Source organism: Elgaria multicarinata, chromosome 6 (genome assembly GCF_023053635.1).
Source record: "Elgaria multicarinata webbii isolate HBS135686 ecotype San Diego chromosome 6, rElgMul1.1.pri, whole genome shotgun sequence".
Lineage (NCBI taxonomy): Eukaryota > Metazoa > Chordata > Lepidosauria > Squamata > Anguidae > Elgaria > Elgaria multicarinata.
The window spans coordinates 66,785,954-66,858,042 of record NC_086176.1 but is presented as its reverse complement, the minus strand read 5'-3'; the positions used below and the strand labels follow the sequence as shown (position 1 = coordinate 66,858,042).

The following is a 72,089-nucleotide window of genomic DNA, read 5'->3' as shown; positions in this document are numbered from 1 at the left end:
GAGGCATTCCAAAAGTGCTGCTTATTCAGAAAGGTGATTGCAACCTTCTTGCTGTGTTCTGCATGCACTCTTTTTTAAATAATAATAATAATAATAATAATAATAATAATTCATGACTGTACAACTAACTATTTAAAAAAGATTAAGTGCTCATGCTGATTAAATACACACACACACACACACACACACACACACACGGCACCAGTAAAAGTGCCGCCAAGAAGAACCCACTTCAAAATGTCAGGAGAAAGAGGAGCAACCATGAGGGGTGGAGAAAGGAGAGGGGACCACACAGTGAGATGCACAGACTGAAAAAGCCCTGAACGCCTTGAAGTGTGATCAGGCCATTGCAATTCCACTTGAGGTTCACAGCAGGAAAGCTCATGGGGGCCTTCTGTCTGGAAGCCTCCTAGCTGCAGTGTGGAACCACAATTACAATCCCACTTCCAACTGATCGCACAAAAGCAACATTCCAGCAGCTCTAAGCAGCTCTAGTTGAAGGAACCCTAAAATTCTAAACAGAAGATGGATGAACTAAGGTGGTAAAACCAGGTTGACAACAATCTGATGATCTGTATCTGGTGGATGCCCTGAAAAAAGTGAAGGAACAAAGAGTCCTCTTCGTTTTAGCCTCACAACAACCCTCTGAGGTAGGTTAGGCTGAGAGTCAGCAATTGGAGGTACTTGCAGAAGGGCTTCAGCTGAACCTATTTGGGGGCTTGAGTTCAGCACCTTGGATAGCTCCTTTAGAGTTCTGGCTGGTTCTGTCTGAAACCCAAGATGGATTTACAGCCCCACTGAAATCGAAGCCACCAGCCTCTACTGGGTTCATCCCATTGACATCAATGCATTTTCACCCAAGAAATGTGTGATTAGGATGAAGCCACTGGAGGTTTAGATACAGATATCTGTCCTTTGAATATACACATCTATCCTTTCAGTCTCTGCTCTTTCTCTCTCTACCCCAGATGAGAAGACGTATGGCCAGCTGCACACCTGCTCACGTGTCCATTCCCAGTCGGGGGCACCAAGAGACTCCCAGCCCCCCCAACTGGCCTACTCACACCTTTCTTGTGATTTTGGAAGCTCTCCCTAATGCCTAGATCATCTCTCCTCTCTCTAGCAAAGTTCCTGTTTCTACATATATATTTTTAATTCAGGAGAACAAGGTACAAAAATACTAGTCCCTGGGGAAATGTACTCTCCCTTAAAAAGGCATCTCCGGTCAGAAACATGGCATGTAGTAAGTAAAGCGGCTCCCTCCCTCTCCTGTTCATTTTGCTGCAGGCAGATGGGGAGTTTCCAGACAGAGGGCTTCTAGCGCTACGGATCAGAAGACATTCTGCCCTTTTTCTTTTTTCCTTAACAGATTTTCTGCTATAAGGGAAAAAAAGATGGAAGAAGCAGTGGGAGAATACGGGAGGGTTGTAAATAGAAGACTATGTCATCTGGATCTCCCGTAAAATTCTGAGTTTGGGGCAAAGCGATTGTGGAATAAAAGCCTCATGCTCATTTACATGGCTTTTTTTTTTTTAAAAAAAATTACCAGTGGCTCTGCAGGGACTGGACTATGGGGTGCGAGTGAAGGGCAAGGCATCCTGGGGGCTCCCAAAGAACTGCCAAAGGAGACAGCAGGGGCAGGAAACAGGGGCAGCAGCATACTGGGTCTGATGCCTGTCACTGTGCATCCTTTTCTTTTTTAACATTGAGTTGGGCCAGAGTGCTGCACAGGAAGTCCAGCAGCTGAGACTCTGAGTAGGATTATCCTCAGGGGACACAGCTGGAACCTCAGCAGCAGGCACCTTGCAGTAGTGCACTCAATAAAACGTTGTTGTTGTTGTTGTTGTTGTTGTTGTTGCTTTTAAAAGGACTGGTAAGCAGGACGGAGGAGGAGTAACAGGATGCTGAGAGAGAAGGCAGTGAAGCACAACAGGAGAAAGTGGAGCACTTGTAAAGCACCAGGTGGGAGAAGATGGGGGGGGGCAGCAACTGACGAGCATCCAGGGCAGCACAGAGGGCACCTTGCCCTGTGCCCTTTCAAACCTCGCAGAGCCACTAGGGGCTTTTGTAAAGCAGAAAGCTACTAGGCAGCAAGTCTCTGCAAGCAGTAGAGGCTAGTGGCTCCGATGTCAGTGGGGCGTTGGATCCGCTCCAGGTTTTAGTCAGAACTAGCCAGAACTCTACAGGAGCTGTCCAAGGTGCTGGAATAGCTCCTTTAAAAGTCTGAGTGGTTCCGACTGAAACCCGGAGTGGATTCAATGGGCCACTGACATCGGAGCCACCAGCCTCCACTGTCTGCAAGGATGTTCTGGTCCTGTGTCAAGTGTCTCTAGCGTTGCTTTTAACCCTAGGACTGCTCACCCCAAATGAAAAATGCAATGCTCTCTCCACCCACCCACCCCAAGCTATTTTGGATTGATTTTGACTACTTTGTGTGCGTGCAGTTTCTTGATTGTGACAATTCTTTGACCATTTTTAATGAAAAAAGCAGCAGCCACAAAGGACGAGAGGGGAGTGGGAAGAGCTTTCCCTTCCTGCTGTTTTGTCACTCAAATTTGCCCATCTCCCAACTGCTTTCCCATCCATGTGAGAAAATATCCTGGGGGAAAGAAAAACGTGTCTTTCCCCCCATGAGTAGGAAAGAAGTTGTGGGGTAGATGGGGGAAAGCAGAGACCATTTTGAGCTGACCGACAGCAAGAAGGGAAAGGACAGCCACTTCCACTTTTCATCACAGCACCAAATTACTCTCATCTATTTTTGATTTTCTTTAATTCCTCTGCATCATACTGTTTCTGGCAGGTGTGTATCCAGGTGAGGTCAGAAGGAAGGATGCATTTCAGAAGGGAGGATGTACTTTAAATTTAAAAAAAGCTTTTCCCATTTAAATTATTTTTTAATTAAACAGAAAAACATCCTTCAGAAGAAATGGAACATGTTTTTAACATCTTTGGCAGTATTGCAGACTTCATATTACATACCTTATTGCTGCAGGTCTTCCGATTCAAGATTGTCTCTAACTTAGGGTGGAGTTTCTAGGAATCATTATATCATTATACATTTTACTGTGGTTAAATGATGCGGGGGAGCAGGAATTACCTTTAGCCACCATGACCTGAGACTGGTTTCTATTTGCCAACTCCTTCCCACTTCCCAGAAATGTTTGAAAAAGAAGGGAATCAACAGCTTCAATAAGGAATATAAATGTTATAGGATCTTGAGGGGCTCATTGTCCGGGTCAGAACTCTAAAGGAGCTACTGAAGGTGTGGAAGCACCTTGGATAACTCCTTCTGAGTTCTGACTGAAAGCTGGAGTGGATTTACCACCCCAGTGACATTGGGGCCATCAGCCTTCACTACATCTTTGTGAACAGCTGGATGGAACAGGGCGTGTTCACTTTTCCTTATGCTTCCACAAGTAAATAAGCTACTAACCTTTTCAGTTTTGTTTTTTGATTTTGGTAATGGATGTTGAATATTTGGAGAGAAGATGGGATATGTTTGAGGGTGGTAGGAGCCCACTGGGCTCTCTGTGGCTACTGCCCTAAGTCCAACAAGCTAGCCACTATACCACACAGGCTCTTATTATTACCCATGGTAACGAAACCCATCCTCCAGGTTCAGAAGCAGAAGTCCTCTAAATGGCAATTGCTTGTGAGGGAGAAAAGGGTTAAAGCCCCTCCCCCACCTCCCATGCTAGGGACCTGATCCAGAGCAAGGGCCCTACACTTACTTTAGATCTGTGAAGGCTGGTGTCTCCAATGCCAGTGGGGTGGTGAATCTGCTCCGGGTTTCAGTCAGAACTCTAAAAGAGCAACTGGATAACTCCTTCAGAGTGGTGAATGGTTCTGACTGAAACCCAGAGCATGTTCATTGCTCCACTGACATCGGAGCCATGAGCCTTTCCTTGATTTAGAGTAAAAAAGAAAGAGAGACGTAGCTGCTAGCTGCATCTTCAAAGCAATATTCAGCTTGGGTCTCAGGCAGCAAAATGTCCTGGACCGGCCCTTCCACTGCATCTCCTGCCCCCATATGGAGCAATGAAGCTTCTGCAATATGGGGTTCCACTCAGAGTAAACTTCCCAAACCTGGTGCCCTCCAGATGTGTTGGCTTCAACTCCATGAGCCCCAGCCAGCATGGCCAATATTCAGGAAGGCTGGGAGCTGTAGTCCAAAACATCTTGAGGGTTCCAGGTTGGGGGAGGCTGTATGCTAGAAGTCTGAAGAAAGCAGCAAGGGATGGGGGAGACTACTGGCAGGAAAGCTCAGTTTAGGGTCCACCAGTTGTCCATTCCTACCTTAAAAGAAGCACTGCCTCCCCCCCCACACACACACACAAAGATCACATAATTTTAAGTTCACAAAGACTTTGGTACCATCTCCTGACTTTGGTACCATTGCAACCTTTCCTTGGAGGAGGGCGCCTTAGTGAAGAGAAATACTGTTGTTATTATTATTATTATTATTATTATTATTATTATTATTATTTATATAGCACCATCAATGTACATGGTGTTGTACAGAGTAAAACAGTAAATAGCAGGACCCTGCCGCATAGGCTTACAATCTAATAAAATCATAGTAAAACAATAAGGAGGGGAAGAGAATGCAAACAGGCACAGGGTAGGGTAAGCAGGCACAGGGTAGGGTAAAACTATCTCCAAGTTATTTAAGCTGCAATTAGCTGCAACTTGACCTGGCTGTTTTGGGTGTTGCATTATGTCATCTGATCCTGGTCATTCTGGGTTATTTCAGGGTTAAACAACTCTCACTTAACCCACAATATGCAGTGGGGGTTAAGCAAGGGTTGTTTAAACCCCGAATAACCAATGATGAGACAGCGCACACAACCCCTGATTGGCACGATCAGGGGTTGCACAATCAAAATGGCAGCTTCATGCACCTGGCATGCCCTACAGCTCATTGTAGGTTAGCCCACAATGAATTGGTCATGCCACGTGAATCAGCCCAATATATTGTTACTTGTTTAATGCAAAGTATTTTGTGATGGTATGGTCTTGAATGGGCAATTACGATCCATTAGCTTTTGAAAAGACCTGCTCCTGCTGGAGATGAAACTTGCTAGAACTGGTTTGTTGATATGGTTCAACACAGCTGCCTGCATTTTTGGTCTTTCATTGGATGCATGGCTATGGGGACTATCATGAAGAATGCCTGTACTTCAAAATTTACCACTGCGCCACTGGTCACCACCATATGTGAACAAGTTGGCAAATTCAGTTCAATTGCCAAAGTCTGTGCCATATGTAGAGAATGTTGGAGCAGTCTTGGTTCAGTTTAATGATGGAACCCAGCTGGTAATGCAGGCTGGTGTTTCCTCCATCACATTAAGGCTTAATCTACACCAAGCAAGATATTGCACTATGAAAGCAGTATGAAAGTGGTAAATAAAAGGCAGGAGCCACGCTACTGCTTTATAGCAGCATTGAAGTGCACTGACTGACAACTGTTGGGGCCCATTGACGCATACCATATACTGTTTTCATACCGCTTTTGTAGTGCTATATCCTGCTTGGTATGGCTCCTGCCTTTTATATACCGCTTTCATAGTGCAATATCCTGCTTGGTGCAGATTAGGCCAGTATCTCCAGATGGTGGCACTGAGTGCTTCAAGATGAGTTTTTTGTCATGCCATTGCCCTGCCTAATTTATGGAATTTTACTGGTGGTCCAGACGATGGCGTTTTCCACCCATAACCTTCCCATATTTCCTCACTGCTTCATCTATCTTTTTTCTTTCTTTTTTTTACTGTAGAAAATTCATTAAGGAAGAAAAGACAAAATACCTGCAAAATGCCTGCTAATTAGTAGAACTAGGAGTCCTTGTTCTGGAAGCACCCACGCTTAGCTATGAAGAAAATGAGAAATTGCCAGTTGTTGCAGTGTTTCTTTTCCATTCTAGTGATGTTTATCAATAAAGGTGGTTATCACACAAGCACTGAGACAATGTTTGGAGTGTCCTAGTGATCTCGAACATGGCTTCTTCGCCCATCCCCATTTATTGAAGCCTTCATAGCCCAACAGCTAGACCTAAAGTTTATCCCGGGATCGTCCCGGGGTCATCCCTGTTCATGTAAATGACACACAGGATATCCCGGGAGCAGGCAGGGACAACCCCGGGATGATCCCGGGATAAACTTTAGGTCTAGCTGTTGGGCTATGAAGGCTTCAATAAATGGGGATGGGCGAAGAAGCCATGTTCGAGATCACTAGGACTCTCCGAACATTGTCTCAGTGCTTGTCTTGTGCCTAGTTCCTGTTCGTGTTTGCAATTGCTGCTCGCTTTGCATGAATGGGAGATTTGTGCAAATCTTTTCAAATTTGTGCAAACATCCAAATTTGCATGAATTTCTTCTATAGACTAAATTGGCCGATTCAGTGGCCAATTGAAAAAAAATGTGGGATACGTTTTCGGCACAACAGTAGTATAAACTCACTTTACACATAGCATTTTTACACACGGTATTTATTTAAGAAAGGTGTTCCTTCTAAGAAGGCAAATGCTCCTGAATGAAGGAGTTGCTCTCATTCAACTTTTATGTTTCCGGTGATAACAATTCATAGTACACATAGACACTTGGGTTTGGCCATATGGCTGTAGAAGTTTCTATTAAAACCAACAAGAAATATGGTAGCACCACCTAGTGAGAAATGCTGGGTATAGCCCTGGTTTCGGCTGAGATTATTTTAAAAGGTGTGGTAGTCACCCCTGACACTCCCTGACTCAGCCAGATGTAGGGTTTAAGTAGCTGGAAACTAAAGTAAAAGTTGCTAAGTTCATTGCTGTTGGCTTTTTTCCTTCCTAAAAACAATGAAAGTTGGGGAAAGCTGCTAACTTGACCTTATTGACATCAGTGGCAAAATTTCCCATTTTTGAAAATGACGTTCAAAGTGAGTAATAGTGCAATCAAATAAAGAGAGTAGTATGTTTGTGATAGTTTTTTCCCCATCAACAATGTAGATATCATTGTAGTACAAAAGTTCCTTTTTGCCACAATTCTTTTAAAACATAGTTGATGATGTAATTTCATAATTTATGATAAGATCCTTTGGGAGGATCTCTCTAATAGCTGATGAGGTTCAAAGTTTCTTTGGTTTGGGGGTATTTTTTTCCTTACATTTTGTTTTGTTTTTTATCCACTTCTTTGGAAATTGGCAATGAGACTATTGTACTTATGAATTATTTACAGATAGAGTATGAGACATCATTCCTCTGAGGACAGGATCTTGGAATGGGGAAATACCCGTAGGCGAAAAGGTAAATATATAGGGAGACACCACTGAAAGGAACTCAGAAGCAAAAAAATCTATTCCTAAGGGCCATTATGGGTAAATATATGGACTTCCTTTTCCAATGCTTTTGGATGGGGAGCACCAATTCATTTATTCATTAATTTCAAACTAATTTTCTTGCTAATAATTAAAAAATGGAAATCATGTTAACCATTTTTAATTTTCCCTCTTCTCTGTATAGCCTCTCCCAAGGTGATTTTCTTTCTTCATTGCACTGGCTTTGCACAATTGCTTTCCTATGCAATTGCAGGAGCTTACGATTTCAGCATGTGTAACCACACAGCTATCATGACTGTGTACAACAATGTGCTAAAGGTATGGCATTGCATTGTATTTTGTAGACCCCAGTTTATTGGCAAAAAGGATATATGTATGTGTGGGGAAGCTGGTTTTCTGAAAGCATCAAACTGACAATGATGGAAGAGCCACACACTATCGTAGGCTAGTTCTGTTATTTTACCAAAATTGATGTTCAGATTGTATTTTTAGATGGAGGACACAAATCCCCTTATCCCTCCCAAAGTTCAGGCAAGAATGGGATTTCTTACGATGAAGTAGAAATGTGTTGATCCACTCTTAATTAATAAAGACAGAATAGTGAAGTATAATGAATATAGTTATTCTATTTCTTTATGGACATAAAAAAATACTGGATGGTTGAAAATAGATTCCCTACCACCACTCAAATTTACAATTTGATCATATGCAAGTTTACTCAGAAGTACATCCCACAGGACTGCCGTTTAACCACCCAGCCATCTGCATTCTTATTTGCCATTAAGCCCACTGAATTCAAGGGGCTTATTGCCACGTAAATGGTTGTAGGACTGCAACATTACAATGACTGCATTTAGGACTGGTATTCCAAAACAATAAAAAAAGATATTTAAGGGGGAAAACAAAAACAAATATAGCCCTTCTATGTATTATTATACTTTGCCAATAAAAGCATTCAAGTATTTACTTAAGCAAATGCACATTCTTAATTTCTTCTGTCATTTCTTTTAGAACCATCTCCCTCCAGAATTTGAGGTTTGTTTTCTTTTGTTACTTTCGTTCTCCCCACCCCTCTCCCCCAGCAGACTGGATCAAATTTATCCTGGTTGCAACTGTGCAAAGTGAATGTTTACTTTTTAACAATAGTGGCGCCCATGATGTAACCCCATAGTCCCATGGGATTCTGAGTAGAGCAAACATGCAACAAATTGTTCCCTGACAGCGCATGTGTACGATATGCATAATTAATAGCAGCCATGGTGATCATTATTAATTATGCTTACATAAACAATTATGATTCTGAATATTTTTTGTGCGAAGGCACACCAGAAGATTTCCCATGGTTTAAATTTACAGAATACCTGGGTATTTGGGAGCAAAATTATATGCATGAAAATTTCTCGCTCTTGCTTAAAATTCACTTTAAGGCTAATGCATAGCTATTGTTCTATCATTTCTCCACTACAGGCACGTTCCGTGAAGTGTTGCCCCAAGCAGAAGGTGAGTAATTTTGTATGTTTATATGTAGCTTGCAAATATGATACTGTGTGAAGACATTTTTAGGGTGGCCTGGAAAGGATAACATCCAAGTGGCTGAAATGAATAACGCTGTGCAACCACTATCACCCCACACCTGTATAATTTATTCGTTCCCTTCTTTTTCTTCCAACCATGACTACAAGTACAAGAGGCTTTGCATCTTTAAATCATTGTAATTCATTATGCTATATACCTTGAGTAGGAAGCCTGGCTAGTTACAACAGTCGGGGAGCCTTAACTTTTTGATACTGACAGCACCAAAATGGGAGAGTACAATTTGTCCTGTTCCGTTTCATGCAAAATAAATAAATCTCAACATTAGTTTAAATTCATGTGATTGTTGAATTAATAATTCCTCCCCCTAATGAAACAGCAGGAAAAAAGGGATTGAGATTATAGGGATGTTCTGAAATCCACCCTCGACAAGTCACCAAGATGTGGCGGTTTTCCTTTTCTGAACATAGGGTGCTGGTCCATCCAGCTCAGTATTGTCCAAGGAGTGAGTAACCTGTGGCCCTCCAGAAGTGTTGGCATTCCCCAGCAAGCCATGCTAGGACTTGCAGGACCTTTTCTGTCTATGCATGCATAGGATTAAGGATTTGGATTCCCTTCAAACCTCCTTATGATACCCACAGACAGAAATCATAGGCAGTGGAGGCTGGTGGCTCCAATGCCAGTGGGGCTGTGAGTTTCAGAAAAAGAAACAATCTGAACTCTAAAAGAGCTATTCGGGTGCTGAACCCAATCCCCAAAATAGACTCAGCCCCTTGGATAACTCCTTTAGGGTTCCGGCTGAAACCGAAGCAGATTCACAGCGCCCCTGACATCGAAGCTCCCAGCCTCCCCTGATCATAGTACATGCAAAGCCGGGAAAGGAAAGGGGGTTGGGGGAAGGAAGAGAGAGAGAGACTCTTTCGTCGCATTCGCATCTCTGGTTTCCGGGGGCTGCCTGTGCGCACCTCTCAGATTTCCCCGGCGGAGACGGAGGCACCCAGCGAGCGGTGGCAAGGCTGGAGCCCGGAGGATGCTGCGCTCGGCCATTCTCGTGCGCGCCCTCCGCGCATTCAAACCGCCCGGCGCTGATAGGCTTTCGCTGCCCCGGGAGGAAGGGGCGCGGGGCGGGGCGAACTCTCGGCCTATCGTCGCTTCCCTCGAGAGCCGGCGGCGTCTTCATCCGCGGCCCGTGCTTCTCCCTCTAGGCCAACGAGACGCGCAGGGACGCTCTCCTCCGCTGCATCCACAGCTTCACCCAAAGGCACAGGAATGCGACCCCCGCGGCTCTCTGGAATGACACTGCGGCGGCCCTGAGGATATACTGCGAGGGCTACTCCGAGGTAAGGACGGGAGCCGGCAGGCTGGTGGCTCCGATGGACGCGGAGCGCTGAAGCCGCGCTAGGTTTAGCTCAGAACCAAGACGACCTCGAAGGGAGCTGTCCAAGCTGGTGAATCTTCCAAAATGGGATTCGCATTTTAGATTGCTTTAGACAGAGTTCTGCGCAGAGCTCTGGGGCCGGGTAGTTGTCTGTTTCTCGCTTGCCACCGGTCCCTTGGCGGGAGCTGAATGGATAAAGGAAATGGATAGAGACAAAATAAAAGAGTTAGTAAGAGAGAGGAGAAATGCTTGGATGGGGGCACCACAATTAGAACAATGGACAAAAAAGTGGAAAGAGGAAAATATAGAGGGCGCACAGAAATGGAAAGGTTGATTTTACAAAGAGAAAACAAAAATGGAAAGCTAGTTGGTAGGGCTATAATGAGTGCGGTGTATAAGATACTAATCAGCATGGAAAAAACAACAAGAACATATTAAAATGATATGGGACCAAGATATGGTAGGACAGTTAAGTGGTCAAGAGTGGGGGAAGATATGGAGTCAACGTATATTAAAGAGTATGTCGACAAGAATAAAAAAAATACTACAAATTAGTATGGAGGTGGTATTTAACACCAGTAAGATTACACCAGATAGATAAGAACTATTCAGTAAGTTGTTGGAGAGGGTGTCAGGAAATAGGTACGTAGTTTCATATGTGGTGGGATTGTAAAAATATTCAGAAGTTTTGGCAAATGGTATTTAAAGAAATAAATGAAATAATGGGATGGAAGGTAGCAATAGGCCCAAAGACAGCATTGTTATCAATATCTGAAGGGGTCCAATGTACGCAAAATAGTAAAGAATTAATAACTAATTTACTAACAGCAGCTAGACTGAAAATTGCTAGGAATTGGTAAGAACAAAGGGAATATAAAATAGAAGAATGGTATAAAGAAGTCTGGGATATTGCTATTAATGATAGGCTAATGGGGTGTATGAAAGTTAAAGGAATATTAAAGCGGAATGATTTTGAGGAGATTTGGAAACCATTTGTTAAATTTGTATTAGGAAAAGGGAAAGATGTATTACAATTTTGGAGTGGAGAATAATGGTCCCAGGATGTGGGTTGCACTTATTATTATCATTTTTATTATGGTTATTATGATTATATTATGGTTATTACTATTATTATTAGATTATTGTATTAAGCAGTTTTTTCTTTGTTCTTTATTGGTTATTATTGTAGGGTAATGAGTTGATGTGTTGTGATTATTGTATACTTTTTATTTTAAAAATAAAAAAATAAAAAATAAAGGACCGATACGAAGGTGGGGAGCTCCCGTGAGGCAAAAGGTCTTGCATTTAAAGAGTCTTGGAGCTTTCTTCACATGTTTTTTCAGGCCAAGCCAGACTTTATTTATTTATTTCATTACTATACCGCCTAATAGCCGAAGCTCTCTGGGCGGTTTACAACAATGCTGTAACATGCTGGCTGCAAATTAGGTCAGTGATGGAAACCAAGCCTGCATAAATGACTCCTTTCTCTGGCCCATGCATACCTGTTTGAAACTTAATTTTTGATTATATAAACTATTATTAGTATTAGTATATTCTCCTTTTTTCCTCACGCCTGTTAGATATAATGAGCATTTAGGAAGTAAGGGTGTGGAGATCTCAATAGGTGACCATATGAAAAGGAGGACAGGGCTCCTGTATCTTTAACAGTTGCATAGAAAAAGGAATTTCAGCAGGTGTCATTTGTATATATGGAGAATCTGGTGAAATTCCATCTTCATCACAACAGTTAAAGGTGCAGATGCAGAAGCTATACTCAAGTGACCATATTTAAAAGAGGGCAGGGCACCTGCAGCTTTAACTGTTGTTAAAGCCCAAATATTGCCTGAGTCCTCCCCTTACCAGAGTTTTCTGGCTCTTTGGTATTTAAGATGTTTTATCAGTTGGGATACTGCTGTTAGCTGGGCAGATTTTACCTTGAACTGTCATGAGAAAAGCTCTCTGAAAGACTTCACATCATGGATAAACTGTGGAAGCCAGTTCTGTAAGATGCATCTTGGCTACCAGGCAACTTGGTGGAATTGGTCATCTATAAACCGTACCCCATTGTTTCTCTTATCATTCCTCCTTTTTCTTCAGTCTATCTTCACTGGAGTGTTAGAGAGTTGGGATATCATTTTCTATATTTATATAAAGCACCTAAAAGAATACCAGAGACCAAAGTCTAAATAACACTCCTGGAGAACATTTGGAAAATAGTAACTATGACAACATATAACATTATATTTAGGGAGGGGAGAAGGGTTTTACCCAATTAGCAAGAAACTGGCAGACGGATAATAACAATCAGGGCTTCAAAAGGATACAGACAGACAACCATATGGTCTCACTATGCCAGCAATTACTTGCAAAACAAAAATAATACAGCACTTATTGAACAAACAAAACTGGACTTAGTAAGAATTTGATGTGAACAAAGTAGAATAGGTTTTCTTTTCAAAACAGTTTGAACTACTTTTTGAATCATTCGAATAATGTTCAGTGAATATTTTATTTAAAGATATTATTTCTTGCCCAACAGAATAACGGATCTCAGAATAAATCTGTTTCTAGCTGGAGCCCCCAAGGGTGTATCCTTAACCAAGGAAAGGAGGAAATACTCAAGGAAGTCCATAGAATGTGGATGAAGTACATAAGAAGTTTTAAATATTAATATATCACTTTGAGTTTTAAATATGTAACTACAAAACTGTCTTTTTCAGACTAGATACTTTTTACAAGATTTATATATTTTTTGATTTGTGTTAATTTATTTTGTATGAATTCTTTAAAATGTGTGTGATTTTTGAATACAGAATTGAAACAGAATAAATAGGTGTACAATTTAATTATTTTATGAACAGGATGCTGTGCATGGATCCCCTTCATGGATGCTTGCATCCAGCATTGAGACTATGTGTATAATTCTCCATGCTTGATTAATAATTGGAAAATGTCATTTGATCCAGATATGACTGACTGATCCCCATTGGCATTATGCACATATGGGAGATGTGCCTTCTCATCTGTCTTGGAATGCAGTTTGGAACATGCATGCCTATGTACTGTGTAGAGTCACTCTGTGCACAGTTATTACCCATCATTATTATTCCCTCTATCGATTTCCAATTTTCAGGTTGCTTTTGTAGCCAAAACAGCACCACCTGTGTACAAGAGGAAAGTATCAGCAGGCTAGGGTTTGCCAAAGTGCCATGTAATAAATATTAGTCCCAGAAGTCTGCAGTCTAGTTTGCGTGTCTTGTGGGACTTCTGCACCATAAATATGAGAGCCAGAGCTGAGGAAAGGTAAGTCAGAACACCTGTCCCTCATTGGAAGGCCAGTGATACCTGTCCTCATCAGCTTCCCTTCCACTTTTTGCTATAGTTCAAAAATGTCATTTGGATAAGATATTTTACTCATTTTAAGATAGGCATGCTCCTGAAACTTAACTTTAAAAGCTTTTCGAAATGTGTTCTGCTTATAACAACAAGTTTGTATTTTTTTGTATATAGTCTGTGCGTTTATATTTTATATTTATGTAAAGATTGTTTACAATTTTGAAGTAAAAGATGGGGGGGGAACCCCAAACCCACCTGATCTCAGAGTCCTGAATCTGTTTGTCAAACCCAGGAATATTGTGAACCTACACTTTCAGTCCATACGTTCCTTATGCCTGCTTTATACTTTAAGACTTGAGTCTATGGAGCTCCCTACCGCAAGGCTGTCTCAAACATAAAAGCTCTTCATCATAAAACTCCTGCCAACAAAATGAACCCTTTGTATCTTATATACCTCAGCAGTCTATCAATTAAGGCATAGGTATGGGATTGACACCATCACAAATCATAGCAAATTATATACACAACAGATCTAAGATATTAGGTAATTATATACACTACAGAACTGAATGTTATTTTTCAAGATATAGGATGGGAATGCTTAAATGTACTTAAATTAAATAACCTTAGTTACCACACCTAATAAAAGAAACTTCCTTGCTAACAAGCTTTCAGTAGTCCCCCCACCCCCAGATCCAACTCCATCACTACCAACCCCTCACAACCAGGATTGGGTGTGTACCGTAGTATTCTGTGTTCAGCCCCTCCAGTTGCCTCTGGCTTTTGGCATGATCATACTGTATCAGGGATATACTGAAGCTCTTTCTGGTCAGACTTCTGAATGAATCCCCCTGGTGCTGGGCTCTGCTGCCTTCTTGAAGCTTCACAACAAAACTGCACTGTCTCCTGCTCTCTACAACCACCAGCTCCGGATTCCAGGTTTTCCTCAAGAAGAGTTTTCTCATACTGGCTTTCTCTTTGCCCAGCTCTCTTTATTTAACTACCAACTCCAACCAGGGTGGCCACTTAAAAATTGCCCCAAAATAGAAAGAGCATAATCAAAGAAGGACAAAAGGAAACAGTGATTTGCATTAAATGCTCACATTTATGAAATACACCATTAAAAACATTTCCAGCTGAGGTAACAATACAGATTGAAAATACACATTAAAAATAATTCCAACTACAGGAACAGTAAAATGAAGCCACATGTTACTAATTGCAATTAATTACAAGCCAGGAGGTGCAGGGAACGCTTTTCAAATTTGCAGATGACACAAAATTGAGTGGGATAGCTAATATCCTGGAAGACAGAAACAAACTTCAAAGTGATCTTGATAGGATGGAGTGCTGGGCTGAAAACAACAATGAAATTTAATAGGGATAAATGCCAAGTTCTACATATAGGAAATAGAAACCAAATGCACAGTTACAGGATGGGGGATACTTGGCTCAGCAATACTACAAACGAGAAGGATCTTGGAATTGATATAGATCACAAGCTGCATATGAGCCAACAGTGTGATATGGCTGCAAAAAAGGCAAATACTATTTTGGGCTGCATTAATAGAAGTATAGCTTCCAAATCACGTGAGGTACTGGTTCCTCTCTATTCAGCCCTGGTTAGGCCTCATCTTGAGTATTGTGTCCAGTTCTGGGCTCCACAATTCAAGAAGGATGCAGACAAGCTGGAACGTGTTCAGAGGAGGGCAACCAGGATGATCGGGAGTCTGGAAACAAAGCCCTATGAAGAGAGACTGAAAGAACTGGGCATGTTTAGCCTGGAGAAGAGAAGATTGAGAGGAGACATGATAGCACACTTCAAATACTTAAAAGGTTGTCACACAGAGGAGGGCCAGGATCTCTTCTCGATCCTCCCAGAGTGCAGGACAGGGAATAATGGGCTCAAGTTAAAGGAAGCCAGATTCCACATGGACATCAGGAAAAACTTCCTATTAGAGCAGTACGACAATGGAACCAGTTACCTAGGGAGATTGTGGGCTCTCCCACACTAGAGTCATTCAAGAGGCAGCTGGACAACCATCTGTCAGGGATGCTTTAGGGTGGATTCCTGCATTGAGCAGGGGGTTGGACTCGATGGCCTTGTAGGTCCCTTCCAACTCTGCTTTTCTATGATTCTATGAAAGCATAAGTGAAAAAAAAATATTTTCAGGAGGCTATTGAAACATACATTTTTTCTGCCTCCCTTTGTTACTTTCCCATGCTGAGGTGTGACAGGTAACTTTTTGGAAGTGGACCTATTAATTAGTACCCACCCTAAAGAGTTCCCCCTACATGCGCCATACATATCTTCTTGGAGAGGGAGTTTCAAAGGTATTGGGCCACCACTGAGGTGCAGATGGTCTTTCAGATAACCTTAAGGTGAATCCTATGCATATTTAGAGAGAAAATAGTCCTATAACTTCCAGCATTTCCTAGCCAACCATGCTAGCTGTGGGATGGTACGATATTTTTTAGGATTCACCCTTATTCTCTCAGGCCTTTTAATCCTCTACTTCTGCTGCTATTCTGTGTTTTTAGAGTACTTTTATATTTGATTTTTAAAAAATCTTTTTAAACTGAAGATTTTAAAGATGTCACTTTGTTTTCTTATGCTGTCTCTGCTTTTATGTGGATTTTGTGTTTTTATTGTGTGTTGCTCGTAAAGCTAGTTGTAGATTGACCAATAAAATAATAGAAATAATAGAGAAAAGGCCACTATGCGTTCACAGCACATATTTGCCCAATTATTCAATGGCCTACTGATTGTAATCATATTTCAATTGTTGGAAAGAACCCAATGAAAACACTAAAGAACAGTAACAAAAATTAATAACGCATTACAAAAACTGAGACTGCATTGTACTCTGCTGAGCACTGTATAGGCAGCACCGTTCAATGTTGATGCAAGAGATGCTTCCTAAAGATTTTGGGCAAACTCTAATATGGAGTAGACCTATTGAATAAATGGAACTTAAGTTAGTCATGTGTAACTTGTCCCATTCATTTTCAATGGGTTTACTCTAAATAGGATATTTCCCTTTCACTACGACACGCGGAACTAAAACCCTCTATCTCGAGAGCGTAGTAAGGCGGCCCTCACAGCAGCACCGGTGTGGGCGGGATGTGCGCCGGAAGTAGCGGAGATTTCCGGAAGCTCCACAAGTCTCCGGCTTCCTCACGCGTGAGCCGCTTCGGAGAGCGTGCCTGCTTGCCTGCGGCGGTCGGTGGGCTCTTGCAGACGTGATGTCGGTGGCGGGCGAAGCCGGTCAGGGGAGCCCCGGGGCGGGCGGGGGCAGCGCGCTCTTCGATGGCTTCCGCGCGCTCGGTCTCTATTCCAACCACTTGGCACACGTGCTGCGCTTCCACCACCGTCACCGGGAGTTCTACCTGGTCACCGCTGCGGGGAGGAGCTTCCACACTTACAACGTGAGTCCGCCGAGCGCGGGCGTCCCTCGTTCTTCCCACCGCATGGCTCTCGAGGAGGGTTGCGAGTGGGTGGAAGCCCTCAAGGAAGGGGCGCCCCCCCTCCGAGCTGAGGCTGAAACAGTTTCGGTTCCTGCTCCTGCTCCTGCTCCTCTTCCTGCGGGACGGGGGAAATCCTGGGAGGATAAAAGTGCACCTGCAAAAAGTGTGGCGGTTAAATGTATGCTCAACCTGTTGTTTAAGTATTTCTAGGTTGTCTTTTGGGCAAACTGGGGCAACCCTATAAGGCAACAAAACGTAAGATTTGTTAAGGCATGTAGGCAGAGAAATTTGAAGGGAGGGAGGCTGTGCTAGAGGAACTAGCATTTCCAAACATGGAGAAGATCTGTAATATTCCATAGCACCTGGGATGCTTTTCCAGGAACCACTTATTACATTTGTACATCCTCCGACTTGCAAAACTCCTCAGGGTGGTTTACAATCATAAAACCAAACAACAACAAATAAAAGTATCAAAAATACAATTTTAAACATTTCAACATTGAACTGTTTGTAATCCACCTAGAAAATATTCATTATTGGGTAGATTAGAATCATAACATATATTTTAATGAGCCAACAGTAAAATTAATAAAGTAACAGGTTAAAGATTAAATTTCCACATAAAAAAGTCTTAACCTGTTGTCCAAACGTATACAATGAAGATGCATTGTGGCTCTCCCTGGGAAGAGTATTCCACAGGCAGGAGGCCGCTATACCCAAGGTTTTTTCCCCAATAGCCACCTATCACACCATTATGGGTGGCAATAACAAGAGAAGAGCTTCCAAAAGCTATCTTAGAAATTGGGTAGGAACGTATGGGGGAAAGCGCTCCTTCAAGTGGACTGGTCCCAAGATGTTTAGGTCTTCAAAGTCAGTCCCAATAAATAAGCAACCTTGCTGTTCTGTTCTGCACTAACAGTTTCTGGACTATCTGCAGAGGTAGCCTTGCACATAATGCATTGCAATAATCCAGGTGGTAGAGTAGCAGTACATGGGTAACTATCGTTAGAACCACAGCATTGTGCTCCAAAATGATCAGGTCAGGTCATAGTATACAGTTTATTAGACCAGCTTGTAAGATAGGCTTAAATTATATCACAAAGAATTATGTGTAACACATTAAGCCAGCAATACTTTTAGGAAAACAAGGTCCAGAACACGTTCTGCTGTACAGTTGGTAATTCCATAGACATTTGAGATATATGTCATATTTTGAAAGCTTGGTTGTTCTTCTGAAACATCATGTTCTCACAGAATGTGATAGTTGTCTCATTTGAGGGCCAGCTATCAGGTTGCTTTTAGGGCATGTTTACACCCATGATCCCAGGCCATATGTGCAGGCCATGCTGAGGTAGCCAATAGAGTAAGGAGTACAGAGAAGTAGCAGTTTTTCCATAGTAGAAAAGCGGGGGGGCAAGGGTATGAGATGGTGCTAAAGTAGGGTTTTGTAATCCATCCACAAAAGCTCCCATATGCAATTAGATGGTACATGGACAGATGTCGGTCTCCCTCTCTATAAAGCAGCTGTAATTAGACCATGGGTGTAATATTTATTTACTACTACTAGGTCAACGTGTCTGCTCAGCTGCTATAAGTGTTTCTAACAATGATGTAGGCTCTGAAGCTGTAGAAGCGGCTGGACCAAACCTAAATTCCAGCAAGTGTTGCAGTTGCAAGTACTGCCATTCAGCCATAGTAGATAAATTATAATTCGCATGTAAATCAGAAAATGACAAAAACTTGTCATCTGGACCTATTGATTCAAAGTAAAAACCATCTTACTTGTCTAAGTCCTCCACAAAAACGCTTTCTTTCCTATTCTTAAATCTAGATTTCCCCATAAAGTCAATTTTGTGTGAGAGAATGGATCAAATGGTAATAATTTATTGAGAACTGAGTGCTGTGCATTTGGGAAGAGGTTCTAACCATAAAGATTCCAAAAGTGACCAGGGTGGAAAATCCAAGCGAACTGGAAAAGACCAAAACTTAGTACAAGCCAATAAGTAGGCCCAATGATACAAAACAAGGTCTGGAAAACCAAACCCGCCTTCTTTAATTGGAAGTTGCATCCATTTCAAAGATATTCGGTGTGAGGAAGAACCCCACAAGTATTTAAAAAATAAAACATTAAGTTTTTGAAAATATTTGCCAGGTATAAGGAATCCGACATATGACATAGAGAATTTGAGGTATAATGTTCATCTTAAGTGTGTTGACTTTACCCGACAAACTCAACTTTAACGGTGCCCATCTATCTATATCGTGAAATCTCACTAATCAACTGATTCAAATTTATTTTAATCAACAGATATTTCTCTGGGAATAAGTATTATTATTTTTTACTTAATTTTTTTGGAGGATTGGGGCTGCGCAATTGTGTGACCAACTCCTCCTTCCCCCAAAAAACAAAAACACACACGCTGCGCATCCCTCTTTCCTTTTGGGATGTCGCACTGGCGTATGGATGCTGGGGAGGATCGCAGAAGTTGGAAAGCCCGAGATCTTCCCCCCTGAGTCATGGAAAGCCCGTAGGTGTAGACATGCCCTCTGTTTTCAGTGTTAGTGTGAAGGGGCTCTGAATGCGTACAGATATATCTGCATAAGGCCTCCTCACACTAATGCTAGTGCATATAGCCAGCTAGCACATTGCTGTTTGGGAGTGCAGACTGCAGGCATACTCCTCCTACCCACTCAAGTTTTTTGTGAACAATTGATGGATGTAATTAGAACACCCTTTCTGTGTACAGTCTAATTTTTAAAAAGTATTATTTGAATTAACAAGGCAATCTGGTGATCTGCTTTATTTCATTCACACGTGTTAGTCATTTGATGCTACAATCAATGAATGATAAACATGCCTGTGTGAACTGGCCAAAAGATGCTGTAAGTGTGATTCCAGCTACAGGGCTGAATTGCAAGATCCCTTCCAAATTTGATGAAGTGGAGAAATAATTATAGAAAAATACTTCTGAAAATTCTGTTTCCCTTAAATAAAACAAAAGGCGCAGGTACTTTTCATCCACCCCCACTCTCTGGATGTTTAGAAGCTACACATTGTACAGTTGTATAGAGGGATCCTGTATTTCAAAATGATACTGTTTTGCTGATACTGATTTTTGGTGTGTTTTATATGTGATTTTAATGTATTTGTTTTATTAATGACTTTAACTACATTTTTAAAAAAGTTTTGGTTAGCCATCTTGAATACCATTTTCTTGGTGGAAATGTGGGGTGTAAATCAAATAAGTAAACAGAAATACTTTTAGCACATCATCTAGTAAAAACTGGTCTTTTTTATTGCAGGTAAAGAAACTAGGCATAGTTGCTGTTAGTAAGTATGCAATCACATATATACACTTAATGTGGGGTTTGCTTTATTTTTTTCTGTACAACTGGTAAGTTGTAGCTAATGCTATTTATGTACAAAAAGGTTGTTACAAAATGGCAAGACTTGTTTGCTTTATTTCATTTATATCCCACCTTTTCTCGAAGGAGCTCAAGGTGGCATACACATAATAGTTTTCTCAATTTCCCCCTCACAACAGTTCTGTGAGGTAGGTTAGACTGAGAATCAGTGACTGGCCCAGAGTCACCCAATGAGCTTCATGGCCGAGTGGGACCCAGGTCTCCTGAGTCCCAGTCCAATACTCTAACCACTATACCACATTGGCTCTCCTCACTGTTAAAATGAAATCTATACAGCAGAGATGAACATTTTGCTGTATAACACAGGAATAAAAGATAAGCACTGTAAGTCAACTATTCATCTGAGTATACTATAAAAAGCCCTGTTTTCAGTGAATTTATTTTCTAATTGACATATTCTTCCATCCTAATCAGACCAATTGGTTTGGTCATCTCTAGAGATGTGACTCTTTGGAGAGGTGGGGAGAAATGTGGTTTAACACTCACAAATGACCTTCATTTTTTATCATTTCCAAAATGTGCCATTTTCTTTCTAAACATCCTTTATGACTTAGGCAATTGATTCCTTTCAGTTAGCTGCTTCATTCAGCTTTGCAGCACATAAAGCTAGACATGAACTATATGTCATACTTCCACCTTAAGCTTAGATAAAAAGATAGTTGGGTATTATATTTAGTAATATCTTCAATGAGCCATATTAGGGCATGCCAATATATCTGGATTCTAGGACAGTCAGCACCATCATTTCTGTATAAAAGCCACTGGCAGGTTGCCATACCACTAATTGATTTTTTTTAAGCCTATGTCATCTTGAATATCACTGAAATTGAATTTTATCAAACATCTCTTTCAGATTTTACCAAAATTAAATTAGATAGTACATTATGGCGTATGAATTACCATACTTCTGGAGAATTATTCCACTGAAATTTCTCTTCTCATTTCTCTTGACAAGATGTGACTCATTTTAAAGTATGCAAAATGAAGTCAAGTATTCCATGAAGTCAAGAAACACCTTCACATAAATAGCTGGCTATTTTTTTAAATTGCATCATATGATTGCAATAATAATTTAAAAAGAGAGATCCATTCTCTTGTGCCTGCAAGAATTATGGTTACACATATATGCAGCCCTGATTTAGGAGTGGGTACGCTTTGCCCTGCTACTGTCTCTAGAGATTTTTCTGTCTTATTTTTCCCATACTGATTAAGTCACAAGGCACCCTGGCTTCTCGACATCTCTGAATATGTTCAAAAAGAAGCATAAAGGAACCACACATAATTGATCATTACAGTAACACAAGTAATAAATGCACCAAGGTTAGGATTACCACCAGGAATATTAATACTGTAAATATATGACTATTATTTGCCTGGTCAGTTCACCAAGGCTTTTTCTCTTTTTGGTGGTGGTGGTGGTGGGCGCCCCATCCAGGCGTGGGATTGGTGAAATATCAACTCTACCCAGAACTTTCCTTCTACTAATTCTCATTGCCAAGTAGTCAAACAGCTGTACAGTTGTTGTTTTTAAGTTTGTCTGCTTTTAGCAGTGAGAACTACTTCAGTGATGGTAAAAAGTTACAGTTGTAAAAGTGGTTTTCCTATGTAAGTATGGATTTTGGTTTGTGGCATTCTATTGTAGCATATTTTCTGTATCTTAGCTGTGCTAGTTCTGAGCACATTTTCATGGAAGTAAGACTGCAATCTTAAACAAATTTACCAGAGGCTAAGCACTGTTGAATGCAGAGAAATGTACTTCCAAGTAAATATGCATAGGATATTGCTATTAGACTATAATGTTGAAAGTTCTAGATACATCAAACATGATGCCTCCATTACATGCCCCTGAAAATGGACAACTTGTTGTTTACTGTTTTGTTTTTCCTTTGTCCTTTAGGCAATGCTTTGCCACAGAATATTACATGTTTGGCAGCTGACAGAATGCTGGTCTTTGCATCATGTGGCAGTCTTCTCAATGCTTTTGCTCGGAACAAAGAGGTTTGTAGCATTATTAAATAATATGCAATGGTTTGTATCTAATCCTAAAAGCATTTAATCACTTGTATTCAAGACATGGGAATTTATGTTTATCCACACTTAAGTTATATATGTATATTTAGGACCCAGCTGCGGTCCTAAATATACATATATAAAACCAAATTCCATTGAAATCAACAGGACACATCCAAGAAAACATAGTTTGTTTCTGTTAGTTAAACTACGGAAATAAATAGTTTAAAAGATATACTTGTGTCTGAGCAGGTTTCTGTTAAGGTCATGCTGTAGCCCAGTAAGTATATCTTTATGTTTTTAATTCATTGAAAATCGTGGCTTCCATGTGTGGCTTATTTGTGATTCTAGTGTATAAAATTGAAGAACTCAGAAACTCATCACATGGGGTTAAGTATAGTTACTGATTCAAGTGCCTTGGAAATGATGCTTCTGCGAGTGCATCCCCTTGTACACCTGTAACTTTTTACTAATTGATTCTTTAATACTAGTTGATTCTTCAAACTATGGGGTAGGCTTCCCAAGGGGGGGCATGAAACCCCTGGCAGAGGGAACAGCACAAAGTTCCAAGGAGGAATAGAATCCTGAAGCAGGTGGAGCCTTCCTTCCCTTCTAGTTAAGACATATGGGTGGCTTGAATGCCTTCTAGCAGAAGATTAATTGATGCTCATTGGATTTGTGTTAGTGAACTCTCCAACAGTTGCCCCATTGATGCAGCCTGTTTTGGGAAAAGCTGCTTTATCCTAATGGTATTTCCTGTGTGTGATATTTAAGAGGGGCCAGACCTGTCTTGTTCTATTCTCCTCCCTAATGCCAGTCTTGGATTGGCATTCCACTCCACAGGCCTTTGGACGCTCCAGTATGCTGCAAGCATATCTACATGACATGCATGTTTTACGATGGAACAGAAGGTCAATGCTGGGTTGGGATGGTAGCAGGCGGAAGAATAAATGTAGGAGGGATCCTAAAGCTTAAAATATTTGAAAATGTCAACCTAATGTGCAGCTGCTGTAAAGAAGGCAAACTCCATGTTAGGCATTATTAGAAAAGGAATTGAGGATAAAACTGCCAGGATCATACTGCCTTTATGCAAATCTATGGTGTGACCACTCTTAGAGTACTGTGTACCGATTTAGTCACTACACCTAAAAATATATATTCTAGAGCTGGAAAAAGTGCAGAAAAGGGCAACTAAAATAATCAGGGGGCTGGAGCAGCGTCCCTATGAGGGAAGGTTACAACAGTTGGGATTGTTTAGCTTGGAGAAAAGATGGCTAAGTGGCCACATTATAGAGGTGTATAAAATTATGCATGGTGTGGAGAATGTGGACAGGGAGACATGTTTCTCCCTCTCCCAGAATACTAGAAACAGGATTCGTCCCATGAAGCTGATTGGTGGGAGATTCAGGATAGATAAAAGGAAGTACTTCTTCACACAGTGCATAGTTAAACTGTGGAATTGACTACCACAAGATGTAGTGACGGCTACCAATTTGGATGACTTTAAAAGGGGGTTGGATAAATTCCTGAAGGAGAAGGCTATCAGTGGCTAGTAGCCCTGATGGCTATGTGCTACCTCCAGTATCTGAGGCAGTAAGCCTATATACAGCAGTTGCTGGGGAACATGGGTGGGAGGGTGCTGTTTCACCATGTCCTGCTTTGTTGGCCATGGCCAATAGCTGGTTGGTCACAGTGTGAACAGAGTGCTGGACTAGATATTCCTTTGGTCTGACCCAGCGTGGAAGTTCTTATCTTCTTAATGCCTCCATCATCATATACAGGGCTATGGACAACATAGATCTAAGGAAATGAGGCTCTCTTTCCAGCATGTCTGAAAGAAAACTTGGTCTGTTAATGGGTGATCTAGGGATTAAGAGTTGTGAGTAATGAAATAAGGTGTATTAAGCATGTGAATGGTTGTTTAATATTAATACCAGGCAGGAATTGGGATTGAATGTAAATCATGATATTATTTGATTTATGTAACCAGACCTAAAGAGAAATAAAATTATTTTCAATTTAAAAAAGCAATGTTTCTAATGAAATAACCAAGATATTTTGTATTGTAGGTGGTTCACACATACAGAGGTCATAGGACAGATGTTCATCTTGTGCTGCCATTTGGGGATCATGTGATAGCTGTAGATAATGATAACGTTCTTATTATTTGGGATATACAGTCAGAAGGTGAGGTTTGACCCTTTTTAAAGTAATAACTATTCAGAGAAGTAAATGCATTACACACATTGTAGTAGATGTGGACCTAATAGTATTCATTTTTCTGCAGAAGAATACTTGCAGCTAAATTTTGATAAGACCGTGTTTACCATTTCTGCCATTATGCACCCCAGTACCTATCTGAATAAAATTCTTCTGGGTAGTGAACAAGGAAATCTACAATTGTGGAACATAAAATCCAGGTAAGAACCAGAGTACTAATTGACCTTGTTATCAGTTATTTATTTTCATAATTTTAAAATGTGGGTTTGAATGCGGGGAAGAGTGCTTATAGATTTGGGGGTAAACATTCTCTGACAGAATAAATTATAAAGTTATGATCATTAAATTAAAAACTGTTACTTGAGGATATGTAACCAAAAGGCGTCTTACAACAGCATAGAGATACTGCAATATTTTTAATTGTTTACAAACTAACTGGCTGTCTGAAGTTCTTAAAGCGGTTGTCTTGTAGACTGTTGGTTCTTTAACTGAAGCTGTTGTGATCACAGGGCTTGTATAGCAATGATCACAATGATTGTAGTGAATCTGTGATGCGCAACATGCTTTTTCTTAAGTCTGTTTCCAAGGCAAGCGAAGGGTTTTGGCCTAAAAACATGGGTTTAAGTACGAACATCCTTGCCTTTGTTCATTTTTTAAAAACCACTGGAACAAATGCATGTAACTTAGCACAGTGCAGCCATTTGTGACATTGATTATTATTTTTAGGGTTGATGTGCATAGAGACAATGGGGCTGTTCATATAACACAACAGCTCACCGTGGTTTAAACCCATAGTAAACCTGCAGTGAGGGGGTGAGGGGCAGCTGCCAGTTTGAATATGCAACCCCTGCTTGGGGGGGTTGTCATGTGTGAACCCAACGAATGTGGGTTGTGCAAGGGTTAAACAAGAGAGCTTCAGCTATCGGGCAATATAGAAATATGAAAAATGAAGTGAAATGAAACCCATGCTATGTTTTAGGGTTCTTTGGGGGTTGTTTAACTCACACTTGCAGGTTTGTATGACATGACAACCCCTAAGTGGGTGGGCTGCATATTTAAAATGGTGCCGGCATGGGTTAAATAACCCATGATGAGCCACAACATGTCATCTGAACCCAGTCATTGATTTCAACCATGAGAACTGAGAGTACCAAAAATCAGTACAACTTTCCTGTCCCCTTCTCCACCCATAGCTTCTTGTGCAAGCCAAAAAGCCTCCCAGAGGATCATGGGATCCTTCTGAATGGCATAAGATGGGCATGGTGTTTGCTGATGGGAGAAGGGGAAGTTGCCTAAAATTGGGCAAGGGTACCTTGTATGAATGGAGTTTCCTTCCTCTTGTAGTCCAAGCCAATGCTAGTAATATCTTTTCCCTGATAAATCACAACTACTGTATAGAGCAGTGGTTCTCAACCTTCCTAATGCCGCGACCCTTTAATACAGTTCCTCATGTTGTGGTGACCCCCAACCATAAAATTATTTTCGTTCTTCTCTACACGATCCATTGTCATGGGATGGTTTGCTAATGAAAATAATACATAACAATAGCTTTAATAATACAAAAGATGATACATGACATAGTTCAGTCAATACAGTTTCCTAAGACTATCGGAAATACGTGTTTTCCAATGGTCTTAGGCGACCCCTGTGAAAGGGTCATTCGACCCCCAAAGGGGTCCCGACCCACAGGTTGAGAACCACTGGTATAGAGTGACCTGGTGGAATGTTCATTAGAAAAATAGCTGTAAAGTATCTAAAGCAATTCTCTTTCCCCCAGCCCTTTAAATGGTTGGTATATCTGGGCTTTAAAGTGATTGTTGTGAAGGGAAGGGACCCAGCTGTTACAGCTGATGATTGTGGTGACAGTTTGCTCTGTCCTCTCATCCTCTTCTCATTTATTGTATTTATTTATTTTATTACATTTATATACCGCCCCATAGCTGAAGCTCTCTGGGCGGTTGTAGGAGAGCATTCTGAAATAGGTGGCTTCCCCTTTTCATTTATGGAGATGGGGCTTCTACAGGGCTCTTGCTGCTCCTCTGGTTGGAGTTCCCTGGTGTTTCTTGGTTTATATCCTGCCTTCTCCAAATGAATAGGGCTGTCTGACATCTCAGAGACAGTTAAGAGTTTCAGAAACTAGGGCTTTATTCTGTTGTTGTTAGCATAGCTATGGCAGGAGGTGGTGTTGGTTTCATGAAGTATGACATTTTCCCTCCCTGTAAAATGTTAGAAATATTAAAAGGACTGTGAACAGATGCTAGGGGATACTTGGAGCAAAAGATCACCAGTGAATTCAAGGTGGATCACTGCCCATGGACCCCAGGAGGTGGTATGACATAAGACACTCCACAGAGGGAGGAGTTCAGAGTGTCAACATGATAGCATATTTAGATTGTGTCTCAACACCCACATTTAGGCAGCTGATCTTAAAATGGCAACTGTAATCTCAGTTGATTGACAGTCAAGTGGGGAGTCAATTTCATGACTCTGCACACCTGGAGGTTTACAAACATGTTCTGCAAATGCTGTGTTTTGCTTAATATTCTTCATGTAATTTTTCCCATGGTATTAAACTTTGCTAATCTTCTCCCCGTCCCTTAGCAAACTTTTATATACATTTCCAGGATGGGGTGCAGGAGTGACGGTCCTTCAACAGGTAGGTGTGACTTCAGGCGTGTGTTTTTAAAATGACGATATGGCAACAAATATATCTTGTTCCTTGATATCTTTTCAGAGTATGTTTTTGGCTAGGTCAGTTAGGTCCAGCCATACAACTAAGCCTTTCCCTTAGTTAGCAGTTGCGAATTACTTTATTTATTTATTGCCTTTATATCCTGCCTTTTTCTCCAAGGAGCCTAGGATGACATACATGATCCTCCTCTTCTCTATTTTATGCTCACAACAGCCCTGTGGGGTAGCCTAGGCTGAGACACTGACAGTGACTGGCCCAAAGTCACCCAGCATGGGGTTAGAATGTGGGTTTCCCAAGTCCTAGTTCAGCGCTCTTAACTGCTAACACCACACATTCCAGAATAGCAGGTGAATTTATTAATACCGTTATTTTCATACTCCACGCGCCTATCTTACACAGAGGGTGAGTTCACACTTAACAACTGTCCATTGGTTAAACAACCCAGCTGTCAGGAATCAACGGGAGAGGCAAGCGAGGTGCCTATAGCGCACAAGCCACTTTTGTTTAATCAACAACCTATGATCAGCCTGTTTGTAGGTTGTTACACATCATGTGTGAACACTGAATTCTGGGTTGTTTAGGGACTAGTGCTGAGCCCAACAACAAATCATAGGTTCACTGCTGGGTTGTTTAGCCCTGAACAACCCAGCTCTCTAGGTTTGTACATGACGCTCAGCAGCTTATGAACATCCCCATTGTGAATCGTTGGTCGAAGTGGCTGGCTTGCAGGAGGTAGCATGCCCACTCTGTCTTGCTCATGCATGACAACTCATGGGTTGATCAAACTATGGGCGATCATTTCTTGCAAACCGGGTCAATAATGGATGATTCAGCTCTTCTCTTATTGTTTGCCAAAATGTAGTTGGATTAGATTGTTTTTAAACTATGTTTACATACATAAAACTTCATTCTATCCTCTGTGTTTGTGTCTAATGACAGTGGCGCTGTTCACACATCACACTAACTCATGGTGACTCATAAACTGATGCACAGTAGCTTCGTTTGCAACTAACCTACTGTTCCCCAGCAGATGATTGGACAAATAAGCTACACAGTGTAGTTACCCTCCCCCCCCCCCCGCCCCGCTGTAGTCCTCCTGCCCAGATGGGCAGATATTCCATACATCAGCAGTTGCACCCCATTGCATAGTGTTCTTAACAGGATATCTTAAAATCTAAAAAGTAATTTCTGTTTAATCTTACTAACTTTTTTCTCAGGCACCAGCAGTGGATGTCATTGCAGTGGGTCTTGTGTCTGGTCATATCATAGTGCACAATATTAGGTTTGATGAAACACTGATGAAATTTCAACAAGATTGGGGTCCCATAACAGCAATATCATTCCGAACAGGTAATGTTAGCATTTACTGAAAAATATATGAATTGGAAAACGTTCAAGTAAGATAAATTATCAGCTAATCCCAAATGTGAACTAAAATATCAAGCTGAAACACATTTCTAAGTATACTCTCCTTCATCAACTGTTACAAGTCTTTTCATAATTTTTCTTCTTTGGCCATGTGTGTTTGATTTTTAAAAACTTGGTGTAATGTTAGTTTCCAGCGGTTTGGACATGTCAGATCTTTTAATTTGACTTGTTTCAGTCTTACGATAGGTGATCTGTATTTATATGGCGGCTTGGAGTGCCTTTTACCAGTTTCAGCTGGTTCACCAACTACGGCCTCTCCTGGACAGGGATTATTATTATTATTATTATTATTATTATTATTATTTTATTTATTTATTTATTTATTTATTTATATAGCACCATCAATGTACATGGTGCTGTACAGAGTAAAACAGTAAATAGCAAGGCCCTGCCGCATAGGCTTACAATCTAATAAAATCATAGTAAAACAATAAGGAGGGGAAGAGAATGCCAACAGGCACAGGGTAGGGTAAAACTAACAGTATAAAGTCCGCACAACATCAAGTTTTAAAAGCTTTAGGAAAAAGAAAAGTTTTTAGTTGAGCTTTAAAAGCTGCGATTGAACTTGTAGTTCTCAAACTTGGCCACGGTAGTACAGTCATTGGTAACCTCAGGATTAGATTACTGCAATGTGCTTTATGTGGGACTGCCCTTAAAGCTGTTCCGGAAGCTGGAGCTAATGCAGAATGCTGCAGCTCAGCTGTTGTCTGGAGCTGCCCCTTTCCAGCATGTAACTCCTTTGCTGAGGGAACTGCACTGGCTGCTTATTCGCTTCAGTGCCAGGTTTAAGGTTCTTGTACTTGTGTACAAAGCCCAAAACAACTTGGGACCAGGATACCTGAGAGAACGCCTTCTCACCTACCAACCTGCCCAGTCACTGAAGTCATCTGAGGGCTTTCTCCTGATGGTTCCACCTAGATCCATCTTCCAATTGGAGTCCACCAGGGGAAGAGCCTTCAGTGTGGTGGCCCCCTCCTATGGAATTCCCTGCCTCTGGAGGTCAGGCAGGCGCCAACTTTGTATTCCTTTCGGCGCCTCCTGAAAACATCATTGTTCCAGGAAGCCTTTCCTTAATGACCAGTCACAGTTCGCCTTTCATTTTGCTTTTAAAAATATATTTTAAGGTGTTTTATTCTGTTTTTGTTTTTATTTTATCTTGTACAACGCTCCAAAATTTTGAATGGGGAGCAGTATATAAATATTGTAAATAAATAAATAATATTTGTGTTTTTTCTTTATTTGAACAGATGGGCATCCAGTTATGGCTGCTGGAAGTCCCATTGGACATATTGGATTGTGGGACCTAGAAGAAAAGAAACTTCTGGGCCAAATGAGAGATGCACATTCCACAGCAATTTCCGGCATGTCATTTGTTCAGGGAGAGCCACTTCTTATTACTAATGGTTCGGATAATGCTATAAGAGTAAGTTTTGTGTGCTGTGTGGGCTGATTTTTATTTATTTTTATTTTTTCTACTGATAATTCTAAAATGATTTGTATGTAATGCACCTAGAAATGCAATGAACATCCATTGTTAAATGTGATGGGGACACCCTGCCCTCAAGGAAGTTACAGAGCAACTAGCAGCAGACCCAAGGCACCCTGAGGATGCCTCAATGCTTCCCCACCCTGGCCCATTTGTACCTAGCCTGATCCCTGGCTTGCCTCTCTCCTCCTCCTCCTCCTGCAGACCTAGTGGCAAATACACAGCCACCAGAGGAACACCTATCTGGCTGCCAGACTGCTGTATTGGTAGGAGACTACTCAGTAGACGATGGCTACTCAAGAGATGGTGCTTACCCAGGGGGAGGAAACAGGCAAAGCTATGAACAGTGAACCAGCAGAGGACCAGGAAGAGGAGGAGCTAGCTGGGTTTATTTAAAGCCCTCAGTCTCTTCTAGACTTTTCCTGGGTTATCACATCCCTTAGAGCTCTTTGGTCCAACTTCCACAGTAAATTATGGACAATTACACATCCCATGTCACTTCTCCTTTATTTTTTTCTCAGTCTCTTACAAGTTTTTTGTTTTGTTTTAACAAGTAAATCTATGTAAATAAAATGTGCTTCTATAGAAAATAATGATGTATATCTGTTGGGGTTTGTTAATTGAGCAGGGAAGAATACACAGTAACATTAGAATCTGAAGCAACATGTTGCAAAATCAGCTATTTTGGGAGATCAGTACACGGAACATGCATTGTCACTTTTCATCCATGTACAAATAAACACAAAAATAGCAGGAAAGGGTCTTTCACTTATCTAAATATAACAGATGTGTGTTCCCACATACTGAGTGACTATATGTTCTTAGTTCATTATTTCTGTGTGTTTACTGGGTGATTTGTGTTTAAATAGTATTCTCCAGTGCAGTTTTCCTTTCCACTGTTTTGTTAAGTTTTGTCTATTATTGAATAGGTATGGATCTTTGATGGCCCTGGAGGAAGTGGTAGATTGCTGAGGTACCGAATGGGACATAGTGCGCCTCCAACAAAAATCAGATATCATGGACAAAATGGGCAGCAAATTCTTAGTGCTGGTAAGAATTTGTTCAGCTTCTTCTCTTGAAATGAGTAACAATGTTTTGGAGCGAGTGATGTGATCTCGGGTGATAGTTTATTGCGTATAGTGTGTCTGATTTTAGATCCGTTTCAAATGAGTAAGCATTAGTCAGTATTTGGCAACTTTTTCTTGTGAGCTCACATTGGCATTGCTCCAAAATACAGGTTGAATCTTGAATGTAGTTTGATATATTTTCACTTTTTAATTTTCTACTATATTCATTTGGGGAAATATTAGGAGGGTTGCAATCACTTCATATTGAATAGCTGGCTTTCTTGTGAAAGCTTTTCTTGCTCACAGTATCTTAATATTTTAGCACTTGATTTGGGAATAACTTCAATAGTTGTTGCTTGATAACCATAAATTAGCTCATTTTATTATAAATGCAAAAAAATATTTAGCTCTTTGTATATTGATTTAAATTTGAAGATTAATGAGCATGCCTAAAAAAATTTTTTGCATAGATATGTACCTCCCTTTTCTTAATATTTTATTATAGGTCAAGATGGTACCTTGCAGTCATTTTCCACAGTACATGAAAGATTCAATAAAAGTTTAGGACGTGGTGAGTGTGACTATACAGCACATGTCAAAATACTTTGATATACTGAACTTGTTGGAAATTTAAGAATATTCAGTATCTTTTACTTGTGACTTCAGTGTACTCTTTCTGTTTGTTCAAGAAGTAATGTACACTTCTTGTGAAGGATTTGGTTATAAGCTTTGGAGAGAAACCTAAGATTTGTTTTAATGATTAGTTTGGCATACAGAAACAGCTATCCCCCTGGACAGAAAAGAAAAATTGAGATGGGTAAACCTTCTATCAATTAAACATGTTTTTGACATACTTCTTGAAATTTATCATTCTCCTAATTTCAGTGGCATTACCTTGGTAGAACATAGTTATTAATGGTTGGTGTTAAGGATAGGGGTAGAAAACAAAGTATTTCTAAGTTGGAAAAGGATCTAAGCTGTCATTGCATAACATACATTTCTGTCACGTTTCTCATATTTTAAAGGTTCCATAAATAAAAAGAAATCAAAGAAGAAAGGACTTCAGTATGATACAATGGCACTTCCACCTATTACAACATTTGCAACAGGTAAGTCATTCTTCACTTGATTTGAAGGAATGAGGTGGCTTATTCATTTGTGCAAACTGGCTCAGCATGTGTGAGCATTAAATACTTTTTCTTCTGGCCCAATTGAGAATTAGTTTAAACCTCAGCCAGAGTACAACAGCTCTTCAGAGCTGAAGGAAAAGAAATCGAAAAAGGCAGCTGTCAGGATAGCTGTGGATCCAGTGCCACAATTGCCTATTTTGGTACCTATCGTACTGTCAACCATACCAGTTCCTCCACTAATAGTCAATTTGCTGATACTGCGTTAAGCCCAACTTATTAGAATATGATGAGCAGACACTGAACAAATGTTACCAAGATCATCCTTGCTATCCAAGGCCCATCTTGCCTGATTGGTACTGACACACCCTGCACAGTTCCTTGGCCTCTACCAGAGCAGGGGTCATTCCTGGCTTCTCCTCTGATCCCACTACGGTGGCTACTACAAACCATGGTACCATCAACACTACAATACCGACTTCAGTCTCATGGACAATAATGTCTGTTCCGCCATTGTTGACCATACCACCACAGCAAGCACAACTTGTGGTGTCATCTATCCAATCGCTCTCCATGGCTACTCCTGGGGCTTGTGCTTGGCTATCAGTCTGACCACCTTATCACTGCAAGCACCCTAAGGCGTCAGCACTAACTACTGATTTACACTCTTGGGCACTTTCAGGATTTTTTCTACAATCAAGGATGGATGATTACCAGTAAGATTCAATGTCCTGTTCTTTCCTGGCACCATCTACCTCATCACTAGAAGCAGCTATGGGCAATTTGGACCTGGCTTCTCCTTCAGAGGACATGGGCCCATTTGGACAGAAAGTCCCTTGTGCCTGGAAGCACAGCAGCCAGTTGTGTGAAAGATCATGTGATGGACAAGTACATATGGAAGCTTCAACTCCCATTGCTGTTCCGCTGTTACTGACTTTGCTGCAAACTCGATAGCAATCTTGAAATGCTCCCTCATCCATAGTTCCAATGTAGAAAAGACTGGAGAATACGTTTTAGGTGCAAGAGAAGGAAGCTGGTTTTCTGTTCACACGCACACACACGCCTCCTAACTCTTATCATACTAGAGGCTTCTTAAGGGAAGTTACAAAGGCTTTACTCTTCCTCCATGGATGGCAGACACCTGGATCTCATGGGTTGCCAGATTTACTTCTTAGTAGCACCCAGTTTACATGTCTCTATCAGGAAGCAATGCCACACTACCAACCGTTCTTGTGGGGAAATTGGCCTTTCCAGAGTAAGGCCATGCATCTCCCCTACCAGCAAATCAACATGGCTATTCATCAAGACTGACTGTGATGCCAAAGTGATTGTCTGGTCTGTGGCCTTAAGGCAATGTAAGCTTACGTAAGGAATCTGGGTGAGTCACCAGGAATTAGTCAAACACGGAAGCCCTTCTTTTTACAAAACTTAAGAATTTATTAGTAACAACTTAACCATTAACACACTGTGAGGCACTGAGTTATCTCAACTCCTAAATAGCTATCCAGCCATTCCTGCATGTTCCCTGTTAAACTTCTTATGCTGCTCCTGAAACGCTGTTCACTATGGCAGGCTGCCCAATTCCCTGCTTCTTACAGCCATTCTGTCCAATGTCACCTTCTCTTTCTTATATTCTGGACTCCACAATTCAAGAAGGATGCAGACAAGCTGGAGCGTGTTCAGAGGAGGGCAACCGGGACGATCAGGGGTCTGGAAACAAAGCCCTATGAAGAGAGACTGAAAGAACTGAGCATGTTTAGCCTGGAGAAGAGAAGTTTGAGGGGAGACATGATAGCACACTTCAAATACTTAAAAGGTTGTCACACAGAGGAGGGCCAGGATCTCTTCTCGATCCTCCCAGAGTGCAGGACACGGAATAACGGGCTCAAGTTAAAGGAAGCCAGATTCCGGCTGGACATCAGGAAAAACTTCCTAACTGTTAGAGCAGTGCGACGGTGGAATCAGTTACCTAGGGAGGTTGTGGTCTCTCCCACACTAGAGTCATTCAAGAGGCAGCTGGACAACCATCTGTCAGGGATGCTTTAGGGTGGATTCCTGCATTGTGCAGGGGTTGGACTCGATGGCCTTATAGGCCCCTTCCAACCCTACTATTCTATGATTCTATGATCTTTATGGCAAGGGCTTAAAACTTTCTTCCCTGAGGGTATCTGTCAGATATCTCTGCCTCTTACATTTTGGTGAATGGTTTCTCTGCTTTTTGCACCCACTTGTTAAGGAGTTTTTTCGGGGTATATGGAATCTCATTCCTCCAGCATGGCTCCCCAGTACTGACTTGGAGCTTGTTGGATGCTTTGCAGAGCTTGACTGCCAAGCCAGTCAAACTCTTTTGATGGCAGATCTCCATCGCCTGTTGTAGAAAATTGCCTTTCTGGTGGCTATTGCATCAGCCCTCCAGTTCAACAAACTGTGTATGTTGCATATAGACCCACCTTATATGACTTTCCATCATGATATGTTAGTACTCTTTCCCAGCTTCACATTCCTGCCCACGGTGGTGTCTGAGTTCCACTTAAATCTGGACATTATACTCTGTTCTTTCCATCTCCTTCTATGATTGAATCTACTCTTCATACACTGGACATTCAGAGGGCATTAGTTTTCTATAAGTTAAGAACTGAGCTCTTTTCATCAGTTCCCTTGTTTATTTATATGGTATGGTGGTAAGCGGCAAGGATTCCCAGTGTTGTCTTGGAGACTTTCATTCTGGGTGGTCCACACTACCAGGCTTCTATCTGCTGGCTGCTTCAGCCATTCTGATCCAATCCAAATATTCTCAACTCAGCTGCATCAGTGATATTTGGAAAAGGAGTCTCAATTCCTGAGCACCTGGTCAAAACCATTGATCTTTATCAGGCATTACCAACTTGATGTAGAGGTCAAAGCAGACTGCTCCTCTGTCAGCAGAGTCTGTCTGCTGTCATACAGAAGGATACTGACCCACCACAGTTAAGTCAGCTTGCTGCTGGCCCATATGTGTGATGCACAGAGATCACATAGGAGAAAGAAAGGTTGTTTGTCTGTAACTGTAGTTCTATGTGTAGTCGTCTGTGCATTCACAGAAAGCCTCCCGTCCCCACTTCGATGTTGATACCAAGGCTTCAATGGGTGGCCTCAGGGAATTGAAGGCATAGGTGGGAACCCATTAAGGACATGCATACTGGAACTGGGGGAGGGTTCCCACAAAAACAACAACCCTCAGCTATAGAAGTTTCCCAAATAAGACTCTGCTCAGGCACAGATGACCACTTGAAGAACTACAGTTATAAGTAAGCAACCTGTTTTTTCAAGAGCCTCATTGTGCTGGACACCTGTACAGTCAGTATAATGATAAACTTAGGAACTTTTTACTTGAGCTTCTGTAATCAAATGATATTGTTAAAGAACTGTTATAAAATATGTATGGGGGTGGTGATAACTGCTTCTTGAGTAAAAGTTTTGCATTTGATGAGTTTTGATTGTGTTGCAGAGGTAGCTCGTCAAAGTGACTGGGATGGGATCATTGCTTGCCATCAAGGTTATGTAACCTGTACCACCTGGAATTATCAGAAAACCTCAATGGGAATCCATAAATTGAAACCAAAAGACTTCAGCAAAAATAAACCCCTTGGTGTATATGCAACAGTAAGAGTTTTAATATGTGTGTATATAAAATTAGTTGGGGAGGGTAGCTCTTTAAAGAACATCATAAAATCTGCTTAATTGAAACTCATAATTCAGAAGAATCTGCGTTAAAAGCAAAAATTATATGCAAAATAAAAGTCCCAACTCACCCTCTTAAGTATTTAGCTAGGATAACATTTTTATATTCAGAAGCTTTTTTTTATCCAAAAGTCTCATGTCAGCATTATTTGAAAGTAGAATTGGATTGGATTGAATAATAGCTTTCTAAACGTTTAAGAAATTGTCATTGTTAGTCACAGTATTCTTTGTTGTTCAAAGGCAGCAAGAAAATCATACTAGAAAAATATCAGAGATCTTCTAAAAATAATTTAGTTTCTCTCTTTTCCCTGAAAGGCAGTAGATATCACTTCCTGTGGAAACTTTGCTGTAATTGGGCTTACGACAGGACATGTGGATATATACAATATGCAGTCTGGTATTCACAGAGGACGTTATGGCAAAGAAAAAGGTGAAAATCAAGGTCTTAAAAAAAGTCTTAACAGTAACTTCAATGCTTTGTATCTAGAAGCTGTAGTTTGTATTCTGGAGCTGAAGTACTTGATGTTGCATTCCCATAACATTTTCCTGTAGCCATATGACCAGTATTAATATACTTAATATGTGTGGGGGCCAGGCTTGGGCTTGTACAAACTTACAAATAACACCGTGATCTGGTTCATACATAAAACCATGACATGGCCATGCTGGAGCATATCTGCTGCCTCCCACATGGTCCCCATGTCAAGTTTACTTCTGGCTTTATCAGTCTGGTTGTTGTCGTGACATCCAAACCTGGCACTGTGTCTTTTTTAGGGTTAACAACCCAGAGTTTTAACCAAACTACAAACCATGGGTTAAAGTTCAGTGCCAGATTCACACATCATGACAACAAAGCAAAGCGGATGAGTTAAAACAGAACAATGAGTTCAAACAGAAGAACTTCATCCCAAGCATCAAGCGTGGTGGTGGGAATGTGATGGTTTGGGCCTGCTTTGCTGCCTTGGGACCTGGACGGCTTGCCATTATTGACACAATCATGAATTCTGCAGAAAATTCTAGTGGAGAATGTCAGGCCATCCATCCATGAGCTGAAGCTGAACTGAAAGTGGGTCATGCAGCAAGACAATGATCCTAAACATACAAGCAGATCTACAAAAGAATGGCTGCAGAAGAAGAAATTCCATATTTTAGAATAGCCTAGTCAAAATCCAGACCTAAACCCCATCAAAATGTCGTGGCATGACCAAAAGCAAGCTATTCATGCAAGGAAGCCCTCAAATGTCCATCCCAGCTAAATGTACTCACAATCAGGTCTTCCTCCCAAAGCTGCTCTTGTTTTTGTGGCTGCAGCCTCCTGGCATAAGACATCCACTTGTTCACTATTTTGGATCTTCACCAGCTCAATCTGATTATTCCACCCAGGAGTAGCTTAAAATTCAGACCTTAGTTATTTACTTTCTCCTTAGCTATCTCCTATTCCTTCTATAATACCCACCAACCAACCAGCAGATTTTCTTCCTTGACTTTCAACAGACTGACTAAGCTTCTGTCAGTTGCTCTCAGCTGCTCTTTCCACCTAGTTCCACCAATCTCCAGCCAATCAAAATTGAATTTACCTGATCCAGGCCCCATCTATACATATTACAAGTGATTGTCTTTCTCTACCCCTCCAGTATGTCACTAAGCAACAACTACGCAAGCCTTTGACAGTAGCAAAGCTAGGCCTCATGCCTACTCAGATACATTATAGCCTCTCAGAGGCCACACAAAGTAAACATTACAAAATTACAGATATACAGGGCATTTCTTCACAGGGCTTATAAAATGGTGGGATTTAGGGGGGGGATGAATATTAATGCACTTTTTTGTGATTAAAGCTCATGAAGGCTCCATAAGAGGAGTAGCAGTGGATGGATTGAATCAGCTTACAATCACAGTGGGAAGTGAAGGATTGATCAAGTTCTGGAAATTCAAGACCACAAAATTTGTTCACTCTACTGATCTCTTGACTTCTCCAAGTAAAATGTTGCTTCACAGAGACAGGTGAGACTACAAGATGTGTTAATTAAGGTTTGAAAGGACTAAACCGCCCAGAGAGCTTCGGCTATGGGGCGGTATATAAATGCAATCAATCAATCAATCAATCAATAAAACACTTCTAGTATTTCAATAGAAATTTTCATAATCCATATTTAGAGAACAGTGTTTCATTCTTCATGGCATCAAAAAATAGTCATCTCTCCACTTCTTAATTTATGTTCCTATCCTTTATAGGACTACCCTCCTATATTCAGCTACCCATTTTTCTCAATATGTCCTTGTATTTTTATATGCAATCCCTAGTTATTTTTTTGCCATGAAAGTGTTTAGGATAGCTTTACCGATAAAAATCTATTTATAGATTTCCCCTAAAACTTAGGTAATCTCTTAGAAAAATGGTGGTGTTCATAAGAGTGTCAATAGTAAGCAATTATAATGTATTTTTGTCCCTTTTAAAATGTTTATGTTCTACTAAATTTTACCAGTGGCATTCTGGGAATTGCAATGGATGATTTTGGCATCATGGTTCTGGATATAGAAACAAGAAAAATTGTAAGGAAGTTTTCAGGGCACCAAGGTCAGATAAATGACATGGTAAGTCTGTGTCCATAAACTATCATTTGTGTGAAGGTTATATACTGTCAACGTGCATCTACGTTATGTTAGATTTTGCAATTTGAGATTTATGCCAAAGCAAATGTTTGTCTTGTATATGGGCCCATTGTTTTGGAGCCTTAATCCTTTAGCAAAATTAAAGTTAAGAGTGCATGGACCCCTGGTCATTAACTGAATGGCTGGGAGTTCCATGTAAGCTGCTATAAGCTTGTTAAAGGAAGAACAGGAATATATCAGTTTAACATACAGTATATAGTTGTTATGTGTGTGCTAAACTCATTTACCTGTTGATCTCTCCTGCTATTCCAGGCAATACAGGTGAAACCTCTGCATTTTATCAGTTCTTTTAAAGTTACCTATTTCTCAAGATTTATTGAGTCTATTTCCTGAAAAACCAATAAGAGCTGCCTGTCTTTCTACATATGCCAGTACATAGGTAGCATTCAATGTGTACAAAAAAGAATAATGCACAATGTGACTCAGTGGATTTATATTTTATGCAACTGATATTCTAGGTCTGTTGATATTCTGTCTTTCAGCATATAACAAGGCTTATAACCATGTATAAGGGCTAACATAAAATTGCCAAGTAGATCCAAACTAAAATGTTACTTATCAATTGATGGACCAGCGTTACATAATAAAAGGTGAATGATTTATTGTAGGCTTTCAGTCCTGATGGCCGTTGGCTAATAACTGCATCCATGGACTGTACTATTAGGACTTGGGATCTACCATCTGGATGGTAAGTCAATTTAGGAATTATATTTATATTTTAACCATGTGTATTATACTTTAACCACAAGGCACGCTTTAAACCATATTTGTGGTATAGAAGATCTGTCTTTGAGATATACTGTGTATTGATTTGGGGTTCTGATTCTGCCACGTCCCAGTCAAAGTAGATTCTTTTGATTACCACAATGAAACAAAGCCACTCATGCAAAAGGATGATAGTTTATTGATAGAAAATAATATGCAAAGAAAGTTCACATCTCTCTTTGGCTAACAAAACTGTCACAGCACAATGTCTATCTGAATCTCCCAAAATAGATGAAAAGCCATTCCCAGAGCCGCCAAAGTTCTCTAAACTGGTAACGTGCATATTGCCCCTTGGAGTGAGTCCAAAGTACACGGATTAGCTCTTATAAGCTTCTCTGCTAGATGCCTCCCTCCACCTCATGAGCTCACAGGTAACACTTCTGCCCCCTCTCAGGAATTAACAGGCCAACACACATACATTCAGGAGAAGGGGGGCTTCTCTTTCCCAAAAGCTGCTCGAAGCATCACAGGCTGGGAAACCCATCACCCCTTTTCTGAGACCAGGGCCTTAACATTCCAGCATGTTTCTCAGCTCTTCTGTGAGAATCAAGGCATGATATCCTTCTTTCTCTGGGCAAAGGCCTAGTAGTTTGTATAATTGTTGACAAATGGATCTGTAATTACTTGGAACCAATTGAGGGGTATGAAAGGGCTGCTTAATTAACTAAAACGCTGCCGGTTAAGCAAACTACACAGGTCTGTAAGGGCTTATAGGAATGCTATGGAGATCTCCTATTTGCTCACCAACAAATTCACTGCATACTGTTTAAAAATAAGTTGAAACCTCTTTCACAAGTTAACAGTATTTTTATTTTAGCTACTCAAACTATTCCAATGAGGAAAGTGCCTCAGTGGTTACAGGAATTGTTGCTGACTATATTGGTGACTGTTGAACTGATACAGATGAAGATGTACTTGAACAAAGTATAGTAGAAAACAAAATTATAGCTGAACTAAAAATGCTTACTGTGATCCTCAGTATAAAATAAATCATATGAAAAGGAAGGGATTGAAATTATACAGGCTGATTTGGAGAAAACAACCTATTCAGAATTGGTAATATTGAGCTTAAGACTCTTATTAGAACTTGAGTGGTTCATATCTTAGGAAGGACTCTTGAAGTGCTGTTTTATGGACTGCAAGATTTGGATAAATGTATGGATTCCTGATGAAAATGAATGAGGGGGAGGTGCCACTTCCCTCCCACATGCTCTCTCTTTCTTCAGAATTCCATAAATTTATGACTTTTCATGAAAAGTGGGTTGTGTTTATGGATTATTTGCATAAAGTAGGAGATGTTTAAGTGTAGCTCAATATAAAAAGTAATGTGGAACTAGCTTAACTTTTCCTTTCTGTTTTTCATTAACAAAGTATTGTTAAATGACAACAAAGGCTTAGTCCATCATTCACCAAATAACACAATAATGTAGGGAAAAAGTTAGACCATAAAGTATATGGTCTTCGATGTCTGTATACTAATGCCCAGAGTATGGGAAACAAACAAAACGAACTTTAACTCCTAATACATGAAGGCAAATATGACTTAATAGTATAACTGAAACTTGGTGGGATGACTTCCATGACTGGAATATAACAATTCCAGAGTAGTTATATAGCAGGGTATAATTTGTTCAGAAAGAACAGAATAAATTGAAAGGGAGGCAGAGCTGCACTATATCTTAAAAGTACTTATCCCTGCACAGAAATACAGGAGGATGAGCCTGGTAGCCCCATCGAGAGCATCTGAATTAAAATAAATGGGCAAGGAATAAAAGGAACATGATAGTCGGAGTCTACTACTGACCATTCAATCAAGGAGAAGATGAGGATAAAACTTTTGATAAGCAAATTGCCAGTATTTCAAAGAAATGCGATGTAGTAGCAATGGGGGACTTCAATTACCCCGATATCTGTTGGGAGATGAATTGTGTCAAAAGTTCCCCTGCAAGAAATTCCTGACATGCATGGCTGATAACTTTCTCCTACAGAAAGTGGAGGAAGGAACTAGAGGATCGGCAGTCCTTGACTTGTTATTGACCAATAGGGATGACTTAGTGGATAAAGGGGCAGTTGTTGGAACTCTGGGGGAAAGTGACCACTTCATACTCGAGTTCTTGATTTTAAAGGAAGCAAAAGCTGAGTGTAGCCAGGTGCGTATTCTAGATTTTAGGAAAGCCAATTTTAGTAAACTCAGAACTATGATAAGTAAGGTCCCATGGCAAGTGACCCTAATGAAAAAAGGAGTCCAAGATGGGTGGGAGTTTTTTTAAAAAAGGAAATTTTAAATGCACAGTTACAAACAATTCCGACGAGGAAAAAAGATAGAAGACAACAGAAGAAACCAATGTGGCTCCACAAAAAGCTTAGAGATGACCTGAAAACAAAAAAGGACACATGCAGGAAGTAGAAGGAAGGCCAGATTACAAAAGAAGAGTACTGACAGGTAGCACAGAAGTGCAGGAATGACATCAGGAAGGCTAAAGCTGAGAATGAGCTGAGGGATGCTAAAAGCAACAAAAAAGCTTTCTTCAGATACGTGCATAATAAAAGACAAGAGGACAGAAATGATGGTTCAACTACTCAATGAGGATGGCAAATTGATAACAAATGGCAAAGAAAAGGCCGAAGTGCTCATTTCCTATTTTGGCTCAGTCTTCTCCCAAAAGCAGGTCTATGACACACAAACACCCCTGGCAAAAATGAAGTACAAGCTGAAGGGGCAGAATTGAAGCTTGAAATTGATAAACAAATGGTCAGCGAACACCTATTTCTTTGAATAAGTTCAAATCTCCAGGGCCCGATGAACTGCATCCTAGAGTAAGAAAGGAGCTGGCAGAAGAACTTTGCAAAATCATGAAAGACAGGTGAAGTGTCAAACAACTGGAGGAGGGCTAATGTTGTCCCTATCTTCAAAAAGGAGGAACCTGGGAACTACAGACCCATTATTCTGACATCAATCCCGGGGAATTTTTTTGAGCAGATTTTAAAGAAGTCAGTCTGTAAGCATCTTGAAAATAATGCAGTGATTACTAGAAACCAGCATGGATTTGTCAAGAACAAATCTTGTCAGACTAATTTTATATCATTTTTGATTGGGTAACGTCCCTTGTGGATTAGCAAACAAGCTAAAAGTGGGCTAGATGGAACAGCTATTAGGTGGATCCACAATTCGCTACAGAATTGCTCAGAGTGCTTATCAGTGGTACCTTCTCAAACTGGGGGGTGGGGGAGGTAACAAGTGGGGTACCAAAGAGCTCAGTCCCGGGCCCAGTGCTCTTCAAAATTTTAAATAATGATTTGGATGAGGAGGTGCAGGGAATGCTTATCAAATTTGCAGATGACACAAAGTTCATTGGGATAGCTAATACCCTGGAAGACAGAAACAAACTTCAAAGTGAACTTGATAGGCTGGCGTACCGGGCTGAAAACAGCAGAATGAAATTTAATAGAGATAAATGACAAGTTCTGTACCTAGGAAAAAGAAACTAAATGCACAGTTATAAGATGGGGGATACTTGGCTCAGTAATACTACAAGCAAGAAGGATCTTGGAATTGTAGATCACAAGCTGAATATGAGCCAACAGTGTGACGTGGCTGCAAAAAAAGCGAATGCTATTTTGGGCTGCATTAATAGAAGTATAGCTTTGAAATTGCGCTAAGTATTGGTTCCCCTCTATTTGGCACTTGTTAGGCCTCGTCTTGAGAAGTGTGTCCAATTCTGGGCACCATACTTCAAGAAGGATGCAGACAAGCTGGAGCGTGTTCAGAGGAGGGCAAGGAAGATGATCAGGGGTCTGGAAACAAAGTCCTATGAGGAGAGACTGAAAGAACTGGGCATGTTTAGCCTGGAGAAGAGAAGACTGGGGGGAGATACGATAACACTCTTCAGATACTTGAAATGCCACACAGAGGAGGGTCAGGATCTCTTCACAGTCATCCCAGAGTGCAGGACATGGAATAACGGGCTCAAGTTACAGGAAGCCAGATTCCAGATGGACGTCAGGAAAAACTTCCTGACTGTTAGAGCAGTACATCAATGGAACCAATTACCTAGGGAGGTTGTGGGCTCTCCCACACTAAAGGCCTTCAAGCTGCAGCTGGTCAGCAGTCTGTCAGGTATGCTTTGAGGTGGATTCCTGCATTGAGCAGGGGGTTGGACTCAATGGCATTATAGACCCCTTCCAACTCTACTATTCTATGATTCTATGAATGCAGCATCCTTCACAGGCTTAGTTCATTATTGCCATGGGGAAGACAATGCTGCCTTCCAATTAGCTACAATGCATGCTCGAAGCTGTAGGACATTTTTCTCTCTTCACACTAGGGCTGGGCAGAAAATGGCGGATTGCACACAATATGTCTGCCATGCTTCAGAATTATGATTCCAAATCTTGCACAGTCCTACTATTTTATTATTTCCCTAAAAAGTCTATTCTGACAAGAGTGCAGTCAGTGTTTAAAATTGTACATGTCTAGCTTCTAATTTGAATCCAATGGACAAAACTTTCCAACATGTTTTTTCTTGTATAAACCTTTGTTCATTTTTTATGGCGTTTTGTCTTTCAAAGAGAGACAAAAGTTAATCTCTGGGGCTTTTCACACGTAATGGTGGCATTTGGTTGGAAATGATGGTTTAATTAACCTTCAATTCACGCAAACACACATGAACCTCTTCTGGTTTGCAGCACAACCTAATGATGTGATAGTTGTGTAGGTTGTTAGCGTGATGACCAAACCTGGACATTTTGGGTTATTCATGTGTTAAACAACCCAAAGAATAAACTTAATTTGCTGCCAAATGCTGCTGTTATGTGCAAACCAGGTCATAGTCTTATTCAGTCTTGCTCCCCAAGTGGGAAACAACGGCTTAAGTTGAGTTTGCAGTTTAAAAAGTGCACTTCTAAAATGTAACAAAGCTTGTGGCAGCAGTTGCAACAGGAGTCATGATAGGTGATGACCCCATTAAGGCAGTGTTTCTTCTGCTGAGTGGTTGGTACCTAGATTTAATTGATTGGCCCCTTTCCAATGAATTTTATGCTATGATACTTATCAGCTGTAGGCTAGGAGTAAAGGGGGATGCAGAGTCATCTTGAGATCGGAAGATTGCTTTATGTATTCAAGGGAAAGGGTGACTCAGGCCATCACTGTGATAGGACTGGCCAATACTTGTTTCCTTCTTTGTGTTTCTTCATGAACCTAGGGTGCTTTTGTAGCCTTTGAATAGCTTTTGTAATACTTCTACGTATTACAAAATGGATGATTTTTTTTACCCTGTTCTGACAACATGCTTAAACCACAGTGGGTAAACATTTTGAGTTAACTGTGAAGTCTTAATATGTCTTTTGTAGGGTGTTTTCCCTAACCATAGTTGCTACATAACCATGGTTAACCACTTCCACTAACTATATGCCGCAACAGGGTTAGTGACCCTAACTATCGCTTTGCATTTAAGGCCCCCATGATTAAATCAGTGCTACCATAGATCACTGCTGCAAGACCAGCTGAAATCGACTTTGTCTGGATCTCCACTGCTGAGATCTACATAGTAGCTCTGAATGTGCCAGCTGCCATTTCACATACTCACCTGAAATCCCCACACTTGGCACACCCTTATGCCTGTACTGGGGCTACTAGGATAGACATATCATGTGGTGGGGACAGAATGCACAGTTCTCGTACTGGCCGCCGGGAGCCCTGGTGGGTCTTGTAGTGGGTGTTCACGGGCACCATAGCTTAAACATGGCTGCCAGCAAAAAACAGGAAGTACCTGACCAGGGCTGTAATGTTGCAAGGGATGCTGGGTTGTGGAATGGCCCAGTCGAAGAACTACCAAGATCAGCGGAGAGGTACGTGATTAGGGTGTGGTTCGGAAAACCACATAGCGGGGCGTGATTCTGTGGTCATGTGGCAGCAGCAGCACTAGCCGTGGTTAGTGATAACCGCATTAACTGTGGTTAGCATAACCACGTTGCCCAAGCCAGTTTTTCTGTTTTGTAATCCCAGTTTTTGTGATCTAAATTTGTGTAATTTGTAATACTTCTCATGACAAATCCCTTTTGTTGTTTGCTAGCAAAATGTTCTTTCCTTTTCTGAGTTGCTTCTGTTGCTCCTGACTTCTTATTTATAGGTATAACTAATCCAACCTAGTGCCCCCAGATATGTTGGAATATGGCTCTCAACATCTACATCCATCTCTAAATTGGGGAAGGCTGCCCTAATGTATAGGATTTATTTTAAATAGTTTGCCTTTTGCTACGTCAGGCATTCTTGTTTGAACATGCATTTTTCTTATCCACCCTTGAATACTACATTGAGATTTGAATATTGCATCACTTGCTCTTAGCTGAAAGTTCTAAAGGTTTCTTGTTATGATAACATCTTTCAGACAGTAGTACTAGATGTTCATGTTTGCATTGAAATGGAAATGATAAATGGCTGTTGTATTTGGAATGACGTCTTGCTGAATAGTCTGTGAGAACATTTGTCTTGCTTACTGTACTTGTTTATTGTTCCTCTAGTATCGGATTTTTAAAAAGGCATTAGAACTATCCTATGATGATGCAACTTTTGAAGATGCAACTCTTGAAATATTAAAAATGTTGGGTCACAGTAGAATTAATAAAACAACAGATTAAAAGTTGAGCACTGCCTTAGAGTGAAGGTCTTAATATGATAAATAAATGTATACAATAAAGATTCATAACATAATACAGCAAAGTACTATACAATGACCAAACTTATTTTAAAGTTTTTTATTAATTTGTTATTTTTAAATATATATAAAAACACAGATATAAGCAAGATGTTGAAAATAATATATTTTATTATTTCACTTTTAAGAGCTTGTGCCCTGATAATAAGATACTGCATCTTCTGGATTCATTCCGAAGAAGTCTGCTTAATTTGTCAACATGCCACTGAAGATGATGGCAGAAATGTGCATGGCAATCATTTATGCATATCTCCAACTGTATATGTACAAATAGCTTTTCTTGTGTTTCATATTTTATTGGCTGATTGTGGAGTTTTATCACAATGTTTGATCATTGTATATAAATTTCATGTACATATATATTTTGTGTATAGATTTTTCCATTAGTTCAGCAACGTTTGCAGTTCTTGTTCTTATCTTTTCATATTGAAGTTTAAGTTTGAATGGTCATGATATTATTCCTCTTCAACATGAGCAGTCTTTCTCCCTTAGAGCCATCAGACATAGCAACAAATGGAAAATTGATAGCTTTTGTTCAGATTGTCTGGAGTTGAGTTGTAGCATCACTCATCTATGATAACTCTGTGTTCATTATACTCATGGACTATATATACCTACTAAGGTAGGATTATCATCAAATGAGAAACGATCTTATAAACTGTTCATTTCTACATTGGATCTTCTATAACACATCATGAAAAACTTCAAAGGTTAAAGTGGAACTGGAGACAGACTTGCTGGAAACGTTCTGTTCTCTTAAAGTAACAGTTGCAAACCTCAAAGTGCACTAAGTCTTTATAATTTGCCTAGAAACCATAGTCTCCATTGATTCCCTGATTAACTCAATCAAATGTCCTTATGTCTTCTTCTGTAATCTTTCATTCCAGTAAGCCCCTGATTTCAGCTTCTTTAGAACTCTCCCTGAGGTCTTTGATGGTATTTCTAGGGAGGTTAAAGTGTTCACTGACAGGCCTATTGGTATTCTTATGCTTAACATCTAATTTGTTCCCATTTAATCTTCATCTTTAATATAGTTCAGCTTGGCCAATGTAAGTGATCTTTGGTCACTTGATCCAGGAGATCAAATACACAACATTCAGTGATGTGCAGGTATATTTACCTTTGATGCAGTGGATAGCCCCATTGGGTCCACTTACATTATCACTGGTGTTTATTAATGGACAGAATTGGCATTTAGGTTTATTGCAAGGCCTGGTACTTTGCTCTGAGTCCAGTGATGAGCTTTTGTCTCTGGTCAACAATTGCTTCAGATTAGTTAGTAGCCTATAAAATAGCATAGGGGTGCCTCTGATTATGTCTCTGAGAGTGGGTTCATCTTCCAGGATAGACTATTGTTCTCCAGTAATGTGTTGCAGCACCCTTAACTGTGAACTCGAGATGACCACTGAAGGTGTTCTTATTACGGGTTTTTTCTTGCTGGTGTTGGAGTAGTTTTTTCTATTTATTTATTGCATTTTTATATCACCTAGTAGCCAATGCTATTCTAGATAATTTAGGCTTAATAATTTCATTATTTATCAGGTTTGGGTAATATTTTAAGCTTAGGAATAGTCTCTGAAGTATATTCAACTGATTGTCAAGATCTTGTTCATCAGAGCATTTACTTTCATAAGGCATGGCTTAGCTGTATACAGTGGGTTTTATTGTGATGTGATGGTAATTGCTTGCATGTAGATATGTGTATTGGACAGTAGGTTTTCTATACAAAGTAGTATGAAGGCAGCCATCCTTCAAAGTGATGGTAGTATCCAGAAAAATTACATCCATGCAAGAGTAGGTAATGTTAAGGTTGGTAGTATTATGAAAGACATAAAAAAATATCATGGAAATTCTTCTATAATTCTTCCCCATATGTCCAAATTTTACCTCATGCTTTATATATTCTAGAGTGTTTAAAATAGCTCAGTGGTTTCCAGCCACTGTTTATAAAAGATTTTATGTATTGAGTACAACCTAGCCTCTGCCATTAGCTAGGGGACAAAACGCCACTGAGAGGTTGCAACCCCTGCCTCCCAGGAAGAACGTCACAGCAAGAAGAAGTTCCAGCTGGCCCCATCCATTGGCCAAAGGAGGAGAAGTTGCAGGGAGCTTGCTTCCTGCACCTTTCCTAGAAAGAACGCTCGGCTCCAACTACCTTTGGAATGCAAACCCAAAGGGAAGCAGCCTCTGTCCACTTCCATCAGCCAGAGGACTAAGGCTGCTGGGTCAGTTGTAGCACTTCTATTCAAGCAATAATGGCTGTTCACAGCTCTCCTCTTTCCTCTGGCATTATCAATTCATCTACCTTTCCCTTCCGGACCTCTTCTTCTGTGTGCCTGGTTTGTGTGTCGTCGTTGTCCCGTCCCGTCTCCCGCTTTATTTTGTAAGCATGAGGGCATAGTCCTCTCTTTCTCTCTCTTAATTGACATGAACCCCTTTGGGACATCCTATTTGTTTAAAAAGCAAGTTAAAATAATAGTGACTGCATCTAGTTTTATGCATTAAATATAATTAATGGAAATATAAATGATGTATTATGTAATGGATTATTTTTCTCTTCCAGTCTTGTTGACTGTTTTCTATTAGATTCAGCAGCAGTAAGCATTACTATGGCTCCAACTGGGGATTTCCTAGCTTCTTCCCATGTGGATGATCTTGGAATTTACCTATGGTAAGTCAAAATGTCTTCCAAATATGTCCATTTTAGAGTAAAACTACAAGAAATCGGAGTTCCATATTGTTGAATTGTGCCCTAGTATATCTCCAAAAGATGCAAGTTCTGCTCTTTGGAATATTCCTCTCTTAACTTTTTTTTTCTCCTGGATCAATTGCATATGCTGAGACTTTCTTCCTAATATAACTAGATTCTGAACATAAGTGCTTGAAAGTTAATTTCATTTACATCACTTAAGTTTGCTTAGGACCAGGATTCAAAGGGCTTCTTTAAATGGGCTTAGTAGGATGTTTCCTCCCATTCTCTTTTGAATAGCAACCTGCTATGTTATGTAAAGAACTGCTTCTGAAATTCTCTTTAGCATCAAAAGAAGTTTGTCTTGTGACATGGGCAGGGGGAGTGAGGAATGCTGTTGTTTAGGAAGCAGGTTCAAAGGCGCTTTTGGAGCACAGAGCTAGTTGTGCGGTTCTTTTAATCCCAGTCAATGTCATTAGGACTACAAATAATTTTAGTTCCAAAAGTTTCATTAGCTGCACTGCTCTTAGCTGTTATACAAATGGAACTGCCAAAAATGCAGAGTTCTTCTTTTCTCCTCTACCCTCCTCCCAGTAACGATAGCATTTGTCTTGATTTTTTAGGTCTAACCGTTCCTTGTATTCGCTTATCTCTTTGCGTCCACTCCCAGCAGATTATGAGCCGTCTGTGGTAATGCTTCCTGGAAGTTGTCCTGCTCGAGGTAGTAAACTCTATCAAGTGTTGTTGTGTGTTTTTTGCCTTATTGGTTCCAAAGAAAGATATAAAATATACCATATTTTCATTGATTGAACTTTTTGTGTGGCTAAAATAGTTTCATCCTAAGTATATGTGTACATAATTAAGAACAATCATTTATTCTAATGGTTGAGTTCTGTGTAAATGGACAGGCTATTTATTCTTACACCCACAGAGGTTGACTTAATAAAAGTTTTTAACTTCTTTGTGCACCGATGTTACCTTCAAATAGAAAACCCTGGAGTGTGTAACCAACTTCAATTACTAATAATCCTATATTTGAAGCCTTAGGGACAGTTAACAAGGCCAGTTTCAGAATGGGCACATTAATTAACCCACAATTTGCCACTATTATGTCCAAACCATGTCAATGTCTATTAGCTAGTATTTCATTGAGTTCTTCAATGAGCCATTTGTTTCTAATCTACCTATTATTTTTCTTTCCCATTAACTTGAGTGAGGCACATAATAAAACCAGTTTTAAGTGCCCAATTTCAAGTATGTAAAAATTGATTATGCCACCTCTGCTTAGCCTTGGCTGTTAAAGGCTAGCCTATACAAGAACAACTAATATATCCTTATCAGTATGCAAGGCACTTTAAAGAGTAGAAGTGGACAGTCCCCTGCCCTGAGGAACTTACAATCTAAAATTCAACATGGAGGAAATAACAGGGGAAGGGGAAGGAAGTGGACAGAGGGAGAGACAGGAAAAGAACATGCAATTCTTTCAGTTGGACTTGATTACAGGTTTTGGCAAACCTCTAGGGAAAGGGATTTGGGTAATTATAGAGCAGCCACTGAGAGCACCTCTGTAGGTATTCTTATTCTTTCAACTTGAAACACAGATGGCACAGTCAAGAATCTTGCTGATTGTGAGGGGAAAATGCATCCTCCAAGTTATTAAATCCTTTAATGGTTTAAGCCCACACCTTGAATTGTGTCTAGGGAATGGAGAGGAACCAGCATTTTACATTGAAATACTGGTGACCTACGCCATCAGAAGCAGCTGCGAATACTGTAACAGCAGGCAGTCATCATCAACCACTCAAAGAGTACATTGCAATTGTCTAGTGTTAACGACAAGAAGGTATCCATGATAACGTCAAAATCCTGATCTGATGAAAAAGATTTCATCTTTACTAGCTGGAGTTGGCAGTATGCACTGTTATTCCGGGTGCAGCTTTGGATCCACAAGCATGCTATGACTGCAGACCTGAGGGGCTCCCCTGCCCCAAGTCCGAAGGCCTGCAAATGTATGAATTCATGCTCTGCTTTTAATTATATTTTTAATATGTGTTGGTACTTTAAATATTTTTGAAATAGGTCGCTATTTGTCACAGAGAGCTGCAGATAACACATTCTATGGTAGATAGGGAAAAGATACTTGCATATAATATGCAGCTATCTTGGATGTCAGTGACACCTAGAGTCCATGCAGAACATCTCACACTTATATGCTATCAGGGTTCCCATATCTTGATAATTTCTTACTGAAAGCAAAACTATTCAGTGCCCTCAAAGGTACAAGAAACTTGTGTAATGAAACTGGAAGCAATCCAGTTTCATGTCTATGCAAAAAAGGTCAAATGTAGGAACTACTCTGAATTCATGCCCTAAAGTCAATTCCCAGCAATATGCTCTGTGAGTCATATATTTCAGAAGAGGCGTGAAAATGTTATCTTTGTTGTAGGTGATTCTGTACTCATAGTTTTTAAATAGAACAGATTTGTTTTAAATAACTGATTAAATAATTGATTTAAATAGTAACTGGTTTAACTTAATTGCTTAAATTATTCAAACATTTAATCAGTAATAATTATTGTGTTGTAAACCACCATGGTCACAATGACAGCATCTACTCTAGCACTGTCCGAAAGAGAAAAATCAGAAGCTTTTGCTTCTGTTTTATGCTAACTGCAGTTCAACATTATGTTCAAACCCAGAGAAACTGTGGTTAGTGTTAACTGTGGTTTGTCCAAACAAGTCAACTTTAAATCATAGTTGATAGTCATGACTTGTTCAGTTAATATTTAGTTAACACTACCACAGTTCCATTTTCGCACATAATAATAAACCATAGTTAATTGAAAACAGAAGCAAACGTTTCCTATCTCATGACTGTACCAGAGAAGAGAAAGAACATAAGCCTTGGGCTTGTTCATGTGCGAACCCAACAAATATATGGAAAGGTGGGGTAAAACAGTTTTAAACAAAGTTCAACGTTACTATTCATTTTAAGCCTTTGATTCTAAAATGTTGATATTCTTAATTCCCTTGTTCACTGAAAGAGTTTGAAGTTACCGGAGAGGTTTGGAAGACTTTTCTTGTCAATGTGCCTGACACCCTTTGCACCTCCAGATTCATTTTGCTGCCTTAATTAGAGTTCACTGCTATTTCAAGAAGCAGTTAGAATCTGTGTAGTACTATGTGACTGCTATTTTTTGTACATTTCTGATGGCACTAGAGAACAATTAGGATTTCAGGAAGTGAGAGCACTCAGAGTCATTCTTTGGCATGCTTTATTTCTACCCTTCTTTGCCAGGAAGGAAAGACTGAGGGCAGGGATAGAATGGGTCAACCAGACACTGTATATAGTCTCTGCAGGTATGAAAGCTTTGGCCCAACTCCCATTACAGAGGTCAGTTATGAGCCTCAAGTGGAGAATTTCAAGTATGCGTTTCCATTCATGCTGCATTAAGGATTGGAATGTTCATCCTCAGACACTGCTCTGGCTGTGTGCATGTTGTTGTGAACAACTGTATCTGGATGGTTGTACTTTTGTTCTCTGTACAGATTCAACACTATTTTGGTTCCAGTGGGTTGTGCAGTTAACAAGAAATGTTTATCGCAGGGATCCCCAAACCTTTTGGATCCATGTGCATATTTGGGAATTTGATAAATTGTTGTGGGTGCCACCACAAAATGGCTTCCACAGTGGATGTGGCTGGTCGTGGGGCCTGGCTAGTCAAAGATGAGCTGTGGTGGGGAGAGATGTAGTGATGCTAGAGGCTAAGAGATAGGAGAAAGTAGCAAGGTAAAGAGGAGAAAAGGAAAGGTTAGAAAGGGAGAGAAACAAGAAGGCTAGAGACAAAGAAAGAAGAGAAATAATGAGGAAAAGGAATGTGGGAGAGAAACGGCAAGGTAGAGCCTGGAAGTGGAGAGAGCGAGCAAAAGGGAAAGGTCTGTATAGGTAGAAGATTGGGTGGGACCAGAAAGCAAATTTTTCTTTCTCTGCTTGCCAGCCAACAGCTGATCTGCGGCACGTGCAGGAACAGGAAGGAGAACCTGGTGCCCTAATGTATTTCAGTATTTGTATTAAAAATATATATTTTTGAAGGGGGAAGGAAGCAGAGAGCCCCGTGGGCAGCATTGGGGACACCTAGTTTACTGGAATGTTTGGGTGACTCCCTCGGCACTTATTATCCCTTGTTATGTGTTTATCTCAGTGTTGATATGTGATATTATATAAAGTCACCTATACTTGTCTGTTGTCATTGAAAGATGTAGATGTCATGGAAGAGGAAGAATCTAGTGATGAGATGATAGAATACGATTCTCCAGAGCAGCTGGGAGAAGCATTAGTGACTCTTTCTGTGTTGCCAGAATCTAGATGGAAGAACCTGCTCAATCTTGATATTATTAAGGTAACGTGGCCATGCCAGGTTTCTAATCAAAACTATTCCTTGTTCTGTGATTATGTTATAGCTGACTGTAAAAATTAACAAAATGTGTTGAAAGCAGTCTGGGATAACTTCTAGGGTGCTTTTAGAGCTCACAAAAATCAAAAGTACTTGGGAAATGCTCTGATATTTGCTGCTCCAAATGTTAAAGATGTTAATCATCCTTCCACTAACTAGAGGTAGAATTCTAGCCTGGGTACCCTTTTTCATTGCAGAATTCACACAAGTAGACTTTGTCAACCCCAAATCTTATGTTTGTTTGTTTTTTAATATATGTATTGGCATAAAGATTTTCAACAAAACTGATCCAGAGAAGCAGATTTAAGTGCCCATACAAAGTTTTCTTTCTGGAAACCGAATGCACCTGGGACAAAACTATCCCAATAACTTCCATTAATTTTTGCCATTAGGGTACTTTTTTATCCCAGGCAGTGGAAAGCATTAGGATTAAAAAATGACCCATGGTGATATAGATATAGATATAGATATATGACCCATGGTGATATATATATATATATATATATATATATGTCCCACTGATTCAGAGAAGCAGAAAATTATGCTGTTCATCTGTAACCATATATGGGAGGTTTACTACCCCAAGATACATTTGAATTTGGCTTGGGATAGTTAAATATCTCCAAAACTATTTGTTAGTTAGTTTGTTGAAGTTTATGATTAATCCTCAATTAATATTCTAGATCAGTTTTTAAGGCTTTCATAGCTGGAAAGTTAATAAGTCTTGTGTTGAAGTTACAACGTGCATATATAAATTCTTTGTTGATATAAAATCTCCTGTCAACAGCAAAAGAATAAGCCCAAAGAGCCACCAAAAGTGCCAAAATCTGCACCATTCTTCATCCCCACAGTTCCTGGTCTCGTACCACGATATGCTTCCGTTCAACATGAAAATGATGGTCAACAGGTAAAAACATCTTCATTATGTAGATCTCCTTTGTTCTCTGTCAGGATTTGTGAGTGCCTCTTGGCAGTATTTCCAATCTAATCTTCCTCCCTTTGTCCTTGTGGGGCTGAAGCATTTCGTCAGTGGTGGATTGCGTTACCTAATTTTTGTGAACTGCATATAGAGGCTATTCGGTGGTATAGAGATGAAATGAAATAAACTGGTTCTCAATTACAGTATTTTTATATAGCCTAACATCACAGTTACTGGGTATTAAAATGCTCAAAAGATTATCGTATCTTTTACAGAATACTTGAAACTGTTATTAACTATTGAGCACCTTCATCAAACTTTACTCTCTTGTCACCTCTCTTCCTCAGTAAACTATATATCTTCTTTAGCTGCCATCATCTTGTCATCATTATCCTAATCACAAATACATTGCTACATATTAAAAGAGCCTGACAAACAGGCTCCTGACTCCGGGTACTCTGTCTGTAGCTTTCTGAATATTACTCCAAGAAATTCTTGTTTTGTTTTTCTCCGGAAAAACTCACATATTTTCATTTATTTTATGGGATATGTGTTCTCATTTGTGTGTGTACAGTCTGAAACAAAAAGAGAAGAACCTATGGGATTCCTCGTAATTATGACAGTAAAATCTAGCCGAACTTCTGTATGATTTAGTAACTTAAGATATATAATTCAATGAATCTAGCATTCCAGATTCCCCAAAAAATCTCTAAGTATGTTGCTTAACTGTTCCATCTAAATGTATTTTTTTCATGCATGGATTCTTCCATGTGTTTTAAGTGATTACCTATATTTTTATTCCAGTCAAAACTAGTAAATCTTGGCATATTGGCACAAAAATCTGAATTCCACTTACAGCTTGAAGAAGCCCTGAGAAGCAGCAATTGTAAGTTATAGTATGAAATGACAAATTTACCTCTTATTGTATAGTCTGATGCTTTGGTATAAAGAAATAGGGAAGAAAGAGAGAGAAAATATATTATTTTCTTTTCCTCCGCAAAGACTTAATATTACATTAAAAGGCTGGAACAAATTGTCTTCAGATACTGGCAGAGTGGTATCTTATCCTGGTCTGTTAGAGAATACCATTTCTGTATTACACAGTCCATGCAGAGTAGCACATCATGTCCACAAGGTGACAATGGATTAAATCCAACATCGCACTATCAGATGTCCACTAGTGCAACTGGACTTCCTACTTCCTGTAGTCCTCTGCACCACCTGAAATTCTGCTCTGGAAGGTTTCCTGGCATTTTGGAGCATCTTTTGAGGACACTGGAGGAAAAGGAATTGCCCCAGCTTCTGCTGATAGAACTGTTTCCGTCAGTGGAATGACAGTTCGATACAACAGATTAAATTCACAAATCCAAACCACGTGCTGAATTTGTTATAACACATTAAAACAATATTGAAACACTCGAGGCCCATTCAGTGCCTATTATCTGAACTGTCCTGATGACAAGACAATACTTTTGAGCCTTTTTTTAAACTCATGAATTATTGTAATCCTTGTCTAAATAGATTCCAGCCTTTGGTACAATATGGTTTTGCTTTTGTTGTGCCTTCTGTCTACGTGTGTTCTTATTTTTCCCAGGGTTTCCTGGTACATTCCCATGAAATATCAGTGCCATGGAAGAGGTAGCCATTGCACTTCCATTATGATGAAAGAGGGATTTGTTTCACAGCAATACATACCTAGCAGCCTCTGAGCCATTTCCACAATAATTGGACTTTTTGAAGCAGTCATTCAGGAAATTTCATAATTCCTTTCATTTTTTCATAGATATTCTTAAACACATTTTAATTTCTTGATTGTAAAATTAAGGCTAAAATGAAGGTAAACTTGTCAGATCACTGGTTAATTTAATTTCTAGTAAAATCCTTGCAATGCATGAAATCTTAATCCATTGTATGCAGATCATCCGGGCATTGATCAGGATGGATTGATTATGCCAGGTCTCCTCATCTGCCAAAAGATTAGTCCGTGCTATTTCACATTTTAAGTGTGAGCATACAGTAGGGGAGAACTAAGGAAAATAAAGTGCTCTATATCAGAGGAACTGAAATGGCTGACCAAGCCACCTAGATAGAAAGAGAAAGCTCCTAGGATAATGTGATAGGCACAAGTTATACACTGTATAGAGATGTGAATACTTAGAAAAAATGTGGGGAGGGGGACAGAGCTAAATGGAGGAAATTAAAAATACATGGGGGAAACAGGAAATCACCTCCTCCTATTTTCTGATTTCATCGCTTTGCCCCATTTTTCTGGGGGTGAGGGGAGCTTTCTAGCCCTTTACAGTTTGAGTCTGTTCTACCACTTTCTAAAGTTCTTTTCCTATGGATGTTAAAATTGAAGATTTTTTTAGTGTACATGCACATCAAACCTATTTCAAATCAGTTTGACTCTGTATAAGGCATATTCCTATGTTCTCCAAAGAGCTCAGAGTTATCTGTTAGTGAATGGGAAAAAAACATTTAGAATGGATTCAGCCTTGGAAATGGATGACCAAAATTGAGCATACTATTTCCAGATGCAGATCTAGATATATTTATTTCTAGCATTTTTATCTAGCCTTGGTTAAAATAAGCATCATCAAAGCATCTCACAATCAATAACTTAGTAAAAACAATATAGAAGAAGTGCTTTTTATTAGATTTAGTCCCCACTTCAAAGTAAATAAAAAGTAACTTTATAAATAACTATTCTTTGTTAGGATTAGGAAAACAAAATGTTACATATAGAGCCATATGGTAATTTGTTTGTGTTTTGTGCTCTTTAGAAGAGAGAAAAAGCAGAGAGATTTGAGCACAGCATGCGCTAATTGGATTACAAATAGTTGAGAGTGTCAGAAAAGAATTGGGGTTATTCTGACTACCAGAGAGAAAAGCATTGACCAAATAATTGGCTAATAATGATTGCATTTGATGAGTTGCACATATAGCAACAGTGCTTATTGTTAGTCCCTCAGGGCTTACATTTTAAACTAAATTTCATCCATCTTCTTCCATCTTGGTCTTTGATTTCACTTGGAATTGTACTGATAATGCCTTCCAATTACTATCAAGGGATAAAAAAAACTACATAAATTTGCATTTCTCTCCATTGCTCAGTTTGTCTTTAAAATAGGTGCCTTAAACATGTAGGCTTCTGATATTTAAGTTGCTGCCTTATGGAAATCTAGTAGTCTCTCTATAACAGTTACTTTTAGACGTTTTGTTTACATCAGTAATCACTTATAATTTGACTAATCTCAAAAGGCTTAAACTAAAACCATTAAAGAGAATTCTTGCTTAAGCTTCTGTTAAGCTTTCTTTGATGCATTATCCATTGTGAAGTTGCAGTGCCACACACCATCTCGAAAGTGAGGAATACTTATTAAACTGATTGAATAAGTTCATACTTCCCTCAAACATTTTCAAGGAGATTTTTAGGAGCTGGGTCTATGATAGTATGCGTAAGTGCTTGGTAGAGATTTCTTTGTGGGCTCTATGTCCTGCCCTGCCATTAATTGTAGCCCCCTTTATGCTATTAAAGGGGAGCTGCACTGGGTGGCTGACTCTGCCCCAGATCAGCAAATTCTGATATTTACTCCACAAATTGAGCAAATATCAGAAGGTGAGTCAGCTGTGGAAGCTCTTCCACGTTATTGGGCTCTCAGTTCTGCAGAGGAGCCTTCACAAGTACAGCCAGCTCTCCCTTCATCAATGCACAGAGACCAGGGGTTGCATCAGCGCTGCAACCCTGCTCCTAGGTAATGGGGAGAAGGCGGTTTATGGATTTTTGTAAACGGCCCCAAGAGCTTCTGCTTTGGGGCGGTAAATAAATAATAAAAAAAATAAACTCCATCTGATATCACACGAATGGATTGCAGCTCAAGCAACAGGACTTCCTTTTCCTCCTTTTTTCCTCCTCCCTTCTGCCATTACCTGCTGGTGCCCCAATTCCTCCCCAGTGGGAATCAGTTACAAAGGTATCCATTCTGATGGTGAACAACGCCATTAGAAGCAACCATATATACGTGCAACAAGTGGAGATAAAAGACTTACTCTGGTATTCGGAATGAATGAATGAATGCCCAACACTATTCATCTCGTCATTCTTATTGTAGACTACAATGTACCTTAATGAGGTTCACCATATAAGCTGGCAGGTAAACAACACTGGGAACGGATGAAGAATAGCTTCCTTTGTAGTCGCATGCTTAATCATTACATTCTAGATTACATTCAGTGTCTTGAGGTGAATGTTTTGGAAAATAAAACCAGCTTAGCGGTTTGAATTATGAGGCTAAAACAATGCAAAAGAAGAATAACTCCAACTGAACTGGCTGGTTTGAAGTGTCTGAAAAGACTTCAGTGGCTGCAGTCCACTGGGAGAGGGGGACAGAAGCACGGGTTCAACACTGCTCATTTGCAGCTTCCTAGAACCAAATCAGCTGCGCCTGAAACAATGCCAAGTATTAAATGCAGTTTGGCAGGTGTGGTTGCAAAAGCCAAGATTTTTTTTAAAAAAAAACAGCCCAGATTCATAATCTTGAAAAGCACAGTTTGTAATTTCTGCAAGGCTAGATGGCTCTAATGACCTCTGTACGGAGTTCTCCCAGGTTGACTCCATGGATACCTGCAGTGTAATGAATAGGCTGCAGATGGCTATTGGTCAGGAATGGGCAGACTTTAGTTTTCCTTCTCTCTCTCTCTCTCCCTCCCTCTCTCCCTCCCTCCCCAAATCATTATACAACTATGCTTACATATTCTCAAATTGTACAAGCCTAGCTTTCAGACAAGCTTTCTGAGGAGGTTAATAAGAAAATACATCTTAAAAATAGTAATAAATATAGCTTTATTACGTAACTCTCTGTAAAGTGCAACATAAAAACCATGCATGAACCATCTCAGCAGCATAAAGTCAGTATTAAAAGAAATTCATGGCTGAATAATTTGACTGAGTGTGTGGGGAGGGCTGGAAGGGAATGTGGGAGGTGTGAATAGACCTCCCATTCCCTGTAAGGACCTGGTCCATGGCCTGTGTATGTGCCAACTGCAGGGAGAAGAAAATGGCTTTTTAGCTTTATGGGGATTCATTGGCACATATGCCGAGAAAGACTGTGACCATGGCTAGACCAGGCCTATATCCTGGGATTGTCCCGGGATCATCCCTGTGCATCCAAATGACACACACAGGATCCCGGGAGCAGGCAGGGACAACCCCTCCATTTGCCTGGGATAATCCTTAGGTCTAGCTAAGGCCTGTGTCTGTTGATAGTAAGCCCAAAAGCGGTGATCCAAAAATGTAATTTACATAGAAGTAAGGGAACCGCATGTACAGCCAGAACTTTATTGAAGTGTTCTCTTCACTACCTCCTGCTACCAATGAGGGAAGGTTTAGAATGGCTGTCCTCGGTAAAGTAGGGGGGGGGGGGTTGCACAGAAAATGTCAAGTTCTCATGGCATGTGTCGTTCTCTTATTTGCGTGGAATGAGTTCTTTGAATTGTGAACAGATGCCTCAGATTAAAACTAAATGCTGTAGGGGTAAGGGTAACTATTTAAAACACTCTGATAACTAATATCTCCAGAATATTTTATAGAACCGCAACCATATTCTGTAACCATATTCTCATCTGACAGATACGTCTCCACTTAGTATTCTGAAGGACATGGGGCCATCTAATATTGAGACAGAACTGAGAGGCTTGTCACCTGATGGTGGTGGCACCATTGAGGTCATGAGGAGCTTCCTAAGAATGATTGAGGCAATGCTGAATACAAAGTGTGACTTTGAACTGGCTCAAGCATACCTCGCATTGTTTCTGAAGGTAAATGTGTGTTTTTGTAAAATTACCAATAATATATTGTGAAGCCCAGTTTACTGAGGATGAAACAGTGTTTTCTTCACCCACTGGGGTGAAGGGAGCTGCTTGGAAAGGAAGGTGGAAATAGCATCCATTCCTTTCTGCTATAGCAATTTTCCCCCAGTGTGTTTTATGTTACCATTTTGTTAAGTGCTTCAGTTGCCTGAACAAGAACTCTGTGATTTTCATAGCTTTTAGCAATGATGTGGGTTACTGCTCTCTGAAAAGGTGGATGCGCTTGTATTTTTGTTTAATTTATGGAATGTTGGCATCATGATAAGGAGGGTATCTGTCAACTTGTATTAGCTAATGCAAATATAATAGTGACATAGTGATTTTAACACATTGGTCAAGGAGTCAGTTGTTTTTAAAAAGAAAATTTTGATCCCTGTATTTAAATAATAAATATTTTATGTTTCCATTTTAGTTGCACTTTAAAACCCTTTCCTCAGAGCCATCTTTGCTGGCAGAAGTATCCAGGCTGTCACCCCAACTTGAGGAAATCTGGATTCATTTACAGACTCTTTTCAACCAAAGCCTTTGCATTTTAAATTACATGAAGACTGCTTTGTTATAAAGTACCTTTTGTTCTGTAAAAAATCAAGATGTTGAATCTCCAGTTTCTTGTATAAAGCATGTTTCATGATGAATATGTGTGGGGGTTTTTAAAAAAAGTTAAATATATTTTGTTCAGATTTAAATATGAATCTCTGCTCTCTTCACAAATTCGCAGTGTGGATTTTCTATTTAAACTGCAAATAAAAGTAAATTCCCTGTCCTAAATTAAGACATTTATTATGATAAAATACCCAGTATCTAATAATAAATCAAAGCAATATCAACAAGAGCTGATGTCTGCTGAATGACCTGAACGCTGGGCAGGTGTGGATCTAGTTAGTGATCATATTGGAAGAACACGTGGAACCCCATGAAAGAGTGGGATAGTGAACATGGTAAGAGGTAAAAATCTGAACTTCTCTGTGCTGAAAAACACTTGTGTATATTGCATTGATGTCTGCATTAGCTGTAAAATTTATTGGGCTGCAATCCTATACGCACTTACATGGGAGTAAGTCCCATTGGGGCTTACTTCTAAATGGACATGTATAGAATTACACTGTTAACAAATATAATTGTAAGGTACATCACTTTAAACCAGTTTGGAGCTTTTCATAAACTTTAGACATCACAGTATATCGCAGAAACTTGTCCTGTACAGTGATGAGGATTTTGTTGGAAAATATTGATTTGGAAAAATTTTCAATGCTAATTAGGGTCCTTCGCATAGGGAAATTTTCAGTTTGCATTGGAAAATGTTCTGATACCCTAGAGCAGGGGTCGGCAAATTGTGGCTGTCTAGATGTTTGGCCTACAACTCCCGTCATCCCTCACCTTTGGCTATGCCAGCTAGAGCCTATGGGAGCCATAGCACAACATATCTAGATGGCTACAAGTTGCACAATCCTGCCCAAGAGAGATGTAATTTAGCATATTTATTTTATTTGTATTTAGTAAACAGCAAAGCTAAAAAAAAAAAGGTACTGCAGGTTAACTTTTTGTCTCAACATACCACAAGTATTTGATCTGGAATATTTGAGGGAGGGGGGAATAAAAAGACACATGATGTGATTTAAATGTTATATCATGTAGAATATTTATTTGGAATACAACAATACAGAAGGCAGCAGTTGGAATTGACAAAATAGAATAATGCTAACCAGCACACAACTGCTTTTTATGCTCTTCATGGTTTTAATTTTTGTGAACCGCCCAGAGAGCTTCGGCTATTGGGCGGTATAAAAATGAAATAAATAAATAAATAATAAAATATTAAATGATATCAAAAGAACTGGGGTGGTAAACAGAGATTTGATATAACTTATCATAGGTGAACAAACATTTTATATAACTTAATCATATTAAACATAAGAATACAGTGATAATTTACAAAAACCAAACAAATTGTTTTGCAATAATCAAGAGTTTACAAAACTAAACAAATTGTTAACAATAACCAAACACTAATGGTTTACAAAAATAGTGATAACTGAATTATAGTCTTCCGGCTTCTTTCACCTGTTTCGCAACTGCTTTGTCAGAGTCAGAATATCATGAACAACTAGACACTGTTTATGGGTGGAGAAAGAGGAGGATTTGTTGAATTTGTTCTTCAGTTTTCAAAAAGACTTTTTAGTCCTCCAAAAAAGGATTGACTTAAATCCCAGCCAGAAAATGCAAATCTTCAGGAGCGGTGAGTTCTCGACCCTTTTTCCCTACCTATGAACAGTGTCAAGTTGTTCGTGATATTCTAATTCTGACAAAGCAGTTGCGAAAGAAGCCGGAGGCCTATTATTATTATTATTATTATTATTATTATTATTATTATTATTATTATTATTATTATTATTAAATTAATATAGCACCAACAATGTACTTGGTGCTGTACAAAATATACAAATAAAACAGTGATACCCTGCCTAGAGGCTTACAATCTAAAATCACAGTTAATTCAGTTATCACTGTTATTGTAAACCATTCGTATTCAGTTATCACTATTTCTGTAAACCATTCGTGTTTGATTATTGTTAACAATATGTTTAGTTTCATAAATGCTTGATAATTGCAAAACAATTTGTTTGGTTTTTGTAAATTATTGTATTCTTACATTTAATATATGAGAAGCTATATGTCTGTTTACCCCCTGAATATTTAATTGGACCATTTGTAAAAATGTAAAGACATTGGGCAGTGTCCGTCACTGCTGCTTGCCTTACACCATTGACTCAATCCTACCATAAGCAACCTCTGCTGGCGCAATGGATTTTCTGGGGAAATAATGCAAACAGAATGGCAGCATTGGATGCTACTTAATACCATGTACTTTCCTTATATTGTTTACATTTAAGGGGGGGGGGAACCAAGAATGTTGACATACTAGTTAATTTTAGAAACCCAAAGAACTGTTTGTGATATGCTGACTACCACTCATCTATTTCAACAGAATTCAACTCTCTTCCACTGCAGTTGATGAAGACCTTCAGTTTCACTTCATTTATTTATTTGTGCCATTTATATGCTGCTGAATATAGTAAACTCAGCGGCTCACAATATTAAAATTCAGTATTAAAAACACCACATTAAAATACGTTAAAAATACTTCCAAGTACAGTAAAAAAAATCTAGGAGCAGTAAAATGGAGTGGCATAATTAGAATCATAAAATCATAGAATAGTAGAGTTGGAAGGGGCCTATAAGGCCATCAAATCCAACCCCCTGCTCAGTGCAGGAATCCACCTTAAAGCATGCCTGAAAGATGGCTGTCCAGCTGCATCTTGAAGGCCTCTAGTGTGGGACAGCCCACAACCTTAGGTGATTGGTTCCATTGTCATACTGATCAAACAGTAAGTTTTTCCTGATGTCCATCCAGAATCTGGTTTCCTATAACTTGAGCCCATTATTCCGCACTCTGGGATGACCAAGAAGAGATCCTGGTCTTCCTCTGTGTATACCGCCCCATAGTATAAGTTTATTTTTACTAATAAACTTATGAAATGGAAAAATTTCCACATAAAAGGAAAGCATTGGAAAAATTTCCACCTCATCACTGGTCATATAAGGTCATATTTTTATTTATTATTTATTTATTACATTTTTATACCACCCAATAGCCGAAGCTCTATTCATAAACTTAAAATGCTCATCTGAGAGTTTCAAGCATAGAAGGTGTTCCACCCACCATTTAAAAAATAAAATAAATATCATTGGATAATATCATTAGCCTTATTAATTGTTATTATCAAAATACTGTCTAGAAAGAACATTTAAAAATCAATTTTGGATTTGTGCAGGATTATATTTTGGAGTGGGACTGTTTTGCTGTTTTTTCTGTTTCGCCTACAGCAACTGGTGACATTCTTGTGTTACTAACTACATAAGCCTTCAATTTAAATGCTCCTTGGAGCCCAGTGCACACAACAAAGGTGTCTACATACAGGACACCATATAAAGAAGGTTATTAGACTGGGCCACTATCAACCGTATCACCAGAGTGTCCCCAAACTCCTCATGCTGAGACAGTATACACTAGTTCAGAGCTCTGTACCAAAGGGGATTTCCCCATCCTAGTACCATCCTGAGGCAATAGCTATTGCAATCACCAGGCCAAATTTTAAAATTTCTGGCAACCAGATGCTGTATCTATTTTTGCTGCCCTGAGGTACTATAATATTGAACAATGTACACATTTGAAAAATGACCCAGACCAAATAAATAAGTCATGTTCCTTTTATTTCTAAGTTGGTTTTCCCTGGCAGTTAAGGGCATTTCGAATAGCTGATAGGTTTGGCAGTACATGTGTTGCTCTGAATCCTAGAATTCATCAACCTCTAACAAAAAAAATCTATCAAGTGTTGTAGATTAAAAACCACATAAAGAAGAAAAGCTTGCTCACTAAAGAAGAAGCAACGTATTAGCATACTTCACATGTGGAAACCTCTGAGCTGTTGCATCCTAAATAGAATGATTTATTTCTCTCCCATGGCAGCTACTTAGAATTTCTAACTCTTATGTAGTCTTAACTCCCCCCCCCCCCCCCGAAGCTCTGGAAAGGTGCCTGGCCTGCTATTCAATGAAGTGCAAACTGAACAGTAGAGAAGTACATATTAGAAATGAATTGCTTTAAGAGAACTTCCCTCAGGACTCAGAAAGATACTTTTATGAATAGTCTTTAGGGAAAGGCCACACATTAAATGGATATGGAAATTAAATTTCCATTAGAAGCTAAAATGAAGGATGACTACAGGGCTCTCAGCAACAGAATGAGTATCTTGGTGACAAGATCTTTATCGGGGCTTCAAAGAATCTTTTTGTTAATGTCATTATGGTACTGAATAGACAATTATGAGGGGAAGGCGTGTTCCAAACACTGCTCTTTAAAATGGATATCAATTTGTGAATAAAGTAATTCATCTCTCCAAAAATGACAGCAAGTATCTTTCTTAAAATCATGGGGTCATGTGCTGAATTTCAAGTTGGTTTTATTCATTAGCCAAGAAGTTGGATGTTGCTTTATCTACTTGTGAACTGCCCAGAGAGCTTTGGCTATGGTGCGGTATATAAATACAATAAAGAAATAAAGTGATTGCCAGAGTAATGTGCATTCCACAGTTCTACTATTTCACCATGGAAGCACAGACATTTGTGGCATAGAATTCAGCATCATTAGGAATTTGCTTTGGGAGAAAGAAAACTTGGAAGTTAAATTATGCAATTCACTAGATGGACCTTTGGTCTGATCCAGCATGGCACTTCCTATGTTCTTAAGCTGCAGGGATAGGGCCTTGTGATGTGTCAGTCTTGGGGACAGAGTGACTGAGCAGATAATCCATTCCTCGATAGGGCTTCTGCCAGAAGCTGAATACATTGCAAAAATTAGCAAATACAAATTGGCATAATTTATCCAAATGTAGGATTGGGATGTAACAGTAAAGCATATAACACACACACTCTAAACTTACCATTCTGATTTTGGTCACTGTTGTCCTAAAGCCTGCTGGGGGACGGTCATGAGGATATTTGGTCAAGTTGTCACGAGCATACTGATGAAACCCAGCTCTGTTTCTCTAACATTTGGATCAGGAGAGGCTGTGCACATTCTGACCCAATATCAGGATGCAGTGATGGTTTGGATGAGGGCCAACAAACAGCTGAATCCTTACAAGATAGGGATTATGTAGGTGGATAGTTTCCAGGTATGGAAATGGAGACATTTGCCTGTTCTAGTTGAGGTTGCACTCTCAGAAAGAACACTTGCTTGGGGCTGCTCCTGGATTTGTCATTAGAGGTCGAATTGTCAATAGACACTTCAGAGAAGTGTCTTATTGACAACACTGGTTAATATGTCAGGTATACCGTTTCCTGGACACTGCATTGGTAACCTCACGTTTACATTATTTTAATGTGCTTTATTGTGGGACTACCCATGTGCTTTATCCAGAAGCTGGTGTAGAATGCAGCAGCCAGGATACTGAGGGGGGCCCTGGCCATGCACATATTACACTGGTGTTGAGGCAATTGCACCGTCTACCCATTAGCTACCAAGACAAGTATATATGCTGTTACCATATAAAGCTCAGGACCAGTATACCTGGCAGATTACCTTCCCCAATATGGATGACTGCAATCTTTAAGATTGCAGAAGGCCTTGCTGGTTGTACCAGCAACCCAGAAGTAGGCCTTCTCCATGGTGGCACCCACCTTGGGAAGCAGCAACTGTAGCATGCCTTAGATCGTAGTTAAAGACACATCTCGTCACGCAGGCCTTCTCTAACGGTGTGTGCAGCCCAGTCTGTTTGTTAATTATGGTGTTGTATAAGTTTAAATGTTTTTATCAATGTTCTAGCAATTATGTATTTTAATTGTCTTTTAATGTATATCACAATGTATTCACATTTTCTTATAAACTGCTTTGAGACTTTTTTAATGTGGTAACCAGTATATCATCATCATTCTCATCTCTAGTTAAAGATAATGCCTCTCAGAGATGGTTTAGTCTCTCATTTGAGAAAGCTAATATATATCTCCAGCTAGGCATTAAACAAGAGATATCTCATTCATCATAGCAGTTGATGTTTTCCCAAAGATAGTCCCTGTCTCAATTAGTTTCCCGAAACAAGACTTGCCTGTCTGTTGTTCGACTTCACACACAAGACTCCTTATCGTCTCTTCCTTCCACCGCCCTTTCTTTTGTCCGTTTTTATATCTTTCTTGTTGTTGCTTGGGCTCTTTAGCTGCATGTGGCAGCCTGCTCCTACCTCCTTTAGGAATGCCGCAATTACGTTCAGGTGGAGCCAAATATCCAACTGTACATGGCCTCTCAGACCAATTTTAAGTTACCTCTTTCTTGGCATCTATTCTAGATGTAGTTCATACTATGAACTAAATTACAGACTGCCAATCAAGATGTCATCATGGAAACAAATAGTAAAGGTATGTAAAAGAAGTAGACTTAATTTTAATTAATAAAATACACTTTCAATAATCACACACAAAGGCTGTTTCTGTACATAATGCTAAACCATAGCTTAGCACTACAGGAATGACCCAGGGTGAGTCTCAGGCAGGCTGAGACTGAAGGCAGTTGTAAGCCAAAACATCTTGAGGGATTCAGACTGTGTCCATATAATGTGGCCACAGCCATGTTGTGGGGAGGCATGTTATTACCAAAGATCCACAAAAAAATACTAAACTAGCTGCGCTACTTCTGTTCCTGGTAGTTGCTGCCTAATCGGCAATAGTTCTTTGTTGAACTCTGGCAAACTGAGGCAAAAGAATCTTTGTTAGAGCTAAGGGATAATTCACAATGATTGTGTCTGACTTAACTGCTCACGTTTTCCATCTTAAACATCAATAGGGAAGGCTTAAAGTGTAAGTAGATACAAACTTCTGCAACAGTGCTGCTGTTGCTAGGTCTGAAGGGGAACTTGGCAAGATGCCCTCCAGCTCCACTTTGCCATGTGGTTCTGTCACCTCGGCTTTCTCCCCCTGCCCAGCTGCTCTGGTTGCTCACCAGTCTTTTCCTCCCCCCACCCCCACCAACTTACCACCTGGCAATGTCAGAAAGGGGCTTTCCTTTTCCTTCTTTTTAAAACACAGTTGTGCAGTGGCCGCAGAGTATGCTGCTAAACCTATTAAGGCTGGCTTTTTATTTTCATGCTTGTAAAATAGGCTGCTTATTTATTTATTCTTACATTTTAATTCCTAACACATACCATATTCCTTTGAAGTCCTGGTCTCTGTCTTCCTCCTCAATCTGGTACTTGGGTGTCCATTTTTAAGCAGCATGTAGAATACGTTTTAAATTCTTTACACATATTTAGGGTGTACGTATGAAGCCACGTGCGTATTAGGGAGTAGGCTGCTAAAACACCAAAGGCTAAAACTGAACATCTTTCAAAGAAGGCGTTAGGCATTCTAATTGGTCTACCATTTGAGAGACATCAAAAGCTGATGGATCTTTTAAAATTCATTATGGTATTTAGTAGTAAGCTTTAATTGCTTTAATTGGTAGATGAATCATTGAGGTTAAGATCTGGGAGCACATTGGTTTAATTTTGTATGCTACTTCTGTGAATTAATGTCAGAGAGAATGAAAAGGAAAATATTGCAGATGGTCTTTCCTTCTAACAAAGTGTGGAAGCTTTCTTTTACTGGATCTCACTTCCTTCAATATCCCAAAATGGCACTTACATTAAACTCGTGAAATGGGAAAAGAAAAGAAAAGAAAAATCTGAAAGATTGCTCCATGACCTTTTTAGATACAGGAAACAGCCTTGCATTAAGCTTCAATAAGAGAAAATAATGTATTAGCTCAGCTATCCCCTGCCTGGTGCTATCTGGATGTGTGGACTACAGTTCTCATCATGGTGACTGGGAGTGATGAGAGTTGTAGCAGAAGACGTCTGGAGTGCAACAGGTTGGGGAAGATTGTACTAGCTTCACTCAGTTCCTGTGTTCAATCATAGATGTGTTCCTGGTTCTCCACTTATTGTTGCTGTAAAATCTCCACAATAAATACCTACAGATTTAATCCATGATACATTGTTCCATCAGCTGACACAGAGCAAAAAAAGCTTGGGGCAGTGCATGTAAGACCCACTTTGTCCAGTGGAGCTTAAGCCCTAGTAAGTGTGTTTAGGATTGCAACCTTAACCCTTGGATAGCTCCTTTAGAGGTCTGTCTGCTTCTGACTGAAGCCCAGAGCAGAATCACAGCCCCACTGACATCAGAACCACCAGCCTCCACTAGAAACAACCCTTGAATAACCCATAGTCTGATGACAAGACAAGCTGCGACCAGGCAGGTGATTAGGGACATGGTGTCCCAGCACACACTGGAGATTAAAACAAGCCCACGGGCTCAGGCTTCTGTGCAGAAATGTGTCATAACCCCTTCATCCTCTACCGTACCAACTCCATCTAGGAGTGCCACTCAGGAGAAGCAGAAGGTGGCTGTAGGTGAGGCACAGGTGTTCTTCAGTTTATTATGAATGGATGGCTGCATTGCAGCATCCCCAATATAGTGACAAGGGTGGGGGTTATTATACTTTCCTATGCAGCGATCCTCCCTACCCCACCCAATGTGTAGAAGGGCTGGTTTGCGCCATAAGTTGGTATCAAAAGTGTGCTGAGTTAATGTATAGTGTGGAACAGTCTTCCCCAATCTGGCCCTCTCCAAATGTTTGGGTAGGGTAACCATATGGAAAGGAGGACAAGGCTCTTGTATCTTTAACAGTTGTATAAAGAAGGGAATTTCAGCAGGTGTCATTTGTATGCATGCAGCACCTGGTGAAATTACCTCCTCATTAGAACAGTTAAAGCTGCAGGAGCCCTGCCCTCTTTTGTGTTTATGAAAAAGAGGGCAGGGCTACTACTCCCGTCAGCCCCATGTAGTCCAAAACATCTAGAGGGCACCAGGTTGAGGAAGAAATACACTGCCCAGAGAGCTTCGGCTATGAGGTAGTATAAAAATCTAAATAATAATAATAATAATAATAATAATAATAATAATAATAATAATAATAATAATAAATGGTCCTTGGCCAGAGGGATGAAAATTTATCAGAAAGTTTCATCAAAGCTTCCATGGGGTGTGAAATGCTACCCTCCAGATGCTGTTGGACCTCCCATCATCCCTCACCATCAGCTATGCTGGCCGGGGCTGATAGGAGGTGCAGTCTAACAACATCTGTAGGGCCACATTTTCCTCACCTCTGCTGTATATAGAATAGCTGCATGTAAATTAATATGGAGCAAATTTTACAATCCTGCTATTTCTGACTGACATATTTTAAAACAGCGTTTTATTATTCATAATACATTTCCCATGATCACATATCTCTCCCCTCTTCAGTAATAAGTATCAATAGCACAGTTTCATAAGCTGTTTTCGATGTGAAAAATGAGTTTGAAATGGAAAATCCAGATCTGCTTTACTTCAAATATTTGAACTGCTGCTGCTTATTCACATATGGTTTTAATTTATTAGGTTTGACCTGAATTAATAAATATGGTTCTGAAAACTGTCTAGCAAGCCAACAATCCATGGTTAGCATATGCAGTACTTGGATTCTCCCGTACCCTCTATTTACTTTGTCCGAATCTACATTTTAAACTCCAACTTTTATTAATTTTGTGGTTTCTGGGTTAAAGATACAGAAGACACAGAACCAGCCAAATGAGGCTTTTGCCAAAACCAGTTGTTCAAGTATAAGATATACTGAGCTTTTTCGACAGACATTGCAAAATACCTAAATATTATGTTATTTTATTGTTCATTTAATTTTGTATCCCATCTTTCTACTAAATGGAGCTCAAGGCAGCTAACAGTAATAATGTACATTTTCACACACACACACACACACACACACACACACACACCCACCCACCATTAATAAAATTCAAATTAAAACACACACCATTATAATTGAAAAAGATGAGATATGAGATATAAATGGAACAAGTAAATGTTGGCTTTGAATGCTATATATTTATTCAAAGGACTTTTGTAGTAGTTTTCAGTACATTACACAAATAGATTTATTTATTTATTTATTTATTTATTACATTTTTATACCACCCAATAGCCGAAGCTCTCTGGGCGGTTCACAAAAATTAAAATCATGAAAAGCATAAAAAACAACCAACAATCTAAAGAGTAATTTATTAGAGTCATTTATTAAATCATTAAAAAGTACAGTATTTTGATCTATTCTATACCATGATAGAATCATAGAATCATAGAATAGCAGAATTGGAAGGGGGCTACAAGGCCATCGAGTCCAACCCCCTGCTCAATGCAGGAATCCACCCTAAAGCATCCCTGACAGATGGTTGTCCAGCTGCCTCTTGAATGACTCTAGTGTGGGAGAGCCCACAACCTCCCTAGGTAACTGATTCCATTGTCGTACTGCTCTAACAGTCAGGAAGTTTTTCCTGATGTCCAGCTGGAATCTGGCTTCCTTTACCTTGAGCCCGTTATTCCGTGTCCTGCACTCTGGGAGGATCGAGAAGAGATCCTGGCCCTCCTCTGTGTGACAACCTTTTAAGTATTTGAAGAGTGCTATCATGTCTCCCCTCAATCTTCTCTTCTCCAGGCTAAACATGCCCAGTTCTTTCAGTCTCTCTTCATAGGGCTCAGGGAAAGATATTGCGTATTTTATAAACCCTGGTTTTAGAAAGCCACAATTTGTATTATCATTTAAATTATTAAAAACTCATTTACTTTGAAAACAGCCATGCTGGATCAGACCAAGGGTCTATCTAGTCCAGCACTCTGTTCACACAGTGGCCAACCAGCCATCGGCCAGGGATGAACAAGCAGGACATAGTCCAACAGCACCCTCCCACCCATGTTTCACAAATAGTTATGCTAGCAAATCTATTCATTTGTTTAGTAGTGCAAGATAATGAGAATTATGAAGATTTTAAAAGGGAAAGGCATAGGCAGCTGTATCTTTTCCACAATGGGGAGGGGGGAATCATCTATGGAAGAGATTTAATTTCTGCAGGAAAACAATAGGGCAGGTATGATAGGAAAACGTTTTAACTCTTGGTTTGCAAGCAGCTGTTAATCCTCATCACAAATAAACTCACTGCTGCGTAAAGCAAGAAAAGTGGCAATTATTCCCATAGCCCAGGCTGTAAAAGGGTCCTGGCTCATGTTCACCAGAACCTGTAGCTCAGGGGTGCAAATCTATATCTTTAACAGTTGCATAGAAAAGGGAATTACAGCAGGTGTCATTTGTATGCATGCAGCACCTGGTGAA

General features: G+C 39.9%; 1 protein-coding gene across 1 annotated transcript; it reads left to right on the top strand.

Moving 5' to 3' along the window:
- Positions 1-16,801: 16,801 nt before the first annotated feature.
- On the top strand, positions 16,802-61,935 carry WDR36 (WD repeat domain 36). Its single transcript, XM_063129539.1, has 23 exons — positions 16,802-16,984; positions 20,327-20,354; positions 22,347-22,447; positions 24,529-24,646; positions 24,747-24,879; positions 27,281-27,335; positions 28,589-28,721; positions 30,047-30,222; positions 31,215-31,335; positions 31,858-31,923; positions 32,378-32,461; positions 35,967-36,121; positions 36,515-36,629; positions 38,038-38,203; positions 38,686-38,794; positions 39,481-39,560; positions 48,914-49,021; positions 49,663-49,760; positions 53,297-53,439; positions 54,281-54,400; positions 55,217-55,298; positions 60,042-60,229; positions 60,693-61,935. Exons 1-23 carry the CDS (start codon positions 16,802-16,804, stop codon positions 60,840-60,842), a joined length of 2,712 nt encoding a protein of 903 aa, XP_062985609.1. The 3' UTR covers positions 60,843-61,935.
- The last annotated feature ends 10,154 nt before the right edge of the window (positions 61,936-72,089 follow it).

What these genes read in the sequence shown, in the direction of transcription:
- WDR36 (XM_063129539.1), top strand. Translation starts at nt 16,802, where the DNA reads ATGTCGGTGGCGGGCGAAGCCGGTCAGGGGAGCCCCGGGGCGGGCGGG. An exon ending in TTGTGGAACATAAAATCCAG is followed by an intron (nt 24,880 to 27,280) that starts GTAAGAACCAGA and finishes CCCGTCCCTTAG; the next exon opens with CAAACTTTTATATACATTTC. An exon ending in CAATAAAAGTTTAGGACGTG is followed by an intron (nt 31,924 to 32,377) that starts GTGAGTGTGACT and finishes CATATTTTAAAG; the next exon opens with GTTCCATAAATAAAAAGAAA.